The sequence below is a fragment of the Phodopus roborovskii genome, unplaced genomic scaffold (genome assembly GCF_943737965.1).
Source record: "Phodopus roborovskii unplaced genomic scaffold, PHOROB, whole genome shotgun sequence".
NCBI lineage: Eukaryota > Metazoa > Chordata > Mammalia > Rodentia > Cricetidae > Phodopus > Phodopus roborovskii.
The window spans coordinates 27185185-27257273 of NW_026125397.1; the positions used below are offsets into that span (position 1 = coordinate 27185185).

The 72089-nt window shown below is 41.3% G+C and overlaps 2 protein-coding genes across 3 annotated transcripts; both read left to right on the forward strand.

The window, feature by feature from the left end:
* The first annotated feature begins 11780 nt into the window (after positions 1-11780).
* On the forward strand, positions 11781-14921 carry Popdc3 (popeye domain containing 3). The gene is made up of 3 exons (XM_051175599.1): positions 11781-12392; positions 13322-13430; positions 14520-14921. Exons 1-3 carry the CDS (start codon positions 11908-11910, stop codon positions 14796-14798), a joined length of 873 nt encoding a protein of 290 aa, XP_051031556.1. The 5' UTR covers positions 11781-11907; the 3' UTR covers positions 14799-14921.
* A 19295-nt stretch (positions 14922-34216) lies between these two features.
* Bves (blood vessel epicardial substance) lies at positions 34217-56028 on the forward strand. Of its 2 annotated transcripts, none has more exons than XM_051175600.1 (7): positions 34217-34449; positions 37120-37244; positions 39264-39451; positions 40231-40339; positions 43163-43330; positions 44137-44278; positions 55481-56028. In XM_051175600.1, exons 1-7 carry the CDS (start codon positions 34224-34226, stop codon positions 55603-55605), a joined length of 1083 nt encoding a protein of 360 aa, XP_051031557.1. In that variant the 5' UTR covers positions 34217-34223; the 3' UTR covers positions 55606-56028. The 2 variants fall into 2 exon arrangements, with proteins under 2 accessions (XP_051031557.1, XP_051031558.1); XM_051175601.1 differs by having other exon boundaries at positions 44137-44224.
* Positions 56029-72089: the final 16061 nt, after the last annotated feature.

The following is a 72089-nucleotide window of genomic DNA, read 5'->3' on the forward strand; positions in this document are numbered from 1 at the left end:
ATGCCCAGCACTCACATAAAAAGCTGGGCACAGTTATGAGTCTCTGTAATCACGGTGCTGAGGAATTGGAGAAGGGTGGATCCCTGAAGCCTGATGACCTGTCAGGTAGGCAGAATTCATAAGCTATAGGGTCAGTGAGAGACCATCTCTCAAAAAATAAGGTGGGTCAGTGTTTGTATGCATACCTTTAATCCCAGTACTCTGGAGGAAGAGTCAGGGAGATCTCTGAGGCCAGCGTGGTCTATAAAGTGAGTTCCAAGCCATCCAGGACTACACAATGAGGCTCTAGCACAAACAAACAAAATAAAGGACTGGAAGATGGCTTAGCAATTAAGAATACCTGTATTTGCAGAGGTCCCAGATTGGATACCTAATTTACATGGCAACACACAAACATCGATAACTTCAGTTCCAGGGTATCCAGCATCTTCTTGCCTCCTTGAGCACCAGGCACATGTGAGCAAAACACTCATACACATAAAACAAAAATATTTTTTAAAATTTATAGAGTAATTGCAGAAAATTCTCAATGTCAGCCTCTGGCCTCCCTGTGTGCATTCACACACACAAACACATGTTTACACATAGCATACATACCATACACACACATACACCCAAAGAAAAAGAGAGAGAAATTAATTTGCTGAGCTATTAGAAGTTAATAACATAAATTTAAATGAATAAAAGGTTTATATTTTAATTATTCTGGCTGATATTTAATTATATAAGAAAATACCTTTTCCAAGTTGAATGAGGGTCAGTAACAGTCATATTTATCTGACTCTCTTTGATAGTAGTTCTGTAAAACTGGAGAAAAGATACAGAAATAAGGTTCATGATTTTCCCTTGCCCACCATTGGCCACTGGGAACTTACCTGGCTCCAATGATCACTACAAACAGATGGTCCTGGTTAAACCCTGTGACCACAAAACCAACCCAAAGCCATGAATGTTGAAAAGGGATTTGGGGCCTGGGGGAGCTGATAAGGATGAGAGGGACATAAGAGAATGTGGGGGAGAAAATAATCAAAATGTACTATATATACATGGATGAAATTATCATAGAAGAAATAATTAATTTAAAAGTTTGTTTTTAAATATTAAAAGAGCTCGTGGAACTAGGGCTGTAAAGCATTGTTTAAAGCTACAGGTTTATCATAGCATGTATTTTGAGTACACATTAATATGTGTAGCATTTTCAGCAAGGGAGGTGTGCATGCTTGTGGCATCCTCTGATAGGCCAACTTAAACAGATGAATAGTTCTGGTTATTGTTCAATTGTTTAATGCATACTTTAACGAAATAGTGAATTATTCAGTTTTGTATAACTTGTCTCTAAATTCGAGTCTGTGAACAAAGGAGAGTCTTCTAGAGAGAACTGCAGTATTTCTCTGAAGCCTGACTGGTCAGGTTGCTGTGGACCAGGGTAAAGAGCACACAGTGTAGTTTAGCCCTGCACACCTTACCTGTCCTGTCTTTCTAAAAGCAGTGATTACTTAAAAATCAGTATGTTTCACGACTGACTCTATAAGAGTCTCAAGTATACTTGTTCCTACCTCTTACTTTAATTATGTAAATGGCCCTTGTAATTTAGAAACTAGGTCTATATATTGTTAATGTTTGAATTTCAATAAAATGCCAGCACCACAAGGGAAGGAATTTAAATTATTGCACATATTGATTTACTGGTAATTTGAGAGTTAATGCTATGATACATGTTTTGAACATATGCATTGTTCAAATACAACTGACAAATTAAGGAACAACTTGAGCATATGCGACCCTCCCACTTCCTTCTGGATGATTTATTATACAAGAAAGTATTGGTGAGTGTATTAGGTTGTGACAGGGTGACTTGAGCTATGACAGAATACATAAAACACACATCTCAAATATTAACCAGCTATCCTGACTTCATCACATCTTGGCCTCTGATGTCAGGTTTTGATATTCTTTCACATGTATGACCTTTCCCATATGAAACATGTTCATGTAATATTCCAAACATGTCTAAATAGCTGGGTTGAAAAGTGCCAGATAGAGTTTTCTAATATAGCCTTCATTTTCAAGAGAATCTGGAAATGATGAAGCATTTTTGAAGAGTTCAGACATAATGTGGCATCGCCTGAGGAAGGAAAAAAAGAGAATGGATGAATAATACAGCTTGCCAATCATCAGAACTGCCAAGAGGAACGTCTGTGGTTGGAATAAAATGCAGGTCAGACAGGAGGCTTAGAGAAATACAAGTGGGAAGAGGGTAGGGCACGTGAGTGAAGAGAAAGGGCTAGCCATTTATGAACAGCTTCAAAGGAGGTTGTTGAATGCTTCAGGGCTTCTTTGAGCATTAGCCATGGCTGCTTTGAGGTTGCCAAATGCTGCTGCACTAAAGCAAAAAAGTTCCTAGCCAGGATCTAGAAGTCAGTTGAGGAAAACTGCACATTGGATCAAAAATGAGGTTTTGATAAGACAGGTACCTAACAAAAATGTATGTGTCCCTGACCTACATTTTAAAGCAACAAGGATGCTCCCAGGACTTGTGGGAGATGGAAGATGTGTTCCTTCTACCATTCTACTGCTGCAGCCCTTCCCATGCATGCTACTGCCTGCCCCTCCCCCTCCAAGTACTTAGTTGGTACTTGGTCTCACTACTGGGCAGGTTGCAGGTCTTTTTAAAGTCAAAGCCCAGAGCCATATTTATATTTGTGTATTTTTAGCCATTTTACATATGTAAAATGGTACTATTATTTTTATTAAAGTTCTATCCTTTTACAATGGTAACCACTGGTGAAGGTTTAGGGTGTTACATCTCTAACTTAGTTATCTTTCCTATGGTTCAGGTTGCAGTTTTGCATTATGCAATGACTTTTTTTAGGATTGCAAATGTTGTGTTGTGGCAAAACTGACTCTAGTTAGCTAAATGTAGACTAGCAGTGTCTTGCCATCAGGTAAGGGTGACTCCTAGAATTTCATATACCAAAGGAATCCAATTGTGACAGAGGCCAAAAATGACACTTCTGACACAGGTGTGTGGTATACGTATTCAGCTAGGAAAAGAAATGATTATGGCCCACTAGATGATCTCAAAGCTGTCGAAAAAGGGAATTCATATGGTCTGGGGAGGTCACTCTCTCTCTGTCTCTCTGTCTCTGTCTCTCTCTCTCTGTGTGTGGGGGGGTGTGGTGTGGCAAGTGTATGGAGAGAGTAAGATTTACAGTTTTGAAAATAGGCCATCTAATGGTCTATATTCTCTCCCTTCACCAGGAGTTACCCTCTGGCAAAACAACTATGTGGTGTAAGCAGAAAAGGAAAGGCTCACATTTGCAGGATGTAGGGAACTCTAATAGTGAGTATTAGTCAGTTACATGGTACAGTGAAGAAGGAGAACTATCACTGCTTCCAATCAAGTGAGCTTTTTTTGTAGTTAATTTTTGGACTGAGTAATTGAACTCTTGAGGCCCACCCTCTTACTCTTTGTAGCTCCATAATCACATATTTAGAATGCACAAACTTAAACCTGAAGGGCACAAATATGCATGCTTTGGATTTGTTCTAGCAATTCCAGGTACTCAGATTATGACCACAGGTGGAGCTCTGTGTGGTGGCAAGAGAACAGACACTAGCATCTGTATGGTTTTTCCTCCCGCCGCCTGGTCTGGTCCCGCTGCCACGCCAGCCCCAATTAACACAGAGAGACTCTGTATTTGATATAATCCTGTTGACCAGTTACTAGTTTCTTATCGGCTAGCTCTGTCTTAATTATTAACCCATTTCTATGTATTTCCACGTGGTCTTACCAAGAGCGGAGGAATGGCAGTTCTCTTCTCTCCAGGCTCTCCATCCTGACTCCTCCTTACTACTTCCTCTTTCCTCCTTGTCTCCTAGTCCCTCCTATCTTGCTTTCCTATTGGCCAACAGTGCTTTATTCATTAACCAGTATGAGAAACATATATACATAATGACATCTCCCATCACCGTAGGGTTGACTTTGGGCTCAAGGGTTGGCATAGCCTTACCTAACCTCTTCAAACTCCTCACTTCGGCTTTCTCATGTATAAAATAGTAGCAACAACGCTATCTACTTCAAAAACTTTTAGAGATTAATTAATATACTACTTTAAGATCTTAACTTCCTGGCACACAGTAAGTGTTTCATAAATGAGTTGTGCTGTCAGTAGAAACTAAGGGCAGAGAAGGAGGCCCCTGGATCCTGCATTATGGTTTCACAATAATTTCTATTGTATGTAGTTGTACATGTTGAAGAATTACAGAGTTGTATGTTTTGTGTTCTTATAGGCCAAATTTTGAGTGTTGGTTTCTGGGTGTGTATTGACCATCAAATATGTTTACCTTATCTATATGGCTGAGTTTTACAAAGAACTGACTGAACTGAAAGTCATTAAAGAATTCAAGTCTTGATACATTTTCAAAGCTCTTCTGAAAGTTGCCTGAGTATTTAAGTGCTTTGACAGTACAGGGGCTTCCTGGCTCTATGAAGAGTGCCCTGGGAAGCAATGTCTAGTGTCTCTTAGTGCCTTGTTTTCCAGATGCTTTGAAGAAATGATTACTATCATCTTTTCCTGACTTAAACGTAGTGTGGATTGCATATCCTGTACTTCATCAACATGAACTTTAAATGCCATAAATACTAGTATTACTTTAGTGAAAGGTCTTACATATAGTGACAATTCTTAACCCCTTGTGTGATTAGCTTTCTGTTAAGATATGTATGTATGTATGTATGTATGTATGTATGTATGTATGTATTTCTAGATAGTTTTATGTCAACTTGATGCAAGCTAAAGTCATCTGAGAGGACAGAACCTCAATTAAGAAATTAAGATCCAGCTGTAGGGCATTTTCTTAATTAGTGACTGATGAGGGAGGGCCCAGCCTGGGTGGTGGTGGTGTGGGTGGGGCCACCCCTGGGCTGGTGGTCCTGGATTCTATAAGAAAGCAGGCTGAGCAAGCCCATGACGAGCAAGCCAGTAAGCAGCACTCTTCCATGTTAAGTTATGTGGGACTCGATTAGAAGACTACATGAGAGATGCTGTCAGAGCTGTGCTCCTGTGGAAGCAAAGGAAGGCAACATCCAGGCTCTGATCTACCTGAGGAGTCTCTAAGGAAAGAAAAACCAAATGGTCTCTGAGATAAAAGACGGGAACCAACAAGGCAACATGCAAGGTAATTAATGCTTTAGTCCTATAGTTACAGAGAAACAAAAGCCTCCAATTACTTGAGAGTTTGCAAACTTAACAGCCATAGAGTAACTGTTTTATCATTTCCCATAGAATGTTGTCGAATTAAGGGACATTGATGTCATCACACTCACACTTCTTCTCATCCTCCACAAGTGGGAATTATATAGAGGGATTTATATAGTGGGAGCTACATAGAACATACACAGGGATGGGGAGGACAAATACTGAGGAACATCTTTGAAGTGTGTGATAAAATGTGAGGACAGTCATGGGCCCCAGATCATCGGGAATGAAAGCCAACTGTGACATGGGAATCAGAGAAAGTGTGATGTTTCAAGGCTACTCTATACTGTAGCCTTGAAATAATAGCAGAGTCTCCTCTATCCCTAACTGAGATCCATCTCTGGTGTGAACCCACTGGAGCCCAGGATGGTGCAAAGACGTCTGATTTCAGTATACTACCATGACAATAATGAGCTAAACCTCTGAAACTGTAAGCCCCAATTAAATGTTTTCCTTTATAAGAGTTGCTGTGGTCATGGTGTCTCTTCACAGCAATAGAAACTCCAAGACACCATATTTATTCCCCACTACCTTTTTTATCCTCCCACTGTGAACCCCTCCTTCCCAACAAGTTCCTCTCTTACACTTGTGTGTATGTGTGTATGCATATGTGTGTGTTTCTGTGTATGTGTCTGTATGTGCCTGTGTGTATCTCTAGGTATGTATACGTGTGTGCATGTGTGTGTCTCTGTGTATGTGTCTGGGTGTGCATGTGTGTGTGAGCACTTAAATATGTGTGTGTGTGTGTGTGTGTGTGTGTGTAATTGGGGTTGGTTGTATATGGATGGAGAGTTGCTTACTAGAGCTTCAACAACTTACTAGTGGCTACATCACTGACAAAATGATCAGCTGCCAATAGCTTCTCAGCTAAGAGTGGGGATTTGTGAGTTCCCTTCCCAATCTATGATGGAATAATTATGGGCCCAATCTTGTACAGTTAATAACCATAGCTGCAGGGATTTCATGAGAGCAGAGGCCATGCCATGCCCAGAAGACAATGTTTCTAAGCACTATTCTCCATCTTATATTTCACAGTGTCCCATGTAGGACTTAGCACTCAACAGTCACTGATTCTCAGCACTGCGACCAGTTCTAAGTTTCTGCTTTAACCACTGCATACTTTGAGAACATGTTTCCTTGACCAAGGATATAAACATATTATTTAGAAGGAAACTTGATAATATGTTCATTTAGCAAAACAACAGCATTAGGTTTTTTCCCCTAGGTTTGTGTGTTTGCAGAAGCTGTGAAGCTAGAAGGGGACAGGGCTTGGTTTGGGGGACAGTTGAATACAAGCAGTATGAAGGTAGATGAGAGGAATAGGAATGGTGGAAATGTGAGAGAGGGAGTAGGGTTATATCAGCTAAACCAAATGTATGAAAAAGAAATATGGAAACCTAGTACTTCACAGGCTAATTAAAAATTTATAATTTAGGAAAAGCAAGGGCTATTAAAAACACTTAGTGGATAAAACATTTATATGCAAGTATGAGGATTGAATCTGAATCCCCAAAATGCAAAGCCAGATGCATCTGTGTGTATCTGTAAACCCAGTGTTCCTATAGAGAAGTGGGAGGCAGAGACATGAGAATTCCCAGGATCTCACTGGTCAGCTAGCTTGGTGTATGCAGAGAACAATGGGACTCTGTTTCAAACAAGGAAGGTGAGGGCCAAGCCCTGAGGTTGTCCCAATTTCCACACATGTGCAATGGTGAACACACACACACACACACACACACACACTCACACACACACTTGGAACAGTAATACCCTGCATGTATGGGTAATGCAGTTCCTGAAACTGTATCTTGTTAAAAGAATATCCTAGAGCTAGATATGACAAATGTTCCTGAGTTGTTGACCAGGAAGACCCCAAGAAGCCTCTCAAATAATACATGCTATTACCATTGCTCTTGGTTATGCCCCAGATATAGATAACAAGACCCTATTGCTGAAGATGCCATACACTTTAGTTTCAGAATACAGAAAAATTAAGCAGAAACTGAGCTAGAAGCTTCCTCCCTTCATGGTGCTGGAAGGGACTCTGCAGGCTGCAGGGGTAGAAGAGTCATCAGTTGTCTTATCTAGTTGTCAACCCTGTAAGATATAATACTGACCAGCCCAGCAAAATGTGCCCACTGGAGCAACAGCAGCCTTGCAGTTATGGGGTAGCCAGCTGCTCTCTAATTAGATCTGAGGTCTGCTTAACAGGAGGGAATTCACACCTACTACTAAAAACCTGGTCAAAAGTTCATGCATGGGGAAGTCATAAAGAGACTCTGGTGCTGTTTGGAGCTACTGCTGGTTTATTAGCTATTTGCATTTTAGACCAGGTCCCACTATGTAACCTAGGCTGGCCTCTGACTCAGCCTCCTGGGTGTTGGGATTTCTGGAGTTGCCACCTAAACTGGTTCTGGTGTCACAAGAAAGAATAGGTGGTGTTTTCCCTGCTTGATGGTGACTAAATGCACATCAAGAACAGAGGGCAGAGTGATGTGGGTGATGTGTAATGGAAGCAAATTAGTAATGGAGAGAATATGTGTAACTTCTAAGCAGTATGACCTTGGACAACTTATTTACCGTCTCATACTTTCAAAATTCTCATCAGTAAGAATGAGATGAAATTACCTGCCTCACAGGGCTATTTAGTGAGATAGTTTAAAAAATTTCCCTGGCACATATGTACTCAGTAAATACACCATCTCGAGGATAAGTAGAAACAAAAAAGACAGCTAAAGATGAGAAGTTAGCATATGCAACACATTCTGAAGTTGGGATCTGATTTTAATTAATGAGTAGAATATTGGAATTTTGAACTTGTGGGTTGCTAGGCAACCCAAACTAACTCAATAGCACTGGTACCAGACTAGCTGTTGTCTTTATCAAAGCAGTAATTAAATGTTCTTAAGCAGCTCAAGGCTGTAGGCCAAGGATTTCCCTGTGAATTTGGGGTTGGTCCAGATGTTTTGGTTGGGGGGGGAAGATTCCCCAACTCTTCAATATTAGTGCTGAAGTATCTTCAAGTTTGGGCTCTTCCCTGTATCTGTGCCCCTGTATCTGTCCCATGTTAGGGGTAGAATATCTCAGCATATTCAACCAACAGCCACTGAATGCCAGGGGTCAGGCACACAATAACATATGTCTCTGGCCCTGCTTCTCTTTCAATTTTAGATCCTAGTGGAAGAATCAGTCAGCATCAAATAGTACAGCGAATGGTTTTATGAGAGGCTGTTTGTGTGTCAGAAGTGGACTGTTGTGATCTGAGCAGTACAAGCAGATACATCAGGTCTTAAACATCCACTGAGAGGTGTTGCCCAGCGCTTTCACACTATCTGATCAAAAGCTTTGAGTCCTGGCCAGAGCGAAGCTAGCCAGAGGGGCACTTGAGCACCCATGCTTCAGGATGGGACTAACTACTCTTTCACCTGTAGCCAGGGACTTGACAGACTGTGCTCCAGGCTATGCCCAGGTCCCTGGGGACTTCACCAGGCTGTGCCCTTCTCCCTATGCTTGCATGATGGTTTATTTAGACCCTGCCTCTCTTGGGCAGTGAGATAGTAACTGTGAAGCACAGTTCTGGGCTCATCTTCATCAGTATGCAACTAGCTATGCTGCCTGCCACTGAGTATGTTTTTTATCATGGAATGCATCTTATTCCTTTATAATTCAGTCTTAAAGGTTTAGGGATAAAGCTGTATAAACTTGGAAGTGCTGTGTTAGTTTTCTGGTCTTTGTCTCCATCATTTGTAGCTCAGTGGGCAAGATCAGTTACTGCTTGAGGAAGATGTCTATTTTGCTGCTTGGGCATATCTCAGCAGTTATTTACACACAAAAATGACCAGGCCTGGGGGTCTGTGAGGCAGGCAGCTGGCGGATGAATCATGTTCAGCCATCAGAGTGATCGTGACACATGGCAGAGGCCCTTTCCTGGCCATCACCTGCCGCTGTCAGTTCTTCCTCTTCTAATAAAGCACATCTGTTGTGGTGACTGGATACAAACACACCAGGCTGGGTGTGGAGTAATTCAATCAGGGCAAGTCAACAAGATTCAGCAATACTGTGTCCAGAATGGTCTGCGAGCAACTTCAGTGCAACAGAAGCAGCCCAGAAGCACAGCTCCTCTGAGAACCACCCTGGATCACACTTCCCGAACACAGAGGCCCTGACATACCCTCCAAATCAAGCATTTTAAGGGACCATTCCCCTGTGCTCCCTTCTGAATCACCAATTATGTGGTCTTTCTCTTATCAACATCATCTTAACATTTCGATGAGGATTATAAATTTTTAAGTAAGTTCAAACCAAAGTTCAGAGACCTACTAGCAATTCTTTTCATATTGGTTTTCGTGGCTGTGCTGAGTATCCTGACGAATTGATTGGTTAGAATGCCCCAGTTTTAAAAGTAAAACAGCAGGAGTGACATTTGCTGGCTGGTATTTGCAGTTCTCACTCATCCTTGCATTTGTAAGAGCTGTTCTTTGATGTGGCAGTCTCGTACAAAAGAATTTTGTGTGTTGTTTTCCAAGAGCAGAAACTGAGCATGCTCAGAATGCTGGTCAGCTTGTGTCTCACAGACTGACTGCAGTTAGGGGTCTGCAAAATGATTGAAGTGTCTTTTAAAACAAGTAAAAATGGCAGTAGCATGCTCAGTTGTGTATTTAAGCCCTCTGTCCCTTCCCTCTTTCTCCCCTTCCATCTCCTTTCTGATTCACCCAGCAGGGCTCCCGATGCTTAAGAAAAGGTTCATGAATGACAAGTACCAAGCAGGAGCACCTTCATTTCAGTTTCTGGTTCTGACTGATGGCCTGTGTCTTCCCACTCAGTGAGACATGCTCACTAACGTGTGGAGTTTTATTTTTCCCTCTGAGACACGAGCTGTCTGGAATACAGTAAATATACAGCATCCACATTTGAGGTCTTTGCTTCTAGTGTTCCTGTTCCTTCCGATTGAGCCTGAAGGGCACTTGACAGTGAGGAAGTGGTGTGGTGGAGGATGCATGGATCCTGGACCTCCATCCTGGACCTCCATCATCATACCTACTTCTCTCCATACCCAGGTCCCACGTTAGCATTTTTACCACATGCTTGAAAGAGTAGAGAATATATGAGCAGAGGTGCACAGTCAATAATATTGTTGACCATCTGGTAAATGCTTAACAGGAATTAATAAGTATGTTATTTATATGGATTTAATGTTAACCTGAACCTCTAATAGAGACAAATTAAACTGTACTATACTATGTGTTTTCTTAAATTGTCTGAATCTAACTTATTAAACATTTTCTTAAAGATCTGTCTCTTGACCATGTGTTTCCTGTTTCCTGATTTGTTTGGGGTCCTTATAAAGTCAAGTTTAAACCATCTTCCATGAAAGTTGCTGTGATTGGATCCAGCAGAGGGCATTGTTACTGAAGCCTGCTCTGCTTTGACCATTGTGTAGCTTGGATATATTCCTGGCTTCTCAGAGCCCCAGTGTTTTTCATCTATAAACTGTAAATAGTGTGTTCAAAATACACATCTCTAGGAACTGCCCTCAGTGATCCTTATTTAATATATGTAATATATTTAGTATGGGGGAAATCTGTGGCTCTCCATTTTTAGTCAATATGTTATGTGATTCTGAGTTACACTGTCCTACTGCTGTGGAGACTAGCTGACTATAAAGGATTTAGTTACCCTGTGTCCTAGTTTGCTGTCTGTTGTGTGACTAACACTGACTTGAGATGAAAGGGCTTATTGCGTCTTACAAATTATTCCATCATAGAAGGAAGTCAAGTCTGAAGCTCAAGGCAGGAACCAAGAGGCAAGAGCTGAAGCAGAGACTATGGGGAATATAGTAGTGACTTGTTCTCCATGACTTACTGAATTTGCTTTTTCATATAACTCTGGACCACCTGTCCAGGGCTGGTACCATCCACAGTGGGCTGGGCCCTTACACATCAATCATTAACCAAGAAAATGCCCCCACAAAGTTGCTTTCCACAGTCTGATGGAGGCAGTTAATCAATTGAGTTTCCTCCTCAGGTGACTCTAGTTGGTGTCAAAAACTAACCTGAACACCCTTAAAAAGAAATAGCTAGCCAGGGCTGGAAAAATGGCTCAATGGTTAAGAGCACTGTCTGCTCTTCCCGAGGATCCAGGTTCAATTCTCAGCACCCACATAGCATCTCAGAACTGTCTATAGCTCCAGTTACATGGGATACACAAACACCAATGCACATAAAAGAAAAATACATAAATAAAAAAGAAGTAGCTAGCAAATTTTAGTAAATATGCTGTCATTAGAAATTTAATTAATATTTGTGCCTAAAACATCCTGATTTCATAATAATAGGAAGTCAATTTGCATATTGATTCATTAAATAAAGCACTATTCATTCTTTTTGCTGAATTAGATCCTCTGTTCTTTTACTCTTACACAGGCAACAGCGTCATCTTTGAGGACTTGGTCTAATCAAGAGCCCAGATGAGCTTATAGACACTGGTGCTGAATTGGTAGATTTCCGGCTCCATGCCCACTAAACCCCTCGTCATAACAGCTCCTGGCCTGTGAGGAGCAATGTTCAGTGATGGCAAAGCGAAGGACTCCAGTGCTGGCTTCAGTGTCAGCTGAAGTGAACTGAACAAAAAACCAGATAGTGGAACCATGGAAAAGAATTCAAGTTTGTGGAAGAGCCTTGTGGGTGAACACCCAGTCTGCACAGCCTGGAAGCAAGAGGCTGAGGGTGCCATTTACCACCTTGCCAGTATCTTGTTTGTAGTAGGTTTTATGGGCGGCAGTGGGTTCTTCGGGCTCCTTTATGTCTTCAGCTTGCTGGGGCTGGGTTTCCTGTGTTCTGCAGTCTGGGCATGGATAGACGTCTGTGCTGCTGACATATTTTCCTGGAATTTTGTGCTGTTTGTCATCTGCTTCATGCAGTTTGTTCACATTGCATATCAAGTTCACAGCATAACGTTTGCCCGAGAATTCCAGGTGCTGTACAGCTCCATTTTCAAGCCCCTCGGGATCCCTCTGCCTGTCTTCAGAACAATCGCTCTGAGCTCTGAAGTGGTAACTTTGGAAAAGGAGCACTGTTACGCCATGCAAGGGAAAACCTCCATTGATAGACTCTCCATGCTTGTCTCAGGAAGGTTTGTACCCTCTGTGCTACATGTCTTTTCTCTATAGTAGTGGTCTGTGTTTCTTTGCTCTATGTTTGTCCATCTTGGTGCAGCATAGTCTTGAGTGGCATTTAGTACCCTGAGACTTGGAGAAATATTTGAGACTTGAATCATAGGTATGGCATTTAGAGAACATGGTATTGTTTACTTGAACGAGGAAATAACCAAGAATGCTACTTTTCCATTTTAGAAATAAAGTTCACAAGCATGCACAGATGCAATGTTGCATGAATTTAGTTCTGTGGTTGTAGTAGCTGCATTGTAGCTAGCCATTGGATGTCAGGGAGGATGAGGCAGCTTGAATTAATAGAACCTTCATTGGTACACAAAGTATTTTAGGTAGACTCTACTGTCATTCTTTTACATAACTGCCAACTTTGAGTTTTATATTATCAAATTTATTTAGTAAATTTTAGCATTTGCCCCCTTGTGTGAAATGGGAGTGAAGTCTCCAAGAGTCTGTATATATAGACTCTAAACTTGGAAAAGTGTAAGGGGGCAAACAATAATATGTTTTTCATGTAATTGAAAAGATGAAACTCACAGAGGTGCTTGTAGCAGATCTCCACTATGCTCTAAAACCCTCTCCCACATAGTCAGAAAATCTGAGTACACTCACATCTTGTGCTAAAGCACAATGTACATATGGACTGGACTTATCTCATACATGTGACTCTGTGGTGAATGTCACCTACTACTACTGTTCCAGATGCCTAAACAAGGAGTAGCTGTGCACAAATCTCATGGGGGCACTAAGGTAGTATATGAACTCAGTATTTTGTTCTTCAAAAATCAACAGGAAGAAGTCACCAGAGGCTGAAGGACATCTGTCCACAATATAACCTCAAATGTGTACACTTTCTTGTCCCCTCATAAAAAATGTCCTTGTGTCTCGCTAGGGTCAGAGTGACAGTGGATGGCGAATTTCTGCATTACATCTTCCCTTTTCAGTTCCTGGATTCTCCGGAGTGGGATTCACTACGACCCACAGAGGAAGGCATTTTTCAGGTGAGGGCTAAATAGGCTACATACTTAACACCCCAGCCTTCTGAACAGATGAATCTTAGTTTTAAGGCAAGCAGGCATACACATAGAACAACACATAACACAGCTTTAATTTATATTTAACTTTGGGATACAATTTGCTTCGTGCACACTTTCCAGTTCTGAGTCCTGCTGACTGATAGCGCAGTCACAAAGAAAAGGGGACAGAAGCGGCAGGAAGGAGTCTGATGAATACTCTCTAGGTTTCTTGTGTTGAACCTCATATCTGGGAATTAATATGTAATAACTAAGATCTGACCTTAAACACTGTAGTGGTGTGATAGTTTAGAAAGTGCCAAGAGAAGAAATTGCACTTACTACAAAATAAATGGCTTTTGAAAATTTTAAAATGCTTGATGGGCTTCAGTTATTTCTAAATTTGCTGTCACTTCTGTCTGTCATGTATTGGTAGTGTTAGACAATCATTTCAGTTGGTCCTATTTATTATGCTATACTGTTTCCTATAAAGCAAAACATGCATATACATGTAAATATGTAAAAATAGTATTTGTATTCCATATTTACTAGAGAAACTGTGTTAGGGTTGAAAAAAATCTTTCTCTGGTATTAGCCAGCTTAACTCTTTCATTTTCCTATCAAGTAGCTCTGCAAAATACAAGACATAATTGAGAGGAGCATGTGTACAAGCATTGTAATTAGATAAGAAATAAATGATGTAGTTTATTTTAGTATTTAATATCTTAAGTTTTTACAATACTTCTTAACCTAAGAGGACAGTAAGAAATTCAATTAGAATTTGGGGCAGAAGAATGTGATTGAAGGAGGTGGAGAGATGGCTCAGTGATTAATAGTGCTGGCTGCTCTTACAGAAATCATGGGTTCAGTTCCCAGCACCCACATGACATCTTTTACCATCTGTAACTCCAGTTCCAGGGTATCTGGTGCCATTTTCTGGCCTCTGTGGACACTGCACACATGTGCAGTGCATACACACATGGAAGTCAAACACTCATAGAGATAAAAATAAATCTTTAAGAACTGTGTTTGAATCTCTTGCTGTCTAGTTTGTTTTATGTGTCTTCATTTTTTTAGGTAACCCTCACAGCAGAAACTGATTGTCGGTATGTGTCTTGGAGGAGAAAAAAATTATACCTGCTCTTCGCTCAGCACCGCTACATCTCCCGCCTATTTTCCGTTTTAATTGGCAGTGACATCGCAGATAAACTCTATGCCCTGAATGACAGGGTATATACAGGGAAAAAACATCACTATGATATCCGGTTACCCAACTACTATCAAATGTCAAGTCCATGCCTGTCTAAATCACCCCTGAAACAGTTTGGGAATTCCAGACAACATTGTAACAAATGACATCAAAACCTGAAGTTGTGCAGTTACTATGAAAAAGACTTCATCATTCCCCAGGCAAGTTAGCACACTGATATTTTTATAACTTAAATTCAGAGTCCAGATGCACTGCCAGCTGTTGATTCACTTTAACTTCTGCATTGTTAATAAAATTTACAAATTTTCTCATATTCCTTGCTGTTATGATGGGATAGGAAGATGAATAGTAATGGACAGTTTTCCCCTTTTCTGCACTGGAATTGGGAGAATGTGATTTTGCATTCTCCAACATTTTCTCACCCATGCCGTCTTGTCCTGTTTGTCCAGGAGAAGCAGTTAGCAAACGTTCTCAGCATAAGAGCATATTGCCACTGTCCACAAACCCATTTCTAGAATATTTTTTTTGACAATCTCTGACAAATGTAAGTTCCACTGTTGGGGGGAGGGCAATTATTTCTTTTACATGTGAAGTTCTTTAATGTGACTAAAAAGTAGAATAAATGTAAGAAATTATTCATGCCAATTTGGAGACTACTTTCTTGCTACAAACAAATCCTGAATGTATGCTTTACAATGACTATTAAGAGGCAACTCATAGAAAGCAAAATTAAATCCCTGCCGTTATCTGACCTGAAGTTAAATTATCAGTTGGTGTTAACATATGAAAGACACAAAGACCCAAATGTCCCCCAGAGGCACCATGAGAAAGGAACAAGGAAGTGTGATTAAAGTGGCTGAGAGATGGGAAAGCAGGTCTAGAATAAACCACTGAAATGAGCAAACAGGAAGTATACCAGCGAGCTTCACCAGGAACATTTTGGTAGAGTGATAACAGACAAGAGCTTGGTGAAAACAGACCAAGGCACTCGGAGAGCAAAGCAGGTATGCTTTCCAGGCTTTTCTGATTTGAAGAGAAACTGAAATCCAGTCAGCTGAGCAAGAAGTGGGATTGAGAAAGAAATGGCATGATCTCCAAGGGGGGAGGGGCATGGCTTGAGTGCTGCTCTTGAGCATGTGAGTGGAGATGGGGTCCAGAGACCCTAAACAGGACGGTGATTGACACAGAGAGACAGGAGGCAGAGCAGACAGATCACAGCTGCTGGCTAGATGGGTAGGTGATACAAGCTTGACATTCTGCCTTCTCAGACACTTCCAAAGTAAAGCCAAGAAGGGGCTTGGGAGAAGTATCTAAAGTGCACTACATCTGCAGTAAATGGGACAGCATGGAAAGGTCTGTGTCACCAGTACGGATAAGCTATTGGATAATGAAAGTCCAGCATGAACTAAGATCAGCAATGGGACGCTTGCCTCTCTGGCCACAAGTGGCTACAGAAGTTCTTAAGTAAACAGACACAACAGTCAGATACTGCGGCAGCCATTTTCCAGTGTAGTCACACATACCATGGCTGTGGGAGAAATTCGGGTCCTTGTGTCTTTAAGATTTGTGGCAGTTAAGTAACAAATCCCATCTTACATTAACCCCAGGTGATAATGTAATACCTTAGGTTATACCAGGTAACAATTTAGCAGGAATTAACTATCAGCTAGCTTTTTAACTATGTGTTAGAGAGAGAGGGACAATGCAGGTACCCTCGCCATCTCCACTGTCATGAAGGGTTGGTACCAACCTTTGTACTAACACGAGCCTGTGATCCAACACATTAGTTTGTTTACAGGTTTTCTAATCTGATAAAAAATAAAAATAAAAGACCCTACAGTAAACCCTTATAACTACACTGATGTCTAATAGTAAATGTCTAGGAAACTATATTTTACTATCTCAAAATATTCTGGTCAGCCCAGATGGAAAGCAGAAATGGGTATCCTAGAAACCCCATGGTACATAGAGAATTTAATTTCTATTAAAACTGGGTCATTTTGCTTCAGCCTTATCATCACCAGTCTCTTATTGCTAAGAGCACAGTAAGATGAGAGACATATAGAATGCTCCTGTGCTAAGAAACACTTTACAGCTTTGGGTAGAAGACCTGCATATTCACAAATAAATGGAAACCTTCAAAAAGCAGTAAGAATTTCAAATCAACAGAGCACCAAACAAGTTCTAGTGCTTAAAAGTGAAAGACCCTTTGTAATCACCCATGTCACATGCTCAGAAAGCTTGCCTAAGATTGACCCAACCTTAAAGAACTGTTATCTCTGCCTTAAGATTTTTCTGTCCTTAGTTTTGTGCCCAAGAAGTACTCTGGAGGGCAGTGAGAGGGAAAAGGAGAGATAGTGACAGAAATTGAGCCCATAAACACCACACTGTACTCGCCAGTGAAGTTTCTGAGGTTGCAAATCTTTCTTACAGACTTCTACTGCACTCCCATTGCATCAGAGCTATTCCTTGAAACTGATTTGACCCCATGCCCTGGACTCCATAGCCTTAGGGACTTGCTCCCAAGATGACTCTGCTGTGAAACAAATGTGTCTCTGAGCACTTGCACAGCATGGAATATTCTCACCTCTTCAAAGTGGAGCAACCCTGTGCTGTCTTCAGGGTGAGTACAGGGTGTGTCAGGGTTACACTGCACACACTCTGAAGGGCACAACCTGTTTGACAAAGTGCTCAAAAAGAAGTCCCCCTTCTGTCTGCCCCTCTTACCCTTTTAGTACAAGTTGAGCCTTTTCTGGTCAGGTGCAGTGGCTCATGCCCATAACTCCAGCACTTGAGAGGCCAAGGCAGGAGAAACACAAGCTTGTGGCTAGTCTGGGCTACATAGTGAGTTTCAAGCCAGCCTGGGCTATGGAGTGAGATCTTGCACACAAAACAACTACAATAATAACAACGACGACGACAACAACAACAACACACACACAGGTGTTTGGGGGAGAGCCAGCACTACTTGGGGATGTAGCTCAGTGTTTGCCTAGCAAAGCCCTAAATTCAATCTCTAGTACAAAAAAAGCAAAACAAAACATAATAAAGAAAGATGAGGGCTACGAGAAGTGTGGTTTGATCAGGGACATAAATCTTCATGTGACAGTAGGCAGTGTTTTCTAATGGACTCCACGTTCACATAGATTGTGAATTATTTAAAATATTAACCTTCAGCCGGGGATAGTGGAGCATGCCTTTGTTTCCAGCATTCAGGAAACAGTGACAGAGGCAGGTGGATCTCTGTGAGTTAGAGCCAAGCCTGGTCTACATAGCAAGTTCCAGACCAGCCAGGGCTACATAGTGAAACCCTGTTTTTTGTTTGTTGTTATAAACAAACAAACAACTCCAGAAATTAAGTTAAAAATTAACACTATTTTTATAAAAGATAGTTTTAGTATATTCTAAGCCCAATAATTACATTTTTTCATTCTACTAAAATGTAATACATGTGTAAGCACAAATAAATATAGATTTAATGTGATAGACCAAAACCACAGTTGTGAAAAATGCAGCAAGACTGAACATAGTTTTTGTTATCCTACCTTACCACCATCATTTTAACAACAGACTGTATATTTGTGTGTGTGTGTATCATGATCTGAACATAATTTGAAGTTTTATTATCATGCTTTGATTACCTTAAAAGCCTACTATCTATATTGAAGACTGACAGAGAATGTCAACAAAAGTACATGTAATTCCATTTGCTTGCTCCTTGGAAGACTCTTGTTTCAGTGTATAGGTTAGAGAGTCTGAAACTCAGCAAATGGTAGTATTGAGCCAAATTCTTCCCATCCTTGAATTCTCCATAGTACTGTTTTCCTGATTTAGACAGGATTTAAAAATGTCTGCAATCTGACCTGAAGAAAAAGTCAATGCCAGCATGATTCTACATTTTCTGAGTTTGCCTGTGCTTGTCAAGGAACATTCGCCAGGCAGAGGCCTTTGTTCTGAAGCAACTAACTCCCCCTCAAACTGGTCTGCAATTAGAATGCTACGGAATTGGTTATCCGTCTGTGGGATAAAAGAGCACGACCTAGTCCTGCAAATTTGGGATGGTTCACTTTCACTTCAGATACTTCCACAGCTCATGCTTTCTAAGAAGCCTCCCTCATCTTACCCATCTGCCTTGCATTCCACTCATCACTGTCTTCGCAGAGAAAAACTCATTCAGGGTTTCCAGTGGTTCTCATTCCTTACTGTTCTCTGGAGTAATGCTCAGGCTCAATACAGTAAGCTGGAGCTTTTTAAATAGAAACTGGTGAGGGATCCAAGATAGAACAGTTATTTTTGGTGTGGTGCAAGGGGTTTCCAAAGAACAGGGTATAACAGAGATGGACGCTGATTTCCTTGAGGTAAAAGTTTGCCCAATGTACACACTTCACGTCTATGCTCCTGAGAAAGACCCTTAATTTCCTCCCTAACCCTTCCAAGAGCGGTACCTGGCACATGACAGCAGCTTTGCCAACTATCTGTGTAATGGAAGAAAAGCAATTGTACCCACTCACTCTTGCACCAAACCTTTTCCCACTCTGATTTCCATTATTCGGTACCAGAAGCAGTTTCATCATTAAGTAAGACAGAAGGCCTGTGAAAATGCCATTTACCCCCTTACTGATATTGTTGGTAGTTTGAACAATACTTATTCTAGATGCATAGCTCTCAACTAGTTCTTGAAATCCTGGTTGAAATCCTGAATACTGATTTGCTTAGAGATGTTTTGTGTTGGAAATACTGAAAAGTAAACTTAGGCACACTAAAATTTCTGAAGGGAATTTGAGCATCTCCAGACGGTAAGCAGTTCATCACTTCCCAGGGAGCGAGGCTGAGAGAGGTGGACAAGACAAACGGAAAAGATATAGGATTTCAATGGGAAGTCCCTACTAGCTGTTAGCTGGTGGTTTCTGTGGTTACACTTAGGTTGCATTGTGTACAATGGCCTTTGATTTAACAATAAGGAACTCAGGATACTGACACACTCTCTGCCTAATGGCCTCCCAATTAATATTTTCAAACAGAAACAGGCAATGGAGAATTATGCAAATTTTTCTGTTTTAAATGATAATTAAATAGTGTAATTGCTTGTTGTATTTTTTCCCTAAAAAACAAATAATTTGGGGGGGAGCTCCTCTAATGTCACATTAAACCAGCTCCTATGCTATTTTACGTATAAGTAAATTTTTCTGGCAAAAACTTATCCCTAATTTAGTGTCTAATACAGAGAAAATTCTCACTAAATTCTTATTTTAAAAAGTGAACTGAGAAGACACTAACCCTGCCTGTGCTGTTGGTACTGCTTTTCTCCTAATCTGCTGCAGACCTCATCCTGCAGCTCACACCCTCACCCCAGTGAGAGCAGACAACATTGGCTCTTGCAAGTTCCAGGACAGCCAGAGGTACACAGAGAAGCCCTGTCTTGAAAAACCAAAATTGAATAAAAGACAAAAAGAAAAGAAGCGTCCATTTTCAACAACTGTTTGTAATGAATACCTGTATTTGTTCCTCCCTTGATCAAGGTGTTCAGGATTGTTTATCTATCCCTAGTCCCCTTGGATCTGGTTTCTGTTCATCTGGACTGGAGTCCCTGGAGTGCGGTGTGAGGCCCCCCACTGGCTCTCACATGCAGAGATCTGCATTCTTCCACACCTGCAGACTGACTTTAGGCATTTCCTACCACATGTCCACTCAAGGTGAATTAATGAATAAATGGGTGAATTCTGAAGGAATCTTGGGTTAAACCTTTATCCCTTCACCGCCCCTTTCTCCTTTATCATATTACTCCTGTTTTGTCACTAGTCACCCAGATGTCACAGTGGAGAAGAGGAAGGTAGGGGTGGAGAATACTGGGTGGGCAGAGGAGTGAGTGTCAATGGGCAGGTACCATAATTCTAATGAAATGACCCAATGTGGAAGGAAATTAAGTGCTATTAGTTATTTAACTCCTTGTATTAGAAGATATTATGACTGTATTATAAGCAAGTTGAATGGAAGAATATAAAATAGCAATTCCACTATCATAAGCTATTTCTGTTGACATGTTGGTTTTTATTCTATTTTTCTCATTCACAACAATTTAAGTTTTAAAACATGTTTTTTTAAAGCTATGTGCTATTTCTTCAATGGAAAAATATGTATTATTTCTTCTATTGCAAGTACACTCAGTTTTTCAATCACCTGACATTGTTCCGATTGCATACGAATCACATACTAGGTACACTGGATATGAAAGTTAAATTAGAAATACCCCCTGGCCTCCAGTAACTTAGAGGTTAGAAAAAGAAACAACACTGGAACTTAAATTTGTTAAAAAAAAAAAGTAGCAAGTGATTGAGGTCAGGGAAGATAAACTGTTCTTGGGCAATAAAACATCCATAATGATACTTTTAAAAAACTGAAAAGACACTTTAGGATGTAGGCATAGGCAAGAACTTTCTGAAAAGAACTCCAACTATTTCAGAAATAATTCCAAGAACTGACCAATGGGGCTTCATGGATTAAAAGGCTTCTACTCAGTCCAGTGGATTGACAGGGATGGAGGTGTCTGCCATCTACACATCTGATGGGACTAATATCTGGACTCATAAAGAACTCCAAAAATTAAACACCAAAATAAATATACTAGGAAAATGAACAGTACCGAACGGAAAGTAAAAATGACCAATAAACATCTGAAAAATGTTCACTATCATTAGCCACAGGAAGACAACACTGATCCCATTTCACACCAGTGTAATGGATAATCAAGAGAACAATGACAATAAATGCTGTGAGAAGAGGCTGTGATACAGAACAAAAATACACTGCTGGTGGGAATGAAAACTGTGCAATTCTATGGACGTCAGTGTGGAGATACTACCAGATGACTCAACTATAACATTCTGGAATTTGAGTGAGCATATCACAGAAAAACTTACACATCCATGTTTACTGCTGCACTGTTAACATCTGAGACATGGAACTTAATGCATGAATGAATAAAGAAAATCGTGTGTGTGTGTGTGTGTGTGTGTGATAGACACAGAGAGAGAGAAAGGTGTTTTATTCCACCATAAATAAGAATGAAATTATGTCATTTGTGGGAAAATGGGTAGGTAGAATTGGAGATTATGTTAAGTCAAGTCATCCAGACTCAGAAAGACAAATATTACATAGTCTTTCATATACAGAATCTAGATTCAAAAAAAAAAAAATACACACACACACACTCACACACACACACACACATACACACACACACATATACACATTTGATGCAAAAGTAGGATGAGGCTATTGAGGGTGTTTTAATTACTGTTGCATCACTGAGGAGACACCATGAATAAGGCAACATAAAAGAAAGCAGTTGAGGACTTGCTTATACTTTCAGAGAGTTTGTCTGTTATCATCATGGCAGGGAGCATGGCAGCAGACAAGAAGACATGATGCTGGAGCAGTAACTGAGACCTCACATCTGATATACAAGCAGGAGGCAGAGACAGAGAGACAGAGACTGGGCCTAGCATGGGCTTTTGAAGTGACACATCTCCTCCAATCCTAATCCTTCCCAAACAGTCCTCCATCTGGGAACAAAGCATTCAAATGTATAAACCTGTAGAGCCATTCTCATTCAAATAGCTACAAAGGGGGAAGAAGGAGTATAAAGTGAGGGTGGATATGACAGGTTTTTTCTTATTCATAATCTACATTCAAACACATATGTACACACATATGACATGAAAGAGAAGTGGATCTACTAGAGGAAAGGGGACCACCAAGTGGGGAGGAAAGGCAAAGAATAATAATGATAACATGGTTATTATAAATGTAAAACTATATGTTTATGTACATGTGTAATGAAAATGTCATAGTGAAATCCATTTTGTATGTTAACTAAAAATTCTAAGATGTTAAAATATTAAAAAAATGGCAAATGGGAAACATATGCCAACATGCCAAGTCATTGGCACTGATGCCCAGTGATTAGTAGCCATGTTTTCTACTACATTTTCCCATTCCCTAGCCCAATTTTCTAGGCATTAGAAATGTTATTCATTAAACCAAGTCATTTAAAAACTTCAAAACATCTGTGGGATTTCCTGGCATATTTAAATGTTCTGTTGCTTTCAGATGCCAATTTCTTAACTCATAATACATTCATTCATACACTAAGTAGTGTAGCTGATATAAAGAATAGCTTTTAAAAGTCACAGTAGCAGTCCCAGTGCCTAAGAATAGTCTTGTTTTGGGTTAGAAACTTTTCCTGTGTTGTCTTCCCACACTCTAAACACACTCAGATGCTCTCAAACCTCCCCTTCGAAGTGCAAGCATTCCTATTCTTCTGCGGAAGTGCATGAGGTTCTCCGTAGTTTTCAAACGAAATGTCATTGTAACCATTCTGTGAAGCTCTAAATTGGACCAAATATGTTTGAACTGAGATTAAAGAAATGTTTCATTGTGTTTGCCGTTTTTTTAATGCTAAATGATAAAACTGCTGGTATGTGGCTCATAAATATTTTATTAGGCTTTATATAGGCATTAAGCTTGAGAAGTGTCTTATTTTCATGAATTTATTACAACAATTTGAATAGTAATAATAATAAAGATTTGGATTTAAATAATTCATTTCCCTGGGGAACTCTAGTGCTCCGGTCTATCCATCAGTCAGTGCTGGATGGTAGAGTCACCACTTCCATCATTTTTCCATCTTTCTGATGTGCTGCTTTGGGATTTGTTTCTAGCCTTATGTCATTTATTTGGCTAGCTATTATCAGGCTACACATTTGCCTCCAAAATCATCTTTTGGGATAATTAATTCATGAGACAGGACGATATTATACAATAGAAGTCATGTTTCTAAGTCCTTCCTTCAGCAGACACAGATTAAGTCCTGAGTGTGGCTTCACTTCCAATTAAATACTTACCAATCCATCCAATTAAGAATTATTACTAAGAATTTCAAAGAAATGTTTTTCTACAATTATCCATTATCCTTATTTCTGACAACTAAATACCTCATGTCCCTTATGAACATAATGCTTACATGCTGGGAAAGAACAATGCCTCTACAAGTGTCCTCCTCGGGGATTAAATGGTTACTTCATCTCTCTTTTCTGAAAGTACAGGCACTTTGGCTTCATCACATGGCTTAAGGGTGTGTGTGTGTGTGTGTGTGTGTGTGTGTGTGTGTGTGTGTGTGTGCATGCGTGCGTGCGTGCGTGCCTGTGTGTGTGTGCGCGTGCGCACGCGTGCATGATTCCCTAGGACCCGGGTGAAAAGAATAAAAGACACAGAAGTTGTCACTGGTTTGTCCAGAGCTTTGCACCTGTCCTCTGTCCTTCTGGGAGGGTGTCATCTGCCTGAGCCTCAGAATAACTTTGTTTTTACCATCCCCCATGCTTCTGTGCATCAGAGTCTTCTTTGTGACTGGAGTGCAATTCATAGCTACTTCTCTGATCTTCCTTTTTAAACTTAAGCTTTACAAAAGGGCCTGTTTTGCCTCATTGTTTATAAAGAATTCCATCCTTCTGAAATAATTTCCTAAAGGCTTATGATGTCCTATCTAATGCTTCATCAGGTTTTTTTGTTTTTTTTTTTTTTTTTGCTATTATTAATATTTAAAACCAATAAGTCACAGCTATCACTTCTGCTCTAGAAGGAAGCTATGTGAGTAGAGAGATAGGGACTATCATCCCTCTAATGACATTCTAGTTACTGTACTGCTACAAACCCACAAGACAGCAAATTACTGTAATAACTCTGCCAGTTACCCAGGTTCTCACAATCTCTACTGTTGTGTTTTTTATGAATTTTCCTTTGAAGCCAATATCTAATATCTGGCTAATCCAGGGAAATCCCAAATCACTGGAAATTTTAGAGCGCACCAGAGCCTTGCAGTCTATAAGAAGTTTCATTTGGCATATGTTGTGTGTGCTATATATGTTCTGCCTGTATGAGAAAGGCACAGAGATGGAAGATATAATGTCCAGTATCTAGTTCATGTGATCACTGGCAGTTTATTTCTTCAGGATAGGGAATTTTGACCACTGTGAAGCAGGCAGGAGAGGGATTGGATATATCATCAGTCAAACAAAACCTACATGTAAACCATCTTAAAAAATAGTCTCTAAAGTTCAAATAATCCAGTTAATCATGTGCTTCCCCCAGGTTTTACAGACAACTAAACTGAAGTTCAAATTTTAAAATTATATTTTGCTTATTAAATATAAAACCATTGCTCAAACCCATCTGCTAATTTCAAAGCTCCAGGTCTCAATTGCCTTCATAACTCATCATCCTTGAAGTTTCTCAGTTGCTTTTTAAACTTTTATCTGTGCACCATGTTCTTTTCAGAGACAATGTCTCTCAGAAAAGTCTTGCCTAATGCACCAATTATAGTTCAACTTTTTATGGGGTTTAGTATTATAAGTACTTGGCCATCAACTTGGTCATTTTTAGACTCTAGGGGTTGGATCACAATAGCATGAGCATTTACATCCTTGTTTCCTGTTCTCTAATCCCATCAAATAACATCTGTCCAGCGGATATGCTATTTGGTTATCTTACATAAGTCCACCATAATAGTTCATTTAAAAAGCAGCAGGTACACTGTTGGTGGCTAAAATGGAAATATCAGATGATAACAAATACAGCAAAGCAGTGGAGCAATGGAAACATCCATTCAGTTCTTGTGGGATGGAAAAGTGGTGCATTCATTTTGGAAGGCAGTTTGGCAGTTTCTTACAAAGCTAAAGATAATCTTACCAAAGAACCTACAGTATTACTCAGATGGGCTTAAGACACATTCATATAAAATTTACAGATGAAGCTGGGCATAGTGGTACACCCCTTTAATTCCAGCACTTGAGAGCAGAGACAGAAGGATCTCTGTGAGTTTAGGGCCACCCTGGCATACACAGTGAGTTCCAGCAAGAGCTCTATAGGGAGATAGACTCTGTGTCAAAGCCACCCCCTGAAGAAGAAAAATTACATATGAATGTTTATCCATATACAAACCACCCAAAACAGGAAGAAACCAAAATGCCTTTAAAATGGTCATTGGATGAATAAACTGTGATGCAGTCACATAATGGAATATTATTCTGTGATAAAAGGAAGTGCACTATTAAGACCCCCAAAATATGTGAAGTATACAACCAGTCCCACACAACTATAAAGTATCAAAAGAGAGTACTGTGAAAAATTATATGCCCAAAACTGAACAGCATAGAAAAAAATTTATTCATAGAAACCCACAACCAAGACCCAAGCAAGAATGTGAGTAAGAAGACCAACTCAACAACCACAACAAGCCCCCTCTTATGTCCTTGGTAAGTATTCTAAATCTGATAGTGCCATCACTTTGCTTTTGAACAAAGTTCCTTTTTGTCACTTTGAAGAAGAAATCAAGTGAGATTTATCCCTGGAAGGCAAGGATGGCTTAACATGAAAATTGGCCAATATGATATCCCACATTGACAGAATGAATGTCAAAAAGCAAAACAAACAAGAACAAAAACCAAAACCATCATTTTAATTGATGTGTGAACAATTTACTAAAACTCAGCATTCTTTCATGATCAAAACTCAACAAATTATAAATTGAAAAAATATATTCAATACAAATATCCATATACCACAAGCTTATAGGCAAAATGGCAAAATTCTCCTAATACCTATGAGCTTACAGGGGTCAAGTACATTCAAACTTCCACACTACCCAAAGTATAGTATCAATTTAAATGAACTTATACCAAAATCCCAATAGAATTTACACAGAAATACACAAAAACATTGAATATGTGTAGGGAACCATGAAAACCCCCAAACAGTCCTGAAAAAGAACAAAGCTAGAAGCATCTTACTTGAGGATTTCAAATTGTGTTACAAAGTAACAGTAATCAAAATTCTTTGGCATAAAACAGACATGTAGGCTACTGAACACAACAGAGAGGTAAACTCATGTATGTATGACCAACTCATGTCCGATAAGAGCATCAAAAACGGTAGGAGCTGGAGAGATGGCTCAGTGGTTAAGAACCCTGCTTACTCTTCCAGAGGACCTGGCTCCCAGGACCCACAGGTTAGCCCACAATCTCCTGTAACTCCAGTTCCAGGAGATGGGATCTCTTCTTCTGGCCTCCATGGATACCAGGCATATATGTGGTGAGTTGACACACAAACAGTTAAAACACCCATACACATAAAATAAAAATAATAATAAAGATGCAAATAACTTTTTAAACGATATATACAATGGCAGACTGTGATAGAATGCACATTCCTATTGACCTAGCAGGAGGGGCAGAAGGTCAAGGTCATCTTCAGCTGTCTAATGACTCAGAGGCCAACTGGGGCTACATGAGATCATCCTTTAAAAACATAAAACAAAAGAGAGGTGTGGGAGCCAAATTTATTACCACAGCCACAGTTCTTGTTTTGAATTTTATAGTCAACATTCATGTATCTTTGATAAGAAACTGAAATACAAAGCCAGGTGTTGGTGGCACACACCTTTAATCCCAGCACTCAGGAGGCAGAGGCAGGTGGTTATCTGTGAGTTCGAGGCCAGCCTGATCTACAGAGCTATTCCAGGGCATGCTCCCAGACTCCAAAGCAATACAGAGAAACCCTCTCTTCAAAAACAAAAACAGAAAAAAAAAAAAAAAAAAAAAAAAGAAAAGAAAGAAACTGAAATACTGAAATACAGTAAGATACGATAAATTATGATTTAAATCCTTAGGTGGCTTTTACTGAGGGGATGAAGTTTGTTTGTTTCAACCTTCTCTTTCTTATGACACTGTGAAAGCAGAGATTTCTGGAACTCAAGTCTTGTCATCAAAATTCAGTGTTCTACATTTAGTGTGCAGTCCACATGATCAGAACACTGGGAGGCCCCCATCCTATGGTAACAGGTGCTTTTCTTAGAGCCACAAAACCATTACATGGATCTTTTTAATAGTTTTTAATTATAAATATAGCATATGATTACTGTGTGAAATTTGGCAGGAGCAAATGCAGAATGAGGAGTCAAGTAAAGAGGGCAGAGAAGGAAACAGTGCAGAGGAAGGAGAAAACAACCCATCATCTCTAGTTCTGACAGGGAAATGTCAACGTGGGTGGCCAGATCTGGAGAGGATTCCTGTCCTGACACACTGTTGCTGCTTGCCCTTTCCACTTCCCATTTCACATCTCCTGAAGCAGGCAGTATAGCTAAAGGGAGGAAGTGGTAGAACTTGTGTCCAAGATTCCAGACTACCTGGCTCACACTTTGCTTCAGCTTCTCATTAAGCTGTGTAACCCTAAGTAGCTCACTCAGCCTGTTACTGCAACTTCTTATCTATAAAAACACAGATATAAGAATAGAAAATCGCTAATTATAGTGACTGGCCCAAAGTAAAATCGGTATCAGGGGTCAGTATACTTTTTCTGTAGAGTCAAATAATAAGTATCTAGGTCTTATCACCACTGTTCAATACTGCTGTTGAATTACAAAAAAATCCATGAAAAGAAACATACTGCCTTCTAATAAAATTTTGTATACTGAATTTGAATTTCATAGAATTTTCACAAAGCATTAAATGTTTTCAGATCTTTTTTCAACCTTTGAGAGACAACAACAAAATATACTAGCCTATAGACTGAAAAACAAACAAACAAACAAACAAAAAAGGTAGGCAGCTGGTCCTCTGGACCATGGTCTACTAACCGCTGCCCTGCATAGTCAGTAGGCATCACTGTGATGTCTGTGATACCTTTCTGTACACTTCCATGTAATTTCATGCTTGTGTGGTATGCTCACTGATGAGCATGTACACACAAGGCCTCAGGTTGATCTCAGGAATCTCTCTTAAGACTAACACCCATTAGCCACTGAGTGGAGGTCACTTGTACACACATGGTACATAGACCAAAGCACACATGCTTGCACGCACATACACAAACAAAAGTAATAAACAAATTTAAAAATAGAGGGAACAAACCTAGAGCTCCCCACATGGTTAGTCTCACTAGATGCTTACTCTAGGGGTTCCCATCTCTGCCTTCTGGTGATGGAATTAGAAGGGGGACCCGGTCCGGACTTGCTTGGGTTCTATGGATCAGAACTTGGGTTTGTTCATTTGCATACCAGGTGCTTTAATCGCCATTTCCCTGTAGCAGGCTTTCTTAGACTGCCAGTCCTCAAATCATGACAAGGAGACTTATGATTAATTATGAATTTTTGGCCTTAGCTTAGGCTTTTCTAGCTAGTTTTTTTTTTTTTTTTTAAGAAAGTTAAATTAATCCATTTCTATTAATCTATTGACTGCTCCAAGGCTTGTTTACCTCATCTACATACTTGTCATCCTGCTTTCCTGCTTCCTTCTAGCCTGGTTGGCGGACTCCAGCTGGCTGGCTCCCCCTTTCCCTCTGCCTGCCAGCCCTGCCTATGCCTCCTCTGCCTAACTGTTGGCAATTTGGCTTTTTATTGAACCAATCAGGTGCCATAGGCAGGCAAGGTGAAGCAGCAACACATCTTTACATAATTTTTCTTCAACACAAACAAATGCAACACTTCTAAAAATAGTTAAACAAATATTCTATTCCATAATATTTCCCCAGTCCTAGTAATTATTTTAATAACCATGTAGAACAATACTCACTCTTCTGTGGTTACAATGTAGGCTATTTCCAGTTCTCAACTGTATTTAACTATAACAACCAAAATGACAGACAGAACATCTAAAACTAACACTGAATATGTAGCAGTGACAACTAATTTCAGACAACTTGAAGGAAATTAAGCAGACATACATATTCATGCACACAGAATTTACATCAATACCATTCATTCTAAAACATTTAGAATGCAGGTGTGCAGAAATTCAGTTCTCATCACAACCCTAGGGGGGCTGGAAATGTGGTTCAGTTAGAAAAGTCCTTCTTGTACAAGCATGAGGACAGGAGTTTGATTCCCCAAACCCAATAAAAAGCCGGGTGTCACCAGGCAGTGGTGCACACCTGTAATCCCAACACTCAGGAGGCAGAGGCAGGCCCATCTCTGAGTTCCAGGCCTGTGAGAAAAATGCTGTTACCAAGAAACCTTGCTTTTGTCTATTTTTTTTTTTTGTTTATAAAACCCTTTTTTTAAGCTTCTGTTAAGTTTCAAATGGAAGTTCTTATTAGCCAGGTTGCGGCACCATATGTGTGAAAAATGCTGCTGTTTGCATAGAGACAAGATATGTTCATCATAGGCAGCTAGGGTCTCTGGGTCAGCATACAGACCCTCACCAACTTTATAACCTTTCTTTAAGCCCTTAAGTTCAAGAGCTTTTGATTCCTCTCTCCGTAAAGGCCATCCTGGTCTATAGAGCAAGCTCTAGAACAATCAGGGCTACACAAAGAAACTCTGTCTGCAAAAGAGACTGGGTGGAGGAAAAAGAAGAAAGAGAAAGAAAGGAGGGAGAGAGGGGAAGGAAGGAAGGAAGGAAGAAAGGAAGGAAGGAAGGAAGGAAGAGCAAAAGCTGAGGGTGGTGGTACAGTTTGTAATCCCAGCACTGGGAGGCTGTGACAGGAAGGTTCCTGATGCTAAGTGGCCAGCCTGACTAGCCTAGTAAGAAATTTCCAGGAAAATGAGAGAAGGTGTCTCAAAAGAGAAGGCTGATGGTCCCTGGGGAATGACAACTTACGGTTGACCTCTGGCCTCCACATACTCTGGCACATACACTCATGGAGAGGGGAAGAGGGGAGAGACTGGAAGAGTGGGAATAGGGGTGAGGGAGAGACCTGGAGAGGGAGAGATTTGAGTGCAAGTTCAGCTTGCACCCCTAGGAAGCAGGAAACCTCCCTTGAGTTCCTTGCCTTCCAACTGTTTGAGACCTAGTTTTCTTCTCCTGTGCTGCTGGGGCATCTCACTGGCCCCATGGGAACACTGGGATAACAGATTCCAGGCTATTGCATCCTGTTTTGCGGAACTGAAAACACAGGCTATCGCCTTGGTAAGCGCTTTACTACTGAGCCATCTCCTCTTAACAAGGCTGGTTATCAAGCCAAGCCATGAATAGAGGACTTTGGGGACCGCTCCGGAGCCTACTAGAGCTGACTACTCTGGAACAGCAGGCTACCTTTCTATTAGGGAGCCTGGACCAACATGCACCCATTTTTCCATTTCTGATGCCAAATCTAAGTGGCAAATTAAAATGGAGCTTGGCCCACGAGAGAGGCTCGCCTCACCTCGGGTGTGAGGATTTCGGATAAGCTTCTTTGAAATCCTGCCCAGTGGCTGGAGGTGAGGTCCCTGGGGACCACGCGTCCCGTCGGGCTGCCTGGTATTGCAGCGCTACGGTTCTCCTACCGAGCCTGGGGCAGCTCTCCGTGGAAGGGTGCAAGGGTCTATCACAGTCCTCTGCCCTCTCCTGCGGGGGTCGATCCGCGTGGGCGCCTCCCGGTGGATTCATGCCCAAACAAGGAAGCGCGGGAGCCGGGCGCGCGCACGCGGCGGGCCGGGGCGCGGGTCTGCGGGGCGCGGGGCTCCGCCCGCGGGGCAACCTCAGGCGGCGCGTGCGCCGTGCGCCCCAGCCGGCCGCCGCGATGCCTATTTTAGTCAAAGCGGCCGCGAGCGCAGAACTGGCCCGGGCCGAGCCGCCTGCGGACTCTCCGCGAGCCCGTCGAGCGTTCGCTCCCCACAGCCGCCGTCGCAAAGTTTGCGCGCGCCGCCCGCGCCCGGCGCCGGGGTACGCAGGTAAGGGACCCGAGCGCGAGCTTACGAGGGAAAGTTGGCCCCAGTGGCCGAGCGACTTGGCGCGCGCCGCACTCCGCGCCGTCCTTGCAGCCGCCCTTCGCCCGCCCGCCGACACCATTTCAAGAGGGAGGTGAGCGGGTCTCCGGGCTGGGGTGCCCATGACCGGGAGCCACCGGCTCTCGCCACCTGCCCGTGCCCTCGTTCTAAAGCCTTAGAGAAACGGGGGCTTCCTGACTGATCCCTTTTGGGCGTCTCTGACGGGAAGACAGCCACCACACCGCTGGCCGCCCGAGGTGGGCATAGATTCCATGACAACTCGCCTGGCTTTTACTCATTACTGCTCATTTTTGTAATTTGGTAAAGGTTTAATGTTAGCTTCCTCATTCGGTATTTTAGATCTCCAAACTCCTGTTTGAAAACCAATAGATGGGCACGATTTCCCCACAGTTAAGGAATTTAAAGAATTAGACTTTAGGGATCTGATTAGAAAGATAACGTTTTGGTTTAGTCAAAATTAAACTGACAGTTCACTCACCAATTAGGCTTCTTCCCTAAATCCACCATTTATTCTCTGTATAAGGGCATATCAGTGTAGGCCACTTAAACTTACCAAGTAGACATTAAGCCCAAACCAGTTAGATTAATCGTTTAATATAAAAAAATAACTTCTTTTAAAGACAGTGACTATTTTTATGGGTGTATTTCATAGTAAGACACTTTCATATGTATATTTATTTACCTACAGATGTGTCTATAGTTTGTATATCTTTAATAAAGTGTAACGCATCAAAATACTTTTTACAATTATCCTACGTGTAAAACTGGCAATCAGGGCTGGTGAGAAAGCTTGGACCATAAAGGCACAAGCAGGCAAGCCTGACAACATGAGTTGTATTTCCAGGACCCACGTGGTGGAAGGGGAGATGCTCCAGCAAACTGTTCCCTGATTTGTGCACCCACTTACCCCTCAGAAATAAATACACGTAATACATTTTAATGGTTATTAATATCTTCTGGTTTTCAGGCAGATTATAGTCTCCTCACCAATTTCCTTTGACTAGAAATATAAGCTTTTAATGCCACTCTTAGAACTTCCAAAAACCTGAAAGTGAACTACAGTGGACCAGGAGGCAACCTACGTGACATGAGAAGTTTGTGCTGATTAATTTAATTCATAAATCAGCTTTAGAACATCAAAACGCGAAGGAAGACCAAGGGAAAACAGAGGAGGGAAACCCTGATCCCTGGCTAATGTGGTTCCTGGTGACTCGGGAAAGTAGCAGTGAAATGGTTGTCTGTCCCTTTCATGCTTCCCTCTCATCCCATTCAGCCCTTACTCGGCGACGGTGTCCTATAGGTGGAGGTCTTGGAAGGGTATAGATCCACAAGTACCACCCCTGCCTCCCACTGGCCCTGGGTAGCTATTGGCAAGCAGGATGCAGGGAATGCACTTTTACTTCTTGAAATGAGCCCCCAGCCCCCATTATATAATTTTATTTTTTTTCAAGACTTTTGGAAAGTAGTTGAATTCTCTTTTTTTCTTTTTTTGCAGAAAGTCAATATTTAAGTCAACTTATTATTTGTGAACTGTTTGGGGTGGGTATGTAGCTCAGTGGTAGAGTGCTCCCTTGTTATTATGTTTAAAGCCCTGTGATGCTCAGCACCACAAAATGAATGTCACAAAAGTAAACTTTCACTTACTTACTTCATTAATATTTATAAATTTGTTTTTCATCTTAAGATATACAGATTTTACCCACATATACTTACTTGTCTAACAACTTTTCAAGATGTTCAAACCACACCTATTATATACCACTTAAAATCTTTTCTATGTTAAAAAGTGAATTTTTTTTTATTTTGAAAGATGTATATATTTCTAAATTAAATTTAAAGACATTCTGGGTCTTCACTTGACTTTAAAAAATGAAATAGATTAACTTACATGGTTTTTGTTAAGGACTAAATTTATGTAATTAATAATGAAGGGATGTGTGTGTGTGTGTGTGTGTGTGTGTGTGTGTGTGTGTGTGTAACAGAGACTAAGAGTAGATAATAACAGACAGGATGGAGTGTTGCTTTGTATTGTTTTATATAAATTCATGCAAAATGTATGTTACTTGAAATGTATTTGCTAAGGTGCTTAATATTAAATACCTAAATGTATATTCATGAACTGTCCTACATATAAATTGTACATTTACTACTTTCTAATTTGTGAGATACTATCAACAAGAATTATTTGAGGAATGGAAATGGAGACTTAAGTTGGAGAATAAAAGAAACTTTAAATGCTATTTAAATTCTTTATTTCGGTGCATATGCCAGTAAAGTGTATGGATATGTATTATGTGCACATATTATAGTAGCTATGTGGCAATGATTTCACAATGGCATAAAATAAAGCCCTGTACTTTAAGCTTTTAAGTAATAAATATGAGAAATATCAGAAAACCAGATTTTAAACTGATTTTTCCTGTGCTTAGAATCAGTCTCCACTGTGAATGTTTTGAAGACTACTAAACTATGTAAATGATGTGACCCATGAATGTGGGGGTTAGTTTCTTACAACTGTGGATTCTCACCCTCTTCAAGTATGTGTGTGTCACATGTATGTGCCTATGTTGGAATAGTTGTGCATTCTCTGAGCCATTTCATTTCAAGGAAGGGGATCATTATGACAGATAAAGAGGGTATTCTGACTTTGTGACAGGGCTGGAGTTTGAAATTGTGTACTTGGTAAGATTTGGAAAACTCTGTCAACCAGCATGTAATGTAAAAATAATTTTGTTATATTACCTGTCATGGGAATGATAAAATGAAGTTTGCATTTATAATTGATTGTATATTTGTCTTTATAGGACTTTTCAACATGAATTATACAGAGTCCAGCTCATTGGCAGAATCAACTGTAATAGGTTTTACCTCTGGGTTGGGAAGCATCACACCTGTGCCTTCCAATGAGACCACTTGTGAAAACTGGAGAGAGGTCCATCATCTGGTTTTTCATTTAGCAAACGTTTGTTTAGCAGTTGGTTTGGTTATTCCAACCACTCTTCACCTCCACATGATACTGCTTAGAGGGATGCTATCTATAGGTGAGACACTCTGTGCTTGAATAACTTCTGTGGGACTGGCATTGGGTGGGTTTTGTAATGGGAGACTAGAGTGTCCTTTCCAGGTGTATAGCATAGAAGAAACAGAAATCTCTGTATTCCGGTCAGCAGTCTGTCCACCAGCTTAGAAAATGGGCCTCCACACAGCCATTGTCTTCCTTTCTTAACTACCTAGTCAGTGTATGCCTTTCAATACTTATGAGGGTTACAGTGTAAGCGGTGTATGCCTTTCAATACTGTGTGTGTGTTACTGCATAAGCAGTTTATGCTTTTCTATACTGTGTGGGCTACTGTGTAAGTAGTATATGTGTTTCTGTACTTTGTGGATTACTGTGTAAGCTGTATAAGCAGTATATTCTTTGCTATACTGTGTGGGTTACTGTGTACGTGGTGTATGCTTTTCTATACTGTGCAAGTTCTACTTGTCAGAAAATTCATTCATGTGGAAGGATGTGGATGTTGGAGCCTGAGTGTGTGGGTCCAGTCCTAATGCCACTGCTTGCTAACTGTAACTTGAGCAAATGACTTTAATTTTCTGTCACACCAGTTTCCCTTGTATCAAAGAAAGATAAAAATAAAAATACCTTTTAGGATTACTGTGACAATTAGGTAAATGTATGTTAGGGTAGTGCCTGGCACAAAATAGCAGTGTTGTTTCAACCACTATGATTTGAAAAGATATTTTGCTATAGCCAGTGAAGTCATATCGAGAACAAAACAATTCCCACATATACTAATTTAAGTGTTGCATTTATATAACATGTGTATAATATGAATATTTTGGGCCCTATTAACTGAGCATGCTAAGTTTATTCACATCAAAATATTGAAACAATAGATTTTCTGTTTTAACTGAAGATTATTGACAAATTCTTTATATGATTTGTCCTCTTGATCTCCATTTATTTAGGTGCAGATATGGCCCTTTTAATATATCAGACAAAGAGTAAGGAAGGCAGTCTCTACTCTTGGAAAACAGATAGACAGTCACAGTATGTCTATGAGCCCAGCCCATGTCAGATGAGCCCAGCACGTCTATACCCAGAGCTCAGGGCAATCAGGTGACAGGCTCAGTGGTAATGCAAGGCAAGGTCCTGTATGATAGTACAGACAGCTTTGGGGAAATGACCAGTTTCTCTTAAGTGTGAGCATGGAGTAACCTGGTGAAGGGCACAGAAGAAAAGAGATTTTAACATAGTACAAAGGAAGACTAGCTTTTTGTGCCTGAATATTCAAAAGATGACAAGAAGAGATGGAAAGTCTAGGTAGGAGTCAGATTTTTGGGGCTGTGTAATGTTTACTAAGGTAGTCATTCCAGAGGCAGGTTGTTGGGTGGAGGGAACCTATAATCCTAATTATAAATATTAAGACAGAAGTTCTGGTGGTAAAATGTACGAGAACGCATCTGTTAGCCCAGCACTTAGGGATAAGGAAACTGGGACCCAGGAAGTAAAGGGATGAGTTTTACCCAGATGTTCCACTGTGATAAAGTCTGTCATTCGCATGTCTGACTTTTAATGTGAAAAATTAGATTTCATGTGCACACGAATCTATAAATCTATATGTTAGTGATAATATTAAACTAAAACTATATTATATATGTACAAGAAGAGGCCATTTGCAGATTGGATAATCACCAAGTGAAAATTCAGGTCACTACATTTTTCAGTAAAATATTTGCTTTTGGCTGAGGGCACCACTTATTTGGTACAGTACTTACCTTGATTGCATGAAGCCCAGGGTGAGGTCCTGGTGCATCATCAACTAGGCATAGTAGAGCATGCTGGCACTCAAGATCAGAAGCTCAGTGAAAATCTCAGCCACACTGAGGGCTCAAAACTAGCCTGAGCAACAGGGGATGTTCAAAAGACCAAATAAAATATTTGAGTTCACTACTAATCACAAAAATACAAAATAAAATGCAGTGCACATTCTTTACCAAATAATGAGGTTTTTAAAAAATTGGGGGTGGGTGGGAATGGGGTCTCCCTCTGTAGACCAGGCTGGCATCAAAGATCCACCAAGGGTTGGGATTAATATGTGTGCTACTGCCACCTGGAGAGGAGTTTCAGACTTTATCACATTGACAGAGCAGTACCTGGGTTTCTAACTAGTAAGGCTTGCAAATTTGTTGAAAGCTTTTGGAAAACATTTCTTCAGTGTTATCTGAAGCTGTGGAATTCATTCCCTTGCTTTACCTTCAGGTCCATCTTCAGTGAACAGCCATTCTTACCAAAACCTGTATCATCATGTGAGTGCATTGGTGCACACCTGTAATCCCGTTATGTAGGGGGGCTGAGGCAGAGAATGTAGAGTTAAGGATAGCCTCGTCTACAGAGGGAGACACTGTCTCAAAAAAATTAAATCCTAGGACTAAGGATGTCCTTAGTTGATAGAGTACTGTCTGCAGAGTGAATACATTGAAACAGCAGCAATGAGAACTTAAGGTGTGTGTGTGTGTTGGTGGTGGTGGTGGGTGGGTGTTATCTGGTGGGGGGGTCTTTTTTTTTTTAATAATAAACTAGAATGTAATGTGGTATTCAGCTTTAAGTATTTCTAAATGTGTTTGGTTCTAGACAGAACAGGATTCTGTTAAAGCTGCTTGCTGACTCTGTTGTGTGTGTCTAATATGCTACCTCTGTTACTCAACAGGATGTACCCTTTATGTAGTCTGGGCCACTCTCTACCGATGTGCCTTGGATATAATGATCTGGAACTCTGTATTCTTGGGTATCAATATCTTGCATCTTTCATATCTTTTGTACAAGAAAAGACCGGTAATTACTAATTTTTTTTTAAAAATAAGAATAGGACTTTAAATATGAAAGCTTTTTAAAGTACTTCATTCAGACTTGCAAGTGAGTGGCTGACAGCCTTAGTCTCTCTCACATATTCTGAATATCCAGCTTTCTGTGTAAATGCTTGAGAGAAAAGCATTGAAAATCTGTGAAATTTGTTTAACAAATGAATTTTCCAAACTTTGACTTGTTAGAGCATGAACACATGACTAATACTGTATTTTTTTAGGCATATTATGTGATTATTTCCTGGTCTGCTGTTACTTAGTTATCACTTAAGAATATCTTTGCTTAGTTATAAAATTACCAATAAGCAACTTCCATTTCATACTAATGGTTTTCAGATACTCCATTCTATTTTCTTATTATAATGGCTATTATCTTTCTTGATTCTAAAATATTCATGTAAAGAAATCAGCACTTTTTGAGGCTATTTTACAGACTATCCATACTTACTTTCTTATTTTTAACTCTGACTTCTCTTACTGTTTCTTCTTAATAGTGCAAAAACCAAAATTAAAGCAAGCCTGAGTGCTGTGGTGCACATCTGTGACCCCAGCACTTATGGGGCAGGTGGAGTGACAGTTCAAGGCCAGCCTGGTCTACATAGTGAGTTTGAAGTCAGCTTTGAGCTGTGAATAGGTCCCATCTTTAAAAAAATTAAAAAGACAGAAAGAAGAAAAGAAAAAAAAAAAAAAAAACAACTAAACCCACCAACAAAACAACCTCTGAGAATATAAACAAAGTAGAAAATAGCTGGGTTTGTAGAGATCACGCCACACATGGTACTGACCTAAGTACAAACATTCAGTCACTCAAGGCTGTAATGCCCATCTTAGCTCTGGATGTAATATAGAAACATACTAGAAAATCAGATATTTTACACAGAAATACAGATGATACACATTGTGGACACTCCACTAATCTGTAATCTCCTCACACATAGCAGCTCAGTTTGGGCTGCTTATCTGTATTGGTCAGTTTTTTTCTGGATTAGGCTGTGTAATGAATGGGACCTCAGTGATGCAGGCCAGCAGGGGCCTTTCTTCCTGCTCACCTTACCTGTTGACAGGCATCACTAATTCTTTCTTACATTTCGGGGTCTCTGTTAAAGCAGCATGGCAGAGGGGACTATGCAGAAGTTAGAAAATATCCATCTGTTCAAGGGGCAAGAAGGTGGTGAGGTGGTGAAGAGCATGGCTGCTCTTGCAGCGAACCTGGGTTTAATTCCCATGTGGTGGCTGCAACAGTCTCTGGCTCCAATTCCAGGGAAGCGAATGCCCTCTTCTGGTCCCCATGGGTACTGATTGCACATATTGCTGACCATATACCCATACACAAAATTTAAGAAGCAAACAAACACATAACCGTTCCTTTAAAAAAAAAAAAAAAAAATCCGTGTCACTTTTGCTCATTATTTCATTGGCCAAGCCTGCTAATGTTGGAACACAATTGTGAGCAACAGGGCATTAAAGCACACTAACTGTTGTAGCTGTGCTGAGACTCTGACAAGGGGTGATTAAGATAGTCACTGGACTGCTGTCAATGCTGCATAGCTTAGGCTGAGACCACCACACCAGAACTCTCTACAAACTTCCCTTTTCCTTTGCTTGCGAATATGTAAATGCAAGCATTGGCTTTCCTGCCTTGATGCATTCAATAATTACATGGAGATAAAATGCTTAATGCATTATTTTGTAAATTTGTTTTTCCTTTAATTCTTACTTTATCACTATCATAATTAAAAGTTAAGGTAATTTCTTCTTTTTAAAGAAACATTGTGTTGTGTACTGCTTCTAAGATTAGAAAGGTTGCTTCATAATCAGGTCCTCTCCCTTCCCCAATAGGGTATATATTACACCATTAGTAACTCTCTAAGACCCCACTGACCATGTACAGCAACTCATTGGTGTGTATCATAGATTTGTTTATTCTTGAATCCTGCCCTGAAGAGTCTATGTTTGGGAACTGCAGGATCTTGGCATCACTGTCTTTCAGGTCAAGATTGAAAAGGAGCTGGGCGGTGTCTACCACCGATTGTTTGAACCACTCCGTGTCCCTCCTGATTTATTCAGAAGGTTAACTGGACAGTTTTGTATGATCCAGACCTTGAAAAAGGGTCAGACTTATGCCACAGAGGATAAAACCTCAGTTGACGATCGTCTTAGTATTCTCCTCAAAGGGAGGTAAGTGTTGTATGGAGACAGGAATCCCTGAGTAGCCTCCCATCTTTTATAGCTTCTGGGAAGTAAATGTTGACAGCTAATGGAAGGACCAATGACTGTGTTGGTGAAAGTCAGTTTGCAACGACATTTGGACTGCTGTGGAACAGTATAGGTACACACCATGGTCCTGAATTGTATTAAATCCAAAATTTTCAACAGTGAATACTTTTTAATCATGTTTACTTTTTGCTTGAAGTTAATGAGTCAAAATGGAAATGGGTTTAAATTAAATTCAAGAAGCTTATGCATGTGGCAATGGTGATTTGTTTGTTTTTTGAATATCAATACATATGGATGATCTGAGAGGAGAGTCACCAATGTTGTATGGGTATAATTATTACTGTGTTCATTTGGTGGTAGTTTTAGATGAGGTATCAAAGTCCTAGGCTCATGTGACTCTGTGGCTAACTCAGTCTGTGGCTGTGTGTCACTGTGCCTGTCTTGAAACAGTTACTAACAGCATCCCCTTTCCCCTCACAAGTCTGTTATGTACAAATTATATATTCACTCCACCTGTAAGAGTAACAATAATGGTAACCTTGGTGTACATTAATGCTGTTTTTTTCTTATGTTGTTTTAAAAAATATTTGTGCTTCTGAGAGTGCTTTTAGTTGTGTTCATTATTTGTGAAATCTTTAAAACTATTGCAAGTAAATTACTATAATGTCTTGGTGATAAAAAGAATTATTTGTTTTTGGGAAATGCTGCATGCTTGTTAACATGTTGATTTCTGTTACCAGAATGAAGGTCTCCTATCGAGGACATTTTCTGCATAACATTTACCCCTGTGCCTTTGTAGATTCTCCAGAATTCAGATCAACCCAGATGCACAAGGGGGAAAAATTCCAGGTATGATTTGGTTTTAAAGAAGATTAAAACTATTTTGTTCTCATTATCTCATTCAATTCAAGTGAAATGGGAAAGTGATGGTGATTTCTTTTCTAAAAAGGAGATAGCCACATGGGTATACATAGTATAATGTGATAAAACAACAAACCCTACCTTGCAACAGTGTTTGTATGTGCATAACTAGAGGCAGGGGTCTAGAAAGCCATGCTCTAATCTAGCTGTGGCACTAACACTGTTATTCTGGGGTGTGAGTTTGCTTGCTATTCCATTTTTCAAAGATTTTGGGTCATTTAAATTTATTAATATTTCCATTGAAAAACTATTGTTTGGGGATTTGCATAAGAGCATGGGCTGTTCTTCGAGAATACCTGAGTTCATTTCCAGCACCCACATGGTAGCTCACAATCTTCGGTGACTCCAGTCCCTAAGGAACTTGATGCCCTCTTCTGGCATTCACACACATTTGAATAAAATAAATGCAACCTTTTTTAAAAAGTCAATTTTATTACGAGAAAAATATATCACTTGTAGATAATTTATGTTCCTAAAAACATCATTCACATCATTGATTGCCTTATTAGGGAAAATAGAACTCCAGAGACCCTATTAAAAAAAAAAACTCTAATCACCTCATTCTTTTGTAGGTAATGGCCATGTTTAAAGACAAAGAGGAAATTCCTCATATTATCAGCAGTTCAAATGCTGACTATTCATTTTAATTCTTTTTATTTTTTGAAAATTGCTCCATTGTATTGCAGCTGGTTGTGGTTGTTTCTAAGTCCCTAGGACTCCTGTTGTATTGCTGTTCTTAGGGACGTGGCCAAGAGCATATGTCTCTGGGTAAATAGCAGTGAGGAAATAGTCTGGGCGCAGGGTTGCTTTGATACAGTGTGTATTTAGTGGGAGACAGAACTGAAGAGATGTCATCACAGAAGAAAGGCCAATGTGCCTTGCTGGGGATTCTTACAGGCTCAGTTTGGGATACTTTCCAGCTTGAGGTGCCCGAGGCTGGAGATAAAGGGAAAGTGCAGTTTAGTTAATTTCATTGGTGTGTCAGCCCTGTCTTGCTATCACTGGCTTGTGTAAAAGACCTAGGTCATTGAGGAATTTGTTAAAAGTTGAGCACATTTGCTGGAAGTACAAGTTTCAGCGCACTGACTGGGGGTTTGAATGAGAATGTGCCATAGGAGCATGTGTTTGAATGCTTGGTCCCCAGTTAGTGGAATTGTTTGGGAAGGAATAGGAGGTATGTCTTGTTTGAGGAAATGTATCATGTATCACTAGGAGTGCTCTCTCTCTCTCTCTCTCTCTCCCTCCCTCCCTCTTTCTCTCCCCCCCACCCCCCCAACCTGCTTGCTACTTTTGGATCAGGGTGTATAGCTCTCAGATATGGCTCCAGTGCTAGGATTTCAGGTATAGGATACCATGCCTAGCAGAGGAGGCATCAAACACCTCTGAACTGAAGTCACAGATGTGGGTCATGGGAACTGAACTCAGGTCCTTTTGGCTTTCTTAACCACTAAGGCATATATCTCTTCAGCACTGCATCTTGTCTTCCTTATTGACACTGCAACATCAGTGCCTGGGATAGCATTTGGCAGGAACTGCCTTTGTCATGATGAACACTGATCAAGAGTATCACTTTTCTTTTTTTTGTTTTTGTTTTGTTTTAATTTTTCTTCGCTTGGTAGACCTACATCCTCCTTTGTTGTCAGGAAAGAAAGCTCTTTTGGAAATATTTGTTCTGAGGTTCAGATAAAACTCACGTCAGTTTAATTAGCTTTCACCAATCTCCAGATTGGGCAGGCACTGTTCTAGTGCTGAGGATGCAAAATAGACTTTTCTGTCCACAGTGTCTGCCTACGTCGACTTTGTTATATGAATGTGGGCAGACCAGCACTCTGTGATGAAGCCGGGCATTTAGACCTGAAGACACAAGGTCCCTACCATCAGTGTGCTCAGGAGTCCACACATACATGTCAGCTAATGAGTTTGGCCTTTTAGGATATGTGTGTCATCATGAAGCAAAAGACAGCATACAAGTGAATGTCGAAGAGAGTTTGCATGGTAGGAGAACATTCTAGATACTGAGTCCTGAAAGCATGGAGAAAGGGGTTAGAGACTTGCTTAAGCTTGGCTACCCCTGCTTTCCCACATTGCGCTGCTTACATGGAAGGGTATGGTTTCTCAGTTTTGGGCTAGTTGAAGACCTAGCTCAGGAAGCTACCTTGGAGCTAGCCTTGTAACCTGTGGCAGAAGGTCACTCATCAGCTGTTCATATTAGTAGCTTATCTGAGTTTTTGAGTCTTTCTCATGTTTATTTATGAGTCATCTGGGTGAAATGTTTTTCATATACAACTTGCTTTACATGTCAAATCTCCAGCGCTGGTGGTGTGGCTCAATGGCACACAGCTAGCTCAGTGGTAGTACATTTACAGGTTTGAGTCCCAGAGCCAGACACACATGCATGCACACACATACTCTCTGTGTCTCGATTACACATTTGCATGAAGGCCTGTTTTTAAACTTCATTGTAAACAGAAGCAGGTAAAGAAATATTTTACCGTAAATAATATATCCCATTGCAGCCTCCACAGCAGTATTGACAGGGTGTCCATTCTTTAGTCTAAAGCAGTAAGACTCAGAGAAGTTGCCTGTGTTTAGTATACAGATTGCATGACTTTAAACATAATTCTATATAGTATGTTAGGTCATAACTCATTTGATAAATATGTCTATGATAGTGTCTGTTCATATTCTATCAACTTAATAAACTCATAATTCATGTGTGTACTTTTGCTAATGTGTTTGTTTTCTCCACAGGTTACCATTGTTGCAGATGATAACTGCAGGTTTTTATGCTGGTCAAGAGAAAGACTGACTTACTTTCTGGAGTCAGAACCTTTTCTCTATGAAATTTTTAGGTATCTTATAGGGAAAGACATAACAAATAAACTCTACTCACTGAATGATCCTACCTTAAATGATAAAGTAAGTGCTTTTCTGATTCCTTTGCTTAAATACATATGTATGTTTTCCTGACTTTTCATTAAGTGTTCATAAGCTTCAGAGGGGATATTAGTAATGGAAGGACTCTTTAGCAAGTTCTTTCTTGAAGACAAGGAAGTATTCTGTAATTATCACCATTGCCATAGTTTGGCCAAATTGTTAAGTACCACACTTGTGGGATGGAGTGCTGTCTTCCCCAAAACTCTTTCAATTATCTAAGGAGGATTGGAGGGAGTGGGTATGGAAGGCATGGAAAGGCAGAATTGCAAGAAGTAAAACTCAGAATTGGCATTTAGCCTTGGGATCCTCTCTACGTCCCAGGAATCCAGAGAACACAGGAGATGGCCTTTCAGGGCTTTAGGCAGCTTAATTTTCTACATTTGTTTAGAAATAAATTAAACCAATTACAGATGAGAACTTTTAAAACATTCTTCCTGTGACATGTACCACCTGCCCAGAACACTTAGTAGGGTTCCTATTAGGTTACCTTGTCCAGGAGTTTCTTACTGTAGGGTAGGGCTGGGGCCAAGACTCAGCAGGAAAATGCTTGCCTGTTACACATGAGGCCTTGGGTTTGATCCCTCACATGGCAAAAAATAAAGAAAAAGTTGTGCTTGCTATTTCAGATTACTAAGTAAATTATTCAGATTTTCAGGTTTTGGAAGAATGTATTTAAAGTGACAGCTAATAATAACCACAACAGACATTTATAGAGCACTAACTTATATCAAGGGAACACATGAGTCAACTGCTGTAAACCTCAGGTGTCTGGTAACTTTGCTTTGTAGAAAGTTAAGAAGTTGGAGCCACAGATGAGCCTGTGCACTCAGATCTCCATGCTAGAGATGAGGAACAGCATCGCTAGCTCCAGTGATGGTGAGGACAGCCTCCACCACTTTCTGCGGAGCTCACCCAGTACATCTTCTCTCCGTGAGTCCTCTCAACACTGACTCTTCGATGCTCTGATAGATGTCACTAGAACAGACACATGGACATTGTGATCAGATAAAATTACTTGCAAGTAACTACTTTGTAGCCTTGAGAAGCTGCTGCCACTGTGTTTGATACAGTCCAAGGTCCAGCTTTGGGGCTCTTATTTCTGCTTCTGAAACTGTCCACTTCTTTTGCCATGTGTTCAGCTTACATTCGGGCCTTACACACTGGCACAGTGTGTAAGGGTCCATGTGGGTGGGTGGGTGCTTGGCATTGTGGTTCTCACGGTTTTAGCTTTAGTGAAAGACAGCCAAAGCAGTGTTTGAGTTTATGAGCAGCTGGATGCTAGCTGTTCAGCCCAGTGAGCAGGCACAGGGTGTTCTTAAAGATGGCCACTCAGTACCTGTGTTAGTTACAACCACACACCACCACCAAGTAAGTTTCCAAGACTCTCCTGTATGCCTTATACCAAGGTAGATGACACAAGTCACACAATTGTTCGAAATTAACAAAATGAAAGAAACTAAATTATTTTAAGAATTTATTGCTTGAAATTTAAGAATTAGTTTGAAAGTAGGAGAGCTTTGAATCAATTGATTGGAAACTGCATAAAAGCAGGCAAATTCTTCCATTGCACAACTCAAAGCTATTCAGATGACCAGATATCCTCCTAAGCAAAGACACTAAACTTCAAATGCTCGTCCACCACTGTCTGTGTAAATGATCATGTGACGGCATGTTTTGCATGCATGAACTGGATTAACATTCTAAGTATTGCACAGTTGAAAGAGGTTGGAATTTACAAGCCATATAATTGGCATTTGGGAGAGACAGAATTTCACCTCTTCCCTTACAGGGTTTACTTTTGGATTGATCTGAGAATTAAATTGACACAAAACATATTAACAAGAAGAACCAAAGAAGCAGGTGGGGTCCGATATTCATTTGTACCAATTGGAGCAAAGATAGGGAGGGTGGAGAAGATAAACATAATAGTTATTAACAGAACCCTGACCCAACATCCTTTCCTTGAAAAAGAACTCTGCTTCCCTTCTAGCATATGGAGGCATCTTTCTCCTGAACTTGTCTGCTTGTTAGAAACAGGAGAAAGGACAGAGTGTACTGGTTAAGGTGTTTTTAACCCAAAACAGTCAATATGCTGTGCACAGCTTCAACTCCTTTAGACAGAAGCTTCCAACCCAAAATCTAGACAGAAATGTTCTGTAGACCTAAAGGGGACTTCAAGGGGAACACATGTGGGAAATTAAACATGGCTGTGTATTAATCCAGTGCAACTTACTTTAGGTATCAAACAAAAGAGGCTGGGTCTTGCTTGTGTCAGGCCCTCCCTATTCCTACCACAGGCACTCTGTAAGTCATAAAGGTCCACCCCAGTGTGACAGCTGCATGTTCCCTTGATAGTGGTTACCATTTAGCCAGTGACATCCCTGTTGGCAGGTCATTCCATCCTCCTTTTGTGGAGATTGGATGGTGAGAGTAGGAGACCAGCTACTTTGACAGTACCCTAGTTCAATGACAGTTAACTTTAAAGAAGAGGAAGTTGGCGATATTCATTGCTTTGCTTGTCTCAGTTCCATAGCAGCGCATGCTAGGATATAGATTTAGGGATCCACTCCAACTATAAAATACTTGTAAGAACAAACTGATCCTCAGCAAAGGCTACTACTACATGTGCATAGAAGCTAATGTTACAGTACCAGGTCTTTGAAAAGATAAAGGGACGGCAATTTTTTGAAGGCCAACTGCACAGGAGACATGACCAGGTAGATTCCCGGGAAAGGAATTTAAGCAGCTGGGCTAAGGAAAGATGGAGAGTCCATGGACATCCCTTTGAGTCTTGATGGGATGGTTGACCTGTGGAGGCTGCACCAGGTAAACCTTAGATAATTCAGAGCAGTTGACCAGTTCTTGAGGCTAATCTAGGTCTTTAAAGTTGCTTTCCTTCTCTGCTTCTCAGAAACCTGACTCTGTGGGGCTGTCATTGTCATTTCAGGTCTGTCCCAATATTCACATAAATAGTTTGAATAGCTTTTAGAGACAAGGAAGTTACTATCTTCAAACAGGCTCAGTTTCAAACTTATTTCTTGTGCTTTGTGATTGGTTCATCTGAGCCAGTCAGAGCAGTCATTATGCCAACCAATAGGTGCCTGTGTGTGTGCCCAGTCTCTTATTAGCTCCCTGCCCCTTTTCTAGTAAACATTTTTTTTACTTACAGAATATTGATTCCTTTTCCACATTTCTTTTTGAGACAGGATCTCAGGTATCCCAGGCTAGCCTTGAACCTGTTCCTGCTGCGTCTGCCTCCCATACCTCCCCAGTTCTGTGGTTTTAGATAAATGCCACCCTACCTGATTCTGTGCAGTGCTAGGGATTGACTTGGTGCTTTGTGGATGTCAAGTGAACACAGAATCAAGTACTTCCCAACCCCAGGACATTGATTTTTAAACATTTTTACAAATCACTTGGAATCAGGTGACAGCTCCTGATGGAGCAGTGCATCTTGGGAGTTAACATTTTAACACATTGCCAGGTGTGGCCTGTGTGGTTGTCCTGCCAGACAGTTTGATAAAGAGACCGTAGAACTCCCTTTGTTCTGGGACTCTGCTGTTTGTGTCACGAATGGGTGGTGGCAGTGGTCTTGTAGATATTGTCTACAAGCAGATGTGCAGTTAGCAGAAGTGCAGTTCACAAAAAGGTGAGAGAAACTTTCAGTGAACTGTTTCAATGAAATTACTGCCACTATCACTTCTTGTGCTCTATTTTTCTACTTGTCAGCAGGTGAGATTCACAGCAAGATCTGTACTCTACCACAGACACCGTGCCCTGCTTCAAACTGTCCCATCACTTAGAAGCAGGCATTGAGAGAGCCTGAGAAAAGTTCAGTCTGGTTATTCAACTCATAATCCGGTTAACTCTTTTGACTCTCCTATTGCTTTGTTGGTCAAGTTTCAAGCTTTCATGTGTAATTTTGAGATGGAAGAGAGGGGTCAAGCTAGCCAAAGTGTGTAAGTGGACATAATGCTGTCACATCTGTATGAACTGGCTCCTCTTTGTTGCCTGGTCAGCATTGCTTCATCGTAAGGGAAACTTTCCATCTTGTCTTCTAACCAACTCCCTACAGTGACATCTGAGATGCTCCATCTTCCTTTGTCTTTCACACAGATTGATTGTATGTGGCAGTTCTGTCACTAGTAAGTGTGGCCAAGCACAAACATTGTCATGGCAACAAAAGAGCCTGTTATATTTCCTTGAAAGCTGCAGAATTTTGTTTTAACTTTATTGGATTAAATAATAGTTGCTTGGGTTCTCTGTTCTTCAAACCATAAGTTAGATTATATCATCAGTTTTGGCTCATCTTGGAATGAGTTTGTTAGTTTAAACCATTTTTTCCTGAAACAGAATTAATACTTATGATAGTATAAAGATATTCTGAAATAAGATATTTATTACTGAGAAGAAGCCTTTGCTTTGTGTCTGAGTGGTGCCAAAGACAATGTCACTGATGAGTGCATTGTGCAGATATACTTGACTCACATTAGTTAGTATTTTAGTCTGCAGAGACAGGCTGCTCTTCGATGACTTATGAATTTATTACCTGGAAAGATACAAAAGACACTGTAGCATTCTTAGCTTCAAAGCTGGCTTCATGAAATTATCTGTTCAACTCAATTTGTATCCATGCCCACTAAGAACAAGAGCAGACTTATAAACAGGGGCTTTGTGGATCACAGACGAATAGCAGATGTGACCAGACGGGGTGACCTGGAGGAGGAGTTGGTGGGCAGTTCTCGGCCATTGCATGGGTATGGAGGAGCAGCGCCCCATTTTGTAGACAGGAAGGTGCAGCTTGGGGAGAGTAAGTCACCTGGTCATGGTCTCGTGTCGCCTGATTAGCCTGAGCATAAGCTTACATCTGTCTGCTTCCTTGGCTGACATATTGTGCCCATTTTTTTTTAATCCATTGCTGTCTAATCCTCACTTTTTGAAAAAGTGTTCATTGACACTTTAGGATGGAGACATGTGATATTTACTCTTCTGTTTGATTCTCAGCGATGGGGGCTGTGGTGTTGCCTTAGGGTTCCTGTCCTCCTCGGTCCAGTGGTTGGCTACTGTCCTCACACAGTATCGTATCAATTTTTAGGATGACAATAATAGGATTTCATACAGCTAGACATATTTAACCTTTTTAAAGAAAACCTTTAAAAGAGTGATGGAGAGATGTTTCAGTTGATGACGTACCTACTGTGCAGGCATGAGGACCTGAGTTTGAATATCAACACCCACAGGAAAAAATCCTGCATTGGTGACATGCATCAGTAACCCTGGAGAGGAAATCTTATGATAAAAAGTTGATCTCATCCAATTTTATTTTAGCTGTCCTTCCAAGTAACAGTTGTTCAAAGTGCTCAATAATGTGCTGTTTATTCATTTAAATCCTCTTGTGACCTAATTTGGCTCACTGATAATTCTTCCTATTTCTGCTCAGCTTGGTGAGTTTTTATTGTTTGGTGATTATCTTTGGAACATGAAGTGATATCTTCAAAATCCCCTCCCTTTTCTCTACATGTTTAAAAACATGCAGACATTGGCATTCCTACCTTTTGTCATTTCAATATGAAATATCTCCCAGAGGTTTGGGTGAGTGAACATGTGCACCCTAGCTGGTGCTCAGATGGGGAAGGTCCCAGAGCCAGTAAGAGTTGAAACCTCACTAGAGGAGGTGTGTCACTGGAGGTAGGCCTTGAGACTGACTGTGACTGTCAGTGGAGGTAGGCCTTGAGACTGTTGCTGGAGTCTCTAGTTCACTCCCATTTTCTGTCTTCATTCTGCTTCTTGACCTGGAACAAAATGTGACCAGCAGCTTCATGCTCCTGCCGCCACTATGCCATCTGGACCACAGTGGACTGTGTTCCTTCTTAACCAGAAGCCAAAGTAAGCCCTTCTCTCCTTCATTTGCCTTTGTGGTGTATTTTTGCTTCAGCAATTAGAAAGTATCTGACACAGTAACCCTTCCTAGTCCTCCTTTCAAACTGTCATGGTTCTCATTTTATTTTGAAACTCTCACAGTTGTTGCATGTTCTCTTTGTGCATCTACCCTGCTGTGGAACATCGGTGTGATGGCTGATTCAGAACAAGGTAGTAGGTTCTTCCTGCATGTATGACTTTGGAGTTTGAGTTAGAGTTCTTAAAGATGCTGTTCCTGATAGTAACTACAAGTGTATTGTTTTCCTTTTGTATATAACATCAAAGTTATCCCGTAAGCTTTAAGACATCTGGATAGTTTGGAGGTGTTTGGGGGGTTATTTGTGTTTGTTTGTTTGTTTGTTTGTTTTGAGATAGGGTCTCACATAGCCCACCCTGGCCCCAAACCCTTTATGTAGATGAAGTTGACCACTTTATCTCCTAACTCCCCCTTTCAAGTGCTGGATTTACACGTATGTGTTATGTAAGATTTATTTTTGATTGTCATGTAACACAATGGCTAACAACTTTTGCCATAAGTCAGCAGATCTCAACACCCCCCACCCCCCCAGGAGCTGAGAACCGATCCCAGGGCCTTGTGCTTGCTAGGCAAGAGCTCTACCACTGAGCTAAATCCCCAACCCCGATGATGATTCTTCTAAAAATCCTTTAAGTCCTTCTTCATAACTACTCATCAAAAATTGTATAACCTAATTAAAGTCTTAAATCTTCTAAAGTTTTTTTAAAATTACTTTACTTGCTAAAGCAGTTAGCCAGATGATTAAATATAATAACTTTGAAAAAAAATGAGGGAAAAAGTTGTGAGAGTCAACAGGGGAAGGAAAACACCCAAGAGCATCATCAGACAGATGACCAACGTGTCATGCATTAAAACAAAAACAAAACAAAACAAAAACCCTTTCTCAAGCCAAGAGGAATCACTAGACAAACTTCCTATTGCAGAGCATCACTTCCTTGCAGCTCAGACTTAAGGTGGTTTCCTCAAGCCAGGCAGCAGGCATGACCTTCACTCTAGATCTAAAAACAGCTAATCATCTGTTTACCCTCAACCTAGGGAAGGCCCTCAGGCCCTGGTGTTATTATAAGCTCACAGAAATAGAAAGGAGCTTAATAGGCAGGGAGTTCTGACAAATGGAATTTCCCTCACTGACTTTCCATCCACTGTGCATCAGTTTTCACTGCCACATCTGATCCCTCTGCTCCATGCGTTAAAAGGCCCCTGCAGGACTTTAGGAAGACAGAAAGGGGTCTATGGAGAGCCGAGCCTATCTCCACAGCCTGTGTCTATTTGTAGAACAGATGAGGATCTCTTGGGATTCACTGGAACCTCACGATGAGCTCTGATCCATTGATAGGCAGTAGTCACAGCCTCAACAGCTCTACTAAGAGATGTTGCTATCACTCTGGTGCCTGGCACTATTGTAGAAAGGGTGTGACTGAGTCTGTCTTGAATATTTGCTGCAGTGCACTGAGGAGTACAACCCAGTGTGGCATTCTCTCCTGTCACCAAGCATCTGTAACCTGGGGTCCAGCTCCAAAGAAAGGGTGCTTGTTCTCACAAATGGGGTGTTTGTGGGAAAGGGTGTGGAATTCTGTTGGTGGGGGTCTTTTACCACTGGGTGTAATGTGAAGGTAACTTCTCATGTCACTATTTGGCAGTTTTATACCCTGTCTAGAATGCAGTTCAGTTGGAGACTATTCATTTCATACACTCTTCATAAGAAACCACTAACTAGTAGCCATAGCCTAGCAAATTAGAAGGCAATTTTAACTAATAGTAAAAATAATAATTATAATGATCTCTTCTTGACCATAATATATAATTAAGCCCTTTGTCTCCCAACTATGAATGTAGTTTAACAAGAAAATGCAAGAATTAATTTTCTGGAAATGTAATGGCTATGGAAGAATTATTTGCCTTCCCCCAGTTTGGAATAGAAAAGCATCATAGAGATGTCCTGAACCTTGGTGTCACACCCTTGAAGGATATGGATACTAGAAAAAGCGCTTGAACAAGGAAGAAGTGCCATTTCTCTCTCAACTTCTCGTGCTTTCACATGCATGTGAGGCAGGTGGGACTTCTGGGCAAATGCCTGCCAGTGCATAGAATTAATGCAACACTGGTCAAGCTGGTAGAAGGATGTGATGGAATAATTTACAGCTGTGTGATAATGTCTTCCCCTAGCCTAGAGGTCTCCCAGTGGGTCTGAGAGTCCATTTAGGGACCAGGGTTCATCCTCACTCTTCAAAGCCAGCTTTCTTGCAGCAGTTAACAGGGTAGTTTCTTAGGCCAGGCCAAGTGACCCTGTCAGATTGCTGACTGTGACATCCACATTGAGCCTCAGTGGCATGGGAAGCCTAGACTAACTGAGATGGTTGCTAAGACTGGGCACTCTGTGGCTTTGATTCCTAGCCAAGAGTCAGGCAGACAAGAGGCACTGGGCAGTTGCTGGTGGCAGTAATTGGCTCGTAATTGGCTGTTTTCATTCGTCTGAGGATAAGATAGAAACACTAGTGTCGTGATGTCACATCACCTCAAGGGTGGTTTGAGTTCCTAAGGAACAGCTAAGTTAGATCCTTCGTGTGTGTATGGTGGCTGATCTCATCCTCTTGGTGTAGTCCATGCTAAACTTGTACTACTCACTGCCATCCTCGTCCTCAGTCTTTTAGGTGCTGGAATTTCAGGCATGCATCATCATGCCCAGCCCAGCATCACCATACCCAGCCTAGAATCACCAGGTCCAGCCCAGCATCAGCATGCCCATCCCAGCCTCACCATGCCCAGCCCAGTATCACCATGCCCAGCCCAGCACCACCATGCCCAGCCCAGCACCACTATGCCCAGCCCAGCACCACCATGCCCAGCCCAGCACTCAATCCCTTCCAGGCTCTTGTTCTTGCTGAGAGTACAGGAAAATGTTAACAGTTGATGGCACTAAGTAGACAGGTTTTTGGCCATGTACTGAGTAGTGTATTAGTCTTCCAGCAGCCTTTAAGGTAAGGCCCAAGCACCCAGATGTGAGGAAGAGGCTTAAGCACCCAGCAGTGAGTGAGAGACTTAATCACCCAGCTGCAAATGTACAGCCTGTTCCCTGCCATTGATACAATACAGGCCACAGTGGTCAAGACTAGAGACTTAAGGAATGTAGTTAAAATCCATGGGTGATGAGAGATGACCTGGAGTCCCTGTGCCCTACTGAGACTTCACTAGCATAGGACTTACTAATTTGGGGGAAGGCTATGATACCCAGCACTGGGGGCTGAGCTTGACTCCAGCCCCAGCACCCAAGCTGGGCTTGACTGGAATTCAGTGTGGTGACCGTGTTTTCCACAGCTTCTGTGGAGTGCTTCCCAGAGGGAATCACCATACATTTAAGTAATTGTGAAGGGGCTTGTCCTGACTGTATGGTAGGCCAAAGGAGAGAGGAGGTGGTGTGTACAATTTTCAACGATGCTTGTTTTCCAATAAGGGAAAGGTTCACATCACCCCATAGTGTGAGCAGAACTGAGATGAGGATTGTACAAGGAATTATGTAGGAGTATATTTGTTAAGTTTCAAACTGGGACAAATAGCTGGGATGCCAACTTAACATATTAAAACAGACCTGCCTTCTAGGTTCTCCCAGCATCTCTCAGTCCCTACCTGTCACAGGGTATGACTGACATACCCCACCCTCTACCCTGAACTCTCCAGCCCAGGGGCTGGGCTGTGCTTTCCCCTAGCTGCCCTTCTCTACCTGGCCCTTTTTTATCTTTGGCCTCCTGGCTGCTACACCTTCTCCCTTCCCTTTCCCCTCTTCACATGGTCTAGCTCAATCTGGCCACGTCCACTCTGGACTCGCAGATGTCCCTGTCCCTGCCTCTGGCTATGCTCTCCCACAATTTTCAGTGGGGTGTACGTAGTGGGGCAGGAGGAGAAGCCTAGGCTGTACTTGGAGAACAGTGAGTTCCTAGGAGTTTAGGCCTCCTTTAGCCATACCTGAGAGCCCTGGATGTTGCCTAAGGTTGTAGATGCCCACTCCTCATCCTTTTAATGATACACAGTAAGTATAGCAATTGTTTTTTTCTCCCCCAGGAAGATACCATGGGGACAGAATAAAACTCTTCCTCCAAGGAGGTGAAAGTTCTTGGAAGGTTTTCCATGACCATGTCCAGTTATATTCGAACATTGCTAGTTACTATTATTTTCTGTCTGAAAAGATAACAGCTGTTGGGTTAGTAGTTGTCTCATCCATTTGTGCTCCAAGGTAGAACCCAGTCTCATAGACTAGAGGCTATCATCCCTTGTTTGATAGATGGCCTTGAAAACTACAGATCAAGTAGCCCTACTAATATCAAAACAAACTAGGTGTGTTTGTTAGGTGTGTATACAGCCATGATGGGATGTTATGGGATATTGATTGGGTGTAATGCTCTTAGACATGTGTCCTCAGGGTTTTATGAGATGGTGAATTCTCAGCCTGAGTTAATATTTTATGAGATTCAATCATAAGTAGAGACAGTGATGGAAGCCATGAAAGACAGTCTTTTCTGTACTCAAGGCAGTTGATATTCAGAAACACAAATTGCTTTTTCTGATGAGGTGGTGATAAGTTTTGATAATTTGTTTGTTTTTTTGTTTTCATTTAGATCACTGGCTTCCAAAGGCTGTATGATTAGTTGATTAGTGTTCTCACAAATATTAACAAGGTGATCATTCTATTTCCCATAGTCATCTAAGAACTTAGAAATCACATAAGCCATCTAAGAACTGGCCCAATAAGCACCATCCTTACTAGTCTGGTGTCTCAGTAAAGGAACCAGGCACAAAGTAGCGAAGCGCCTTACCTATTCACACAGCCCATGGGCAGCACAGTGGGAATTCAGACCTTGTGAATGTTTCCTCCGCTTGTCTGCTGTTGACCCCTGCATGAGCAGCCTCTGTCATTTACTGAGCTGTATGTTGTGACTGAGAGCAAAGCACCTTACTGTGTTCTTCCTTGAGCAGCCCCAGACATGCCTGCCACCCTCCTTGATAGCTACAGCTGTCCCCTGTGCTGGGTGTCCTGCTGTTTCCTACTCTTGTCAGAAAGTATCAGTGAGCTCCTTTAACTTCAGTGTGGCCAGTCTGCTTCACAGCTAAGGTCTGTCTGTGCACCTTTGATGTCACCAAGTATTTGAAGAGTTAAGTGTCATCCATTGTTCTTCCCCAACACAGTTCAGCAATAGCTGACTAAATGCCCTGTAGCTAGATAGAAAGGCGTACACAGGTGTAGGGGAGGACAAGGCAGGTGGAGACTCATTTATATATAGGATGGATCTTGACTGGGAAGAAGAAATTCTGGCTGATGTTATGGGAACAGATCATCACACATCTTAAGTCTACTTTGCAAAAACTTATTTTCAGGACCCACAAGATGTTGCTACAGATAAAGGTCCCAATCCTGACAACATGAGTTCAATCCCTGCTACTCATGGGAGGGTCCTATGAGAAAGACCCTACTCATGAAGGTTGTCTCCTGACTTCCATTCATGCTGTGGCACAAATGTCCCCGCCACACACACACACATACTCACGCTTGTGCTTATACAAACATACACAATACATACAATTAAAATATGATTTATTTGTAGTTGGTATGCTGTCAGGCATGAATTCATTATAGGGTGAATGTACCATGAGCTTTGGGTAAATGAGTGAGTGAATGAATTGTCTCTTTGGTTGACTAGCATGTGTAAAGACCTGTGGATGCCTTCTCTACCCCCTGGGTGGTGTTTCACCCACCTGACTTCTTCCACTTTCACTTCCTGGAAGTAGCTTAACTTGTGGTGGCAGGAAATGTACTTTTAGGTTAAACTCTGTAGTTTGGAAGCAGAAGTTGTTTGTAGGGAAATATGCATTAAAACATCTTTCCAAGGCCAGTATTAATTAGATGGAGTTACATGGAGGATATTGACATGGATCAGGTAAGCAGAAACAGACCTTGGAGCAGTGCCGTGGGAATTCTATATATTCATGAGGCTTGTGCTGCCCAAGCACATGCAGTATGATCTGCTCCCTAGCCTGAGAATCTCACTCTTGACTTATTGCTCAGTGACCCACTCGATTGTAACATGCTGCATCCCCTAAACTAGCTAAGAACGAGCTCTGCATCGATGTCACAGGTGTTGGACACCATGTGTGTTCAGCAATTTGCCCTTTGTGCTTCTTTACAGCTGTGTCCTCCCCACAGCAGCGAGCCTCTGCCAAGATGAAACCAATAGAGGAAGGGGTGGAAGACGACGACGAGGTCTTTGTACAGGTGTCTGCAGATACACTTACAGTCCATCAGTTACATTGATGAGCATTTAAGTGACCAAGATGGAGGCTGTCCTGACGAGAAGGGCCACACTGTGCTGTGACTTCTAGGTGGTTGCTTCAGTCCTGCCAGACCGGAAGTGAGGGAGGGCCACAGCTGGAAGGTGTGTGCTGTCTGACCTGTCAGCTCCTTAAGTTAGCTGAACCTTCTGACTTGGCCTTGCTCTATTTTGAGATAAGTATTTTCTCAGTAGATATATTAATATTATTTTTAATTAATCTTAGAACTATCAATACAAATACCTTTTCACCTATTTTTCCAAGTGTGATTTTTTTTTTTTTTTGGTCTCACATGTGTATTTTCTCTGTCTTGGTAATTTAGAGTGAGTTGTTCTTTTGATCATTTAACAATGTAAGTTGAAATTGAGGCTGATATAATATTAAAAACTTTACCTTTTGTTCAGTTTATTTTCTTTTTCATGACAAATTTTAGAGGAAGTATGATTTGTCTGTTTTTGTTTCCTATCCTGAGACCAGAAGTGCCCCCTGCCCCATTAGGTCATCTTCCTAGTTTGGGTTGCAGATGGTTGGTAGTGACTGCCCTCATCTGAGTGTCCTTCAATGACCCTTATCCCTGTCATTATCAGTGACACTGAAACCTGGACCAGCAGTACCTGCAGTGAGTGTAAGCATTTCGGATCTCAGTACCAACTTGCAGCTAAATTCAACTTTCTTCCTTGTAATTTGGAGACATCTTGGCCACATGCTCAGATGTGGGAAAGGCCTCATGTTAGAAGTAATGGGAAATGGTCTGAGCAAGTACCATGCTGAAAGTCAACTTTGCCCTTCAGAGTGTTTTTGTGACCCCTAAATTGCTCCTTTAGAAGCAGATGTGCTGAGCCAGACACAGTGGCTCACCCCTGTAATGCCCGCACTTGGTACACTGAGACATGAGGACAGAGTTTGAAGTCCACCTGGGGTCACCTAGTGAGACTTTGTCTCAAAACAACAGACTAATGTTTCAAAGGCCGGTAGGAGCATAGCGGGGAAACCAAGTACTCATCTGAGACCATAGGCATCTAACCTGGCCATGCTAAGAGGGCCTTGCTATGTGTCTTCTTTCTTACCAGTCACAATCTTAGGGGTGGGCAACCAACTTGGCTTTGACCAAATCACTCAATTCATCTGGTAATGGCACACAGGCCACTCAGCCAAGGCCACTGGTTGGCTGTGCTACTCATACGTTTGCTTTACCTACTGAAACTAACGTGAGCCAGCCTCCGTCATGAAAAGTTCTGAGTGAATCTTCTTTGGGTGAGGGGACGAACTAAGTTAAATGAAAAGGCAGAATGGTTTCACTGAGCAAGCTCTTAATTCTTGAAAAACAAAGACAGTGGTAAATCAGTCTTGGCTTCAAGGCTGTGGCTGTCAACCAGGGGACACTTTCTCCAGTAGCTCATGGCAGATGTGATAGTGTGGATCTCAGTTTCTATGAAACTACTTAGCTCACCCACACATAATGACACCCTCTACAAAGACAGGAGTATCAGATTCCACTGTGGCCACAGTCCACAGACTTTTCAATCCTAGGTGGTAGAAAAGGTGACCTCTACTGATTATCTTGCATCTAATTGGAGTTCTGGGAAGGAAACGGTTTCAAAAGCACACTGTTAAAGGTGGGTAATTTAGAATAATTTACTCTTCTCATGGAAATGTGTATGTATCAGTGTCACTGATAACCAAGATCATAATCTCATGGTGAGGACTCTTCAGAGAGCCACTTAGTCTGAATAAGAAACTTGAAACTATTTTTAAAGACATACCTTCAAAGAGACTCTGAGAACAGGAGCCCTAATTCATTGAATTACCCTCCCATGTAGTCTTGACTATAAGAGAGCAGAGAAGAAAACAAGACAAGCTCAAAGTGTTAGGTCTATGAACAACTTTAGATTCACTTATACAGATGAGCAAGTGTATTTCTGTGCAAAGCATAAGTGAATAGATTAAAGAATGCTTGTGCCAGTCTCTCTCTGCTTCTAGCATTTCAGTTAGCTCTGAGATCAGTGTTCAGAAAATGCTTTGCAGAAATTTTATCTGTATCCCTGATCTATGTTTAAATGTAAGAACAAGTCAGTTGTATGACCTAACATAGTATTTATACCAAAATGTATTTGTCATGTAGAATATTTTGAAAGCCCTCAGAACATTTATATTTATAAAACAGGTAGCACAGATATAATACAGATCCACAGTTCTATTCCTGTATCATATAGTAGTCATAATGGCCACTATGTTACCTTTCTAGTTCATTCTGAAGTTCCATTTCTCCCTGTCATCAGTTGGGTACTACATGTCCTCAGCTAGTCCCTGTGTGTCAGAAGAGTTTTTGTTTTTTATGTTTTTTTTTTTTTTTTTTTTTAATCTATCGCAGAGCCATCCATCAGCTTCTGCTTCCTGCTCCCATTAAGGTCCTAAACATGCATTTTGATGCTGTAAAAGCCTTTAGGAAAAGCTGTTGGGACCTGCATACTTCTATGTCCCCAGTGTGCTTAGGTAGAGGCATATCCTCCAAGAAAGGTCCCAAGCTAGAAGGTGGTGGCTCTTAGCCTCCCAGTCATGCCTTTAGGGCTTGGTTGCCCCACAAAACTCCAGGGTGCCGCTGTTAGGGTTCAGTTTTTATTGAAATCCATTTGTTAGGTCATTTCTACAACTGCTCTATGGAGACCTTTGACCCTGCTATGCCTGTTTGCTTTTCCCTTTCCTTCCCTGGTTTCCTGCTTGTCTGTCACCAAACAAGAATGATTGGAATTCACACCTATTCTGTGAAGTCTCCAGGATTTTATAGCTCTGCTCTAGCTCTGCTACTTATAGGACAACCCAGTCACTGACAGAGCATTGTTTTTATTTCACAGCTGCTCGAAATGCCTTGGGTGTGATGACATCGTGTAGGTATTATAATGTAAGGAAACTGTAAGTGCCATTTATAGATTTTTTGGTAAACCTTTGAGCTAGTTTCAAGCTGAATTTCATGAATGCTTTACGAAGACACATTGCAGGAAACTTTTCAGGTGTCGTTTTCATTAACATTTACTTCCTATTGAAGGTGTATGTCTGAGTACAGTGTTACTGTTCAAATTCACTTTATACATTGTCATTTGACCAAATAAATTTCTACTTAGGAAAATGAGTGTATTTTCTGTTTTATGCCTCTTGCACTTAGGGCTTGGTCTTAACTCCATACCAGTGAGCATGAGTTGGCCTAGTTAACTAGGAGGGTAAGGGAGTCACTCTGCTAAGCAGCATTGAGAGGTAATGCTGTGCATTGGTTTTGTTTTGTTAAGTGACCCAGGGTCTGCTGTCTTGACTTCCTTTGTCCAGGATAGGATAGTGCTGCAAGGCAATGCCAAGAGTTAACTGGACACAACTCCAAAGCCTTTACAGTTTACCTTCCAGGATCGAGACTCACATCTGAGCATCCCTTCTAATGCCAAAGGTCCAGCAATTCAAGGGTCTCTCAAAAGAGTCAGAGGCCCCTGCACCTACCCTAGAATCATGAGGACATTTTGTTCTTAGAAACCCACACTTTTCCACCATGTCTCCAGTGTTTTATAAAAGTTTATTATATAAGTGTTGGTCTGCATGTATGTGCACCATGTACATGCCTGCTGCTGCCCACAGAGGACAGATGAGGGCGTTAAATCCCCTGGAACTGAGTTGCGGACAGTTCTGAGCTTTAGGGATACAGAGAACTGAACCTGGGTCTTCTGAAAGAACAGCCAGTGCTCTTAACTATTGATCCATCTCTCTATGCCCAAGTTGAGTTTTAGTGCAATAATAAATACTTAATTCTCTACTCTGGCATCTCCTTTATCAGAGCAAGCATAGGCTCATACAATTAATGTCCATGTTGCTATGCAAGTGTGGGGAGCGGATTATGTACTGAGTGCATGTATATTGATGACACTCACATAGCCATTGTTGGAACCCCAGAGCTTCAGGTCCATGGGAATGCCTTTCTCTGGTCCAAGTACAACTGTTTTCAAAGGATTGGCCAGTATATATAGAAACTGTCAATCACAGCTTCCTCCTGGATGACAGCAACCTGGCATTGTTTCCCTATAGGCACCTCCTGAGACTAGTTAAAGCTGCCTCCTTCTTCATTGGACATCACAGACCTTATTCTTCAGTGTATACCATAGATCTACTCCTTGGTCAGCTGATTACAGTAAAACCACCTCCTCTAATCAGATATATAAAATAAATGAAGTAAACTTCAAGCTTGCTGCGTCTCCAGAGCACAAGGGTCACCCAATCTCAGCTTCCCCAGTACATATGTCTGTGTGTCTGTCTTTACTCATCATATCAGTCAGGACAATCCCTGATCCTTGCAGATCCTAGCATCAAAGTAATTGTAAAGTTGGCAAGCTGAGATGAAAACTGTTCTAATGGGGCCTCTTTACCTACAGAACAAAAGCTAATGGTTTCTTTTTCATTATTTCTTTTTATGTACATGAGTGTTTTGCCTGTATGTATGTCTATCCATCATGTGCACACCTACTGAAAGGTCAGAAGAGGACATCAGGGACTGGGATTACAGTTGTGAGCTGCCATGTAGGTGCTGGGAATTGAACCCAGGTCCTCTGGGAAAGTAGTTAGTGCTTTTAACTTCAAGCCATCTTTCCAGTCACCCAAGTGACAGTCATCAAGGCTCTTCCTATATCCAGTTACTTCTACTCTACACACAGCTAGGACACATTAACCACCTACTGTCTGTCATGTGTGCATATCCTCTCCAGTGGCTTCCTCACAGTATGCAGTTACATCTTCCTACTGCCATTTGAGTCTCCTCTGACGCACAATGTCCTCTTGCTTGTCACCCTTTGCTGTTAAGGGGTCACGCACATGATGACTGGTTGTAGTTGGAATCCATACCTATGAAGTCAGCCAATCCTGAATCAAAAACATTGAGGCTGGATGTGGTGGTGCTTGCCCTTAGTCTTAATGTGTGGGAAGCAGAGGCAGGTGGAGTTTCCTGCCAGTCTGATCTACATAGTGAGTTCCCAAACCAAACGGCGTGCTACATAGTGAGACCCTGTCTCAGTTTTTTTAAACTGGAGGAAAACAGGTCTCTAGTAACATGTGAATGCTTTCCCACATTTCATCAGCCCCTAAGGCACAGTGTAACGGCTTTTTATACAGCGTTTGCTTTTTGTCAAGCATTCTAAGCTGATTAAAGTACCTGAGGGAGTACAGTTTTAGTGGCTTTTTTTTCCCCATAAGAGACTTGAGCATCTACTGGGGTTCTAGAACCCAATCTTGCCAGGTAATGTCATAAGCAGGTTTATTAGAAATATGAAACATTTAGATATTCAAATTGTAGTGAGGTGATACAAAGAATCACTTTGGAGAATGTGGGAAGTGCCCCCTCTGCTGCTGCCACTGAGGTACAGCATGGCCTCCAGTCAGAATGCACAACTCCAGACATGCACTCTTCCTCCCTCCCTCCTTTTCTCTCTTTCCTTCTTCACTTTCTCCCAGTCTCTCACACTCCTTTTCCTCCTCCCCCTCTTCTCTTTAAGCGGGATAACTCAGTGAGAGTGTGGCTCATAGGCTATAGTTTGTTTGCTTTGTTCTGGGTGAGGCAGGACATTGGAAGACAGTTATGGGGAACTTGAAATATACTGTATCAAGCATAAATGCTTGAGGTTTCTCCTCCAGATGGGCCTGACTCCCTAGATTTCTGTTAGGGCTTGATACAAGAGAGTTAACTTTTGCTCTGACAGTTTCCACAATGCACTAGAAGTGCAGAGAAGCACATAATGCAAATGCAGCTCCAAGAACTCAGGATTCTTGGTTTTCTGTTAGAAAACAAACATTAATTACAGGACCATGTGTGGCTGCCCATTTCATCAAATTCTCTTGTCACATACACATCACATCATCAAATTTGCCCCAGGGTAACTCCCTGGAGAGGACAGACAGGATGGCCACAGTTTTTTCTATCAGCTGGGAGGTTGCACATTTCTAATAAAAGTTCAGACTGTCCAGATCACTTACTTTGCAGTCATGGTCTGGAGAATTTCATTCAGACACCAGAGTTATTCATTTCTAGGTATATGCACACACAAATTCTGATAGTTCCCTCGTGTATGCCCTCCCACCTCACATGCAGGCTACTTAACCTATAGGTGAGAAGCCCCTCCATGCTTCTGTGTAACTGGGCACATAACAGCTGCTCTTCCTTCCTCTTGTCCTCCTGCTTTCCTTCCCAGGTCTGCTCAGGACTAAGGCAGAAGATCCTGCCCCATGAGAAAAGGGTTTTCCCTTGCTGTGGGGAGTCTTTTCTTGTTTGCTTTTGTAATCCCTTGAGTTTCAGTGCACAATCTACTTATTTGTGCACTGCTCAACTGCAGCTTTGGGTCTTTTTATGCTATTTCTTCTGTCTGGTATTCCCCTTCCTCCAAATGTACCTTGTTGTGCTCAACCTTCAAACTAAATGTACATTCATCAAAAGTGTATTTTTGAACAATCTGTTTAAATTTTGTGTGTATGGGTGTTTTACCTGAATGTGTGTCTATGTACTACATGTATGCCTGCTACCTGTAGAGGCCAAAAGGGAAGCTAGAAGTGTCTCAGCGGTTAAGAGCACTAGCTGCACCTGTAGAAGACCTAGGTTTGGTTCCCAGCACTTACATTGTAGCTTACAATCCATCTATAACTCCAATTCCAGGGGATCTAGTACCCTCTTTTGTCTCCTGAGGGTGCCAGGCAAAAACAAGATAAGCATACATATTACAAACAAAACGCTCATACACATAAATAGAAATAGTATTTTTTTAATAAGTATGTAATAAAATGGTTGTGAGTCAACATGTGTATTATGTTAATCAAAACGAGGTCCTCTGGAAGAATAGTAGATGTTCTTCACTGTTGAGCCATCTATCACTCCAGTCCCTTGAACAATTTGGCACCAGGGCCCACCTAGGGGTCCTAGGGTCCCTTTTGGGCCAGATTCAGCCCCCCCCCCCCCAGGCATGCCAGTGCTCCCTGAGGAGGAATAAAAAGTCTAAAGCAATGAAACCATCACCCAGCCTTGGGTGGGGGGAGGGGAGAAAGACCTATTATCTTGTTAGTGATCTGGTTCCTGCTTTTCTCATGGTTGTCCGAAGTGCTTGTGTCTACCAGGTTAAAAATTATATGCATTTTATCTGAACTTACCATGAAGTCACAGAACGAACACATTTTGTGTCCTAAAAGCTCTTTTTAATTTTTAATATTCTGGTCATCCATCCACCCACCAGGGGGAGCACTCCACTTCACATTAAGTAATGGGTTGTCTAAGCTAGCCACATTGTGTACAGGAGGAAGAATGGGAGGGGCCTGTGAAGTACAGGAAGATAGCAGGGTCAGCTATTGGATCCATGGGCAGGCGATATTGACACACATATCTCTTCAGATCTGGAAAAGGTCTGTGTCTGGGGGAAGGCATGGCTAGGAAACATTGCACTGTGTAAACCTATGGGTGCTCTTGTCACTCAGGCCTCACTAGCCAATCAAGGCCTCAATACTATCTGCCAGTCAGAAGTGGTACAGAGGAGCTGGTGCCATTGGCTTTCTTGTGTTGGGCTTCAAGGAGCTGAGCACAGAACTTGGGTGAGCTGGGAAGCCATGATATGGTGAGCAATGGGTTGATGTCCCCAAATGTGGAGGAGCAGATGGTGAGGTGCTGAAGCTGGTGTGGTGGCTTCTCCCGGATCTGGGTGGGAACAGATTTCTGTTCTGTGAGGTCCCATGTGGTTCTTGAAACTCCTTGGACCCATGGTCAGGCCTCTGAAGAAATTTTCTCTGTGGGCTGAATCTACTCAGTGCATTGGGAGCAGGGAGCTGTGTGTGGAAAGGTCTTTCTAGACAACTTCAACATGCTTTTGATGCAAACATGGAAAGCGGGTCGCCAAACTCGGAGAGGCCTAGTTTCTCTAGTATCTTCTAGGCAGTCAGCAGTTTGCATTTAACTTGTAAGTTTCATTTATAGTCAATTTTGTTGAGGTTATAAAAGGCATCTTGTGTGTTGTTCAGCACTCCACTACTACTCTGTGATGTCGAAGAGTACAATTGGTGATATTTATCAATGCTTTGGAAATAGTAAGTCTCACAAAGTAGAATTTAGCAGAGGGAGGACTGCCTCTAAAACACTCCAAAGATAAGTGTATGCTAATCAGGCCTGTTAGAGATTAGGATGCTAGGATACACATTTGTTCACTATGATTGTCTAGGGGTTTGGCTCCAAATCATTACAAAGTAATGAAAAGGCCTCTGAGAAGCTGCTCAAGGAGGCATTATAGAGTCAAAAATTAACCTTAAATCCTGGTGTGTCATGAAATTACAGTTTTCTTGAGAAAAGCATAGTTCTGCCAGATGGGCAATATGATACCAGGCGACAACTATTGGAAAAGTAAAACACTGTTTTGTTTAGGACTTGTCTGATAAAGCAAGGTTTTTATTTAGGCCCTCAGGCAGGGAGGAGGAACATTCTTGGGATATCTAGTAACATCCTGGGGCTGAGGCCTTGGGAGCTTTCCCTAAGGGCCTGATGCATTGATAATAAATGTTTTGTCTAAAACCAGGAATATGCTTGGGAGACCTGGTAATGGTGTTGGGCCATGACCTTAGTGGATGGGTTGCTGAGAACCCAATGTTTCCCACCACATGAAGCTATGGTTATCAGTCCCAAGAATACTGTAGGCTTAGTCATTAACAATCTTGAGATAACCTGTGTTCCCCCCTAGTTTGTCTCATTGCATGATACTTTCTGCTGACTTCATAGAAGCTCCCATGTCCTTTTTTCCCTGAAAGTAGTATACAAGATGCTATGTTTCTTTTCTTTCTTTTTTCTTTTTTTTTTCTTTTTCTTGTGTGTGTGTGTGTGTGTGTGTGTGTGTGTGTGTGTGTGTGTGTGTGTGTGTGTTTCAAGACAGGGTTTCTCTGTGTAGCTTTAGAATCTGTCCTGTAACTCTTTCTGTAGACCAGGCTGGCATTGAACTCACAGAGATCTACCTGCCTCTGCCTTCCTGGAGCTGGGATTAAAGGTTGTGTGCCACCACCTTCTGGCTAAGATTCTATTTTTCTTAAGAAACTTACATGGCATGGAACATAGCTTGTACAAGACCTCCCCATTCCAGATTTATCTTTTCTACCTTCTATTTGTTCTGTCTTTCTTATCCTCTCCCCTCACACCTTCACATCAGCACCCTGTCACTGAAGAATGACCTTCTGTTTTTGGTCATTGTTGTACTTAAATTATTCTGGGGATATCTTTGCTGTGTAATTCTCCCATCTGCCTAACTATCTAGACTTGCAAGTTGTGTGTCTCTATTTAAGTTGTTTAAAGTGTTACCTGGAGCATGAACCTAAAAGATACTTAAGGATGACTGTAAATGTGGAATGCAAATATGTGTAGGCTGTCTCCTCTTTGAGCATTAGCCAGAGATGCATGCATACTAGCATTAAAGAGATTATTCTTTATTAATTTCTTAAGTGTGTGAAGTGATTTCTTCCAGGGAAGGTATATTAATTCTAGAAAGCTTCATTTCAGAGGACTGCCTCTGCTTCTGCTGGCATTAAAGGCCTATGCCACCATACCCACAGTAAGTGTTCTTTGTAACTTTTTATCACTCAAATGTTTTGTAAGTAACAACAGAAATAATAGCACATACAAAAGGTACTGTTGCATAATGATGATGATGATGATAATTATAATCTGCAGAAAAGCTCTTACGAGTGCATCTGTTGTGCTAGCACAGTATCTCAGGTTAAGAGCACTTTTTGTTCTTCCAAAGGACTGGAGTTCTATTTCTAGCCCCCAATCTTGGTGGTTCTCAACCTGTAACTACAGCTTCTAGAGATGGTGATTTCTCCTGACCTCCATGTGCCCTTGCATATGCATGTACATATACACATATAATTTAAAATAACTAAGACACACACACACACACACACACACACACACACACACACACACACTATTTGAGACAGGGGTTTTCTTTGTTCTCCAACTCAGAGATCCACCTGCCTTTTGTCTCCAGAGTGCTGAAATTAAAGTCTTGAACCACCACTGCCTGACTAATTTTTTTTCTTAAGTGCATTTGCTTTCCTGTTTATTAAAAAGAAGTCCCCTAATTAAGTAAATCTCCAGAATGTAATAGTTAAGTGTCTTTAGCTAGACTGGAGGTCACTGCCACACTTCCTCTGTGACACCTAGTTTAAAAACTTGGCCATCAGTGGGGTCTGGTAGCTCAAGATTGAACTGCTTGTACCTCCAGGACTCTGGAGGCTAATTCAGGGAGATAGCCAGAGTTTGAGGACAGTCTAGGAAAGATAGTAAAACTCTCAAAACTAAACAAAACAAGAAAATGACAGGCACAGTGGCACACACTTGTTGCCCACCACTTAGGAGGTAGAGGGAGGATAGTCAAGCCTGCAAGGGCCTTTTGTGCTACACAGAGAGCTCAAGATGAGTGTGCACTACAATGACATCTTGTGGAAGGAAGAAGCCCACAGAAACTATACACCAAAACCAAACAAATCAAAACCTTATCATCTTTGATGGCTACACTTAGTCACCAAAGCATAGCAAGTAATAACCTAAAAGATTTTAAAAGTATTTCAATTTTGGAAATATTTTTGGACAGACAAAAAAGTTGCAAGGGCAACTTTAAAAAGCATCGAAAGCAGATGTAAGATAAATCTCTAAAATGTTTGGAAAAAATCAATCCCTAACCCTAATAATTATATAACAAGTATCATCCTTTCTTTACAAGTTCACTTTAAAATTGGGTAGTGGGGTACCTGTAACCATGATCCGGCAACTTCAGCTACCACAAAGGTTGAGACAGTAAAGCATGCTACCTTATACACAGGAGTTCCCAGACCAGTCATGGTATCATCACAAGAACTAAAAAAAAAAAAAAAAAATTAAAAGCTTGGGTAAGCAGTTTAGATGTCAGTCAGTCAGGCAAAGAGCGGAACCCCACACCCTTCTTTTACTCGCAATTGCCTTTTGACAGAGGCAGATAAATAAGAGAAATATGTTGCACTATAGACATGCTAACTTCATAAATCCATTTTACAGCTTTCTTCCAATGCTTAAATTCAGTGATGTCCACTCAGTTAATTATTGGCTACTAAGCTATTGCATCTATAATAAAAATTAGGGATTAATTTGTTCGAGGTGTAAATAATCCTGTGTTAGTTTTTCGCCAGCTAGAGACAAGCTAGAAGAGGAATCTCAGATGAGAAAATCCCTCCGTTGTATCGATCTGTAAGTAAACTCTAATGCAATGTCTTGATTAATGATTGATGAATGATGTGGAAAGGCCCAGCCCATGGCGGGTGGGGTCCCCCCACTCCCCAGACCTGGATGGTATAAGAATGCAGGCTGAAGAAGACACAGGGCACAAGCCAGGACGTAGCGCCCTCCATGGCCCTGCTTTAGTCCCCACCTTCAGGTTCTTGCCCTGATTTCCCTTCATGACAGACTCTTACCCTCCCTCCCTAGTTGCGTTTGGTCAGTGTTTATCACAGCAACAAGAATCTGACTAAGACAGTGTGTTATGCTTACTTTTTTGTTTGTTTTAAAGTGTTTTCTAAATTGTCTTTTGGTTTCTTCTTCGACCCATCCGTTGTTCAACAGTATATGATTTCAACATATTTTCAGATTTTTCTAGGGTTTTTTTTTTTTTTTTCTGCTTTTGATTCATAGTGGATTCATGTCATTGTGATCAAAAGACACTTGGTATAATTTCAGTCTTCTGAATTTTGTATTACTTTTCTTACTTTATTTAAAATATTTTCATATATGTATACTGTACTTACATCACCTCCCCCCCCCCCCGTTTCCATCCAACTCTTCCTGTGTCTTCCCATCTTCCCCTACTCTCTCCCACATTCACGGCCTCCTTCTCTTAATTGTTATTGTTTCACACACACACACACACACACACACACACACACACACACACACACAATTAATACTTAAATACAACCTGCTGAGTCCACTCAGCATTGCTCATATATATGTATTAGCGCTGACTACTTGGTACTAGATAAGCAATTAGAGGCTCATCCCTGGGGAAGACTGGTTCCCTCTCAGTAGTTACTAAACTGCCAGTAGCTCTTCATCTAGGTTGACCTTGTGAATGTTCCTGTCTTGTATTAATGGAAATAAGTCACATTGTGGAGAAGATTCTATGTTAGCTTAGGAAAAGTACATTTTCTGTTACTGGTGGGTAGAGTGTTCTGGGGTTTTCTATGTAGACCAGGCTGGCTTAGGACTCACAAAGGTTTAAGTGCCTCTGCCTCCTGAGTGCTAGGGTTAAAAGCATGTGTCAACACACCTGGTTTATTTATTCATCTTTTTTAGCTGTTGGCTAAGCATGTGCCATCACTAAAACATTGCTAGATGCTTCCTCCAACTTTATACGTTTATAAAGATAGGTGGGACTAAGAGATAAAGATCGGGGATAGGTAGTAGGAGATTCAAAATGTAAGACTGAGAGAGCAGAGCATTGGAACCTGTCTCTGGTAAGATAAGACCACGTGGAAATACTTAGATTGATAGAAATGGGTTAATATTTAAGACAGAACTAACCAATGAGAAACACTAGTAATAGGCCAACAGCTTTATACCTCATGGGCCAGGGCCAGGGCCAGATGGCCAGGGACCTCCAATGAACAATAGTCAACTTCATATGGGAAAACAAAAAACCCAGGATAGCTAAAACTTTCCACCTACAATAAGGGATCTTCCAGAGTAATCACTATCTCTGACTTCTTGCTCTAGTATAGAGCTAACATCCTAAAAAAAAAAGGGGGGGGGTGGTATCAGCATAAAACCAGATACTTGAATCAATGGAATCGAGTTGAAAATCCTGACATTAATCCATACAGCTATGAACACCTAGTTTTTGACAAAGAAGCCAAAATTGTACAATTGGGAACAAGAAAGCACCTTAAACAATGTCAGCATAAATGGATATTGTCATATAGATGAATACAAATAGTTCCATATCTATCATCCTGCACAAAACTGAAGTCCAGTGCATGAAAGACCTCAACATAAATCCAGTTATGTAAAACCTGATAGAAGAAAAAGCGGGAATAGCCTTGAACACATTAGCACAGAAGACTACTTCCAGGAACTCAAAGGGTTTTGCAGGCAAGCAGGCAGGCAAATCACCAACACTCAATAAATGATAAAATTAGCTTATCAAGCAGGTTGGCCAGAAACTTCACTGTCTGCTCACACCTGCTTCTGAAACTTTATAATGAGTTGCTACAGTAGTATACCCATGTATCTTACCTTCTACATTGTCCTGGAAGTTATCTTGAGTGACTGTGTGGCATGATTGTGATATGCTCCCTGAGAGACCTGCACACCCTATTCATGAGCATTAAGTTTTCATGAAGCTCTGGGTAGAATCAGGTGCTGCTGAACATGTCTGCCAAATGTTACTAACTGGTGGCAAACTTTGATAACATCGACTGAAAGGTAAAGTAGGTCTCACTATAATTGCTTACTGTGATCACATGAATAGAGGAGGGAGGGGTTTTACTAACTTTAATGTCAGTCCCTGAAAATATCTCCTGGGATAGGTGTGGTGTCCACAAATAATCACGTTCTTAATAGCTCATTATAAAATATACCATTTGTTTGTGGGGTTCAGGATAATGTCTGCATTTTTAGCATGACATCTGACATGGCTTATAAAGTAAGAACAGCTGGGCATTTGGAGAACAGTGTCCCATTGCACTAGACAGAAAACACTGGCCTGAGTTGTCCAATGATATTCAGTGACCTGGATATCCTATTATCATAGGTCTGAAATACCTTTAGACTTTTGTCACGTAAAAGGGTGAGCATAACTTTCAACAGAGAGCATGTGTGCCCTTCCGTTATTACTAAGGCTGGGAAACATAGGGACTAAGGCGAACGTGGAAGACACTGATCAGGTGCAGTAAATTATTACTTCCACAAGGTGGCACCCTACACCTGGTATGCATTTCCTCATTTCTGCAGGACAAAGACATGACGAACTTTGGCCAGAAGATGGTTGAGCAACACTACACTTCTGTTTCCTTGCATATATTTTGATCATAATCTCCCACTCCCCCAAGCAATAGCATAGGAAAACTCAATAATATTGGTTTAAAAGAAAAAAAATAGAGAAACACATTGAAAATGACTTCTAATGATTTTTTGATATTCTCATAGATCAATTCTTTAGTCTGCAAATGGGAACAAATACAGAAATTTATGTTACTGTCAATACCAGACTATCCCTTTTATTTTACATATTGTGTTAATCCACTTTTATATGACCATTTTTATTTAAATTGTTATATGAGATAATTCTATTCCAGAAAATGTGTCTGAAGCTCATTCAGAGGTGAGGGCTTCAAGCCTCAAGCAGCAAAACTTTGCGTGACTTAATAGTAAATACTCACAGAATCATTATTCTCCTCTTTTAAAGCCAGAGCAGGACTGGGCAGATACTTTCATTGTGACATCTGTAAATGATGTAAATAAGACTTCTGTAAATCATATTGTCATTGGTCTGAAATACCTTTATACTTTTGTCATATAAAAGGGTGAGCATAAATCTCAACAGAGAGCATGTGTACCCTTCCGTTATTACTAAGGCTGGGAAACATAGGGACTAAGGCGAATGTGGAAGACACTGATGAGGTGCAGTAAATTATTACTTCCACAAGGTGGCACCCTACACATATATTTTGATCATAATCTCCCACTCCCCCAACCAATAGCATAGGAAAACTCAATAATATTTGTCTAAAAAAAAAAAAAAAAATAGAGAAACATATTGAAAATGACTTCTAATGATATTTTGATATTCTCATAGATCAATTCTTTAGTCAGCAAATGGGAACAAATACAGAGATTTATGTTACTGTCAATACCAGACTGACCTTTTTATTTTACATATTGTGTTAATCCACTTTTATATGAGTATTTTTATTTAAATTGTTATATGAGATAATTCTATTCCTGAAAAGGTGTCTCAAGTTCAGTCAGAGGTGAGGGCTTCAAGTCTCAAACAGCAAAACTTTGCGTGACTTAATAGTAAATATTCACAGAACCATTATACACCTCTTTAAAGCCAGAGAAGGACTGGGCAGATACTTTCTGCTTTTTTATAGATGGTATAGAAAGTAAAAGCACAGGTAACATAAATGACTGTAGTTGCTAGGGAGCATCACTCAATAAAATCAAAGCAATGATGGCCCCATTTTCCAATGCTTTAACAAAATTTATGAAGGACTACACTATAGAAAGTTTATACTAAGACACAAGTTGCTTTTTACTAAATAGTAGACACTTAGCCAGGTGGTGGTGATGCATGCCTTTAATCTCAGCACTTGGGAGGCAGAGGCAGGTGGACCTCTGTGAGTTCGAGACCAGCCTTGTCTACAAGAGCTAATTCCAAGACAGTCTCCAAAGCCACAGAGAAATCCTGTCTCAAAAATCAAAATCAAAACCAAACCAAACAAAACAAAACATAAAAAGGGGTAGACACTTATAAAAGGAATCTGATGGATCCAAAGAGATATGTTATTGTTTGGTGGGGTTTTTTGGTGGGGCAGGTTTTCTCTGGAGCTTTGTGTTCTGTCCTGAAACTGACCCTGTAAAGCAGGCTGGCCTTTGCTTGTCTCTCCCTCCCAAGTGCTGGGATTAAAGGCACACAGGTGCCCTGCTGTCAATCACTGACTGCCCTAGGGCGAGCCCAGCCCCAGGGGGTGGAACTCTGCTGTCAGTCATTGGCTGCCCCAGGGCGAGCCCAGCCCCCAGGGGGAGGAGCTCTGCTGTCAGTCATTGGCTGCCCCAGGGAGAGCCCAGCCCCCAGGGGGAGGAGCTCTGCTGTCAGTCATTGGCTGCTCCAGGGCGAGCCCAGCCCCCAGGAGGAGGTGCCCTGCTGTCAATCACTGACTGCCCTAGGGCGAGCCCAGCCCCAGGGGGTGGAACTCTGCTGTCAGTCATTGGCTGCCCCAGGGCGAGCCCAGCCCCCAGGGGGAGGAGCTCTGCTGTCAGTCATTGGCTGCCCCAGGGCGAGCCCAGCCCCAGGGGAGGAGCTCTGCTGTCATTCATTGGCTGCCCCAGGGCGAGCCCAGCCCCATGGGAGGAGCTCTGCTGTCAGTCATTGGCTGCCCCAGGGCGAGCCCAGCCCCCAGGGGACGGAGCTCTGCTCTGACTGGCTGCCCCAGGGCGAGCCCAGCCCCCAGGGGGGAGGAGCTCTGCTGTCAGTCATTGGCTGCCCCAGGGAGAGCCCAGCCCCAGGGGGAGGAGCTCTGCTGTCAGTCATTGGCTGCCCCAGGGAGAGCCCAGCCCCAGGGGGAGGAGCTCTGCTGTCAGTCATTGGCTGCCCCAGGACGAGCCCAGCCCCAGGGGGTGGAGCTCTGCTGTCAGTCATTGGCTGCCCCAGGACGAGTCCAGCAAGGGGGCAGTGTCTAAGG

Excerpts from the sequence above, each read along its gene's own strand:
- Bves (XM_051175600.1), top strand. The coding sequence starts at position 34,224 with ATGAATTATACAGAGTCCAGCTCATTGGCAGAATCAACTGTAATAGGT. Across the intron at positions 34,450-37,119 it reads TAGAGGGATGCTATCTATAG|GATGTACCCTTTATGTAGTC; the intron begins GTGAGACACTCT and ends GTTACTCAACAG. Across the intron at positions 37,245-39,263 it reads TTTTGTACAAGAAAAGACCG|GTCAAGATTGAAAAGGAGCT; the intron begins GTAATTACTAAT and ends ACTGTCTTTCAG.
- Popdc3 (XM_051175599.1), top strand. The coding sequence starts at position 11,908 with ATGGAAAAGAATTCAAGTTTGTGGAAGAGCCTTGTGGGTGAACACCCA. Across the intron at positions 12,393-13,321 it reads TCCATGCTTGTCTCAGGAAG|GGTCAGAGTGACAGTGGATG; the intron begins GTTTGTACCCTC and ends GTGTCTCGCTAG. Across the intron at positions 13,431-14,519 it reads CAGAGGAAGGCATTTTTCAG|GTAACCCTCACAGCAGAAAC; the intron begins GTGAGGGCTAAA and ends TCATTTTTTTAG.